The sequence below is a fragment of the Pongo pygmaeus genome, chromosome 8 (genome assembly GCF_028885625.2).
Source record: "Pongo pygmaeus isolate AG05252 chromosome 8, NHGRI_mPonPyg2-v2.0_pri, whole genome shotgun sequence".
In the NCBI taxonomy this organism is placed as follows: domain Eukaryota; kingdom Metazoa; phylum Chordata; class Mammalia; order Primates; family Hominidae; genus Pongo; species Pongo pygmaeus.
Genome location: NC_072381.2, coordinates 29,836,647 through 29,908,735, shown reverse-complemented (window position 1 = coordinate 29,908,735; position 72,089 = coordinate 29,836,647). Strand labels below are relative to the sequence as shown.

The 72,089-nt window shown below is 42.5% G+C and overlaps 1 protein-coding gene across 1 annotated transcript; it reads right to left on the bottom strand.

The window, feature by feature from the left end:
* Nucleotides 1-20,634: 20,634 nt before the first annotated feature.
* On the bottom strand, nt 20,635-56,623 carry LOC129006610 (putative uncharacterized protein C10orf126). The gene is made up of 5 exons (XM_054436471.1): nt 56,568-56,623; nt 55,768-55,912; nt 54,687-54,837; nt 29,216-29,251; nt 20,635-22,401 (listed from the first exon to the last, which is right to left on the bottom strand). Exons 2-5 carry the CDS (start codon nt 55,788-55,790, stop codon nt 22,093-22,095), a joined length of 519 nt encoding a protein of 172 aa, XP_054292446.1. The 5' UTR covers nt 55,791-55,912; nt 56,568-56,623; the 3' UTR covers nt 20,635-22,092.
* Nucleotides 56,624-72,089: the final 15,466 nt, after the last annotated feature.

The following is a 72,089-nucleotide window of genomic DNA, read 5'->3' as shown; positions in this document are numbered from 1 at the left end:
GCACGCGTGTGTGTGTTTATATTATTTATTGATAGATATATATCTTAAATAATGAACTTTGCAAAATAAAATCACATTATGATGAGTTTTTTTAATCCTATTAATTTTCTAATGGCGTTTCCTTGCTTTGCTTTAAATAAGTGGACCACTGTTTGCCTTTGAATTTCTTTTCCATGAAAATATTCTTTCAAAATATATGCTTGCTTTAATAGAATTTAACCTGGTAATTTTGTTGTGACTGGTGCTAGCTAAAATTTGAGAACAGCCTCATGTCCACAAATGTTATATATCTTCATGCAGCTAGAATGGTTTGCCAAACATTTGCTCTGTATTCCAGATTTATGAGCTACCTTCATTCGTCTGTGGCCCCTAGTTTTCAGCCATATTTTCACACCATCCTTCTCTCCTCCCCACACAGGTTCAAAGTTCCATTTTCCCAGAATTCTTCTCAAAGCTCAACAAGCATATCAAATTTCCACTTCAGCATAGTGGGACTATCTCATACAATCTGCAACTCTCAATCTCATATACAATGATATTTTAATTGTGTGTCTTATTTGCAAGATATCTGATCATGCGGTATTAAGCAAGTCCTTATATTTATTTTGGAGCAATATGTCTTTCCTGGGGCTCATTTGGCCGGCTTCACGTGCTGGTGTAATAATATATCATACACAAACTTAGGGAAGAAATTAGAAAAACAGTCTATTCAGAAGAAGTATTTAAGAAGTCTACTGGGTTGGAAGACTTTCTCCTCTAGTTGAGATCATTTTATTTTTCTTAAAAAAAGATGAATCTATAAATTATGTCCTAGGAAAAAACCTCACAGTGGATATTGCAAGCACCAAATCCCTTTGTACCCTTTATTTGTGTAGCAAAGCATCTCCACGCCTTGTGAGAACCATACTGTTCTTCAAGATGGCAGGCTCTGGAGCAGAATTCCCTGCCTCTCAATGGCTGGGCCCTCCTCTGAGTTGGGACTAAGCCACCCTGCCTCCTGTAGTTCCATGGGCCTCACCTGGCCTGCACGCGGTATCCCTGGTTTGAATTCATCTGTGCCATTCTCCTCCCCTGCCAGATACTCAAGAGGATACCCATCCCCACAGTCCATATTGAAAACAGTCCTTAGCTGTTAGCTAAGAAACTGATCTCTATCACTGCGTTTACAAAAACAGAATCCCCATCCCTGAACCTTCAGCTTTTATAAAAGTACTTTTGTTGAGGTGGCCACTGGTTTGTTGGCATTGTATTTATGTTGGGTCACCCAAAAATGGCTGCCTGGAGCAGCTGACCACAAGAATTCCTCCCTATCTCCTCCTCCTTCCATTGTAGCTGCATAAAGGAATATAACATTGGTAGACGTGAGGTGATTCTCCAGTTGCTTTTTTTCTTAGAGACGGGGTCTTGCTATGTTACCCAGACTGGTCTTGAACTCTTGGCTTCAAGCGATCCTCCTGCCTCAGCCTCCCAAGTGGCTGTGATCACAAATGTGAGCCACCATGCCTGGCTGCAATTAGTTAACACCAGTCACAAGAAAACTACCAGGTTAAATACATATATTTATATTTAATATATATATTTATGTACATATAAAAATATAGATATATTTATATATAAATATAGATATATTTATCTATAAATATATAGATATCTATATATAAATATAGATATATTTTTATATAAAAATATGTGTATATATAAAAATATAAAGATATATACATAGAAATATATATGTATATTTAACCTAGTAGTTTTGTTGTGACTGGTGTTAACTAAATATATATATACACATACATATATATATATATGTATGTATATATATGAAATTGATGCTGAGGCTTCTTCTAAACCCTTATTCCCAATCTGTTTACCTTGCACCAGGGTTTGTACAGGGCAAAAACAGTAACAACAGAACACTTGGTACCAAAGGAAAAGGGAGAGTAACACCTCATGCTGGCTCTTGCTCTCTGCCTCCCCATATCCTTCTCTCCACATCTCGTTGTTCCACTTAACTATTGCAGTGGAACAAATCACCCCCAAAAGTTAGCCACTTCATATGGCCAGTTCTTTATGCTTGCAAATTTGGTGGGTCAGGGTTTTGGTCAGAGTACAGGGAAAATGGCTTGCCCAGCTACACCTAGAACCTCAAATGGAAAAACTCTATAGCTACGGGTGACGAAATGGCTAGAGACTGGAATCTTCCGGAAGCACTTTCACTTGTATGCCTCGTGGTTGATGCTGGCTGTCAGTTGGGACCTCAGTCAGAGCACTTACATGTGCCATCTCCATGTGGTCTGGACTTTGTCACAAGATGGCCGGCTTGGGGTCTTGTTGCAGGTATCCCAGTGAACAAGGTGAAAACTGTGTCACTTTTTCCAACTGAGTCGTGAAAGTCATGCAGTATTCTATTGGCTAGAAGAAAGTAATGAGCCCACCTAGATTTAAGGGGAGAGGATATAGACCCAGCCTCTTAATGGGAGTAGTGTCAAAAAATTTGCAGTCATTTTTTTAAACTACCATGCTTATCAACATTTTCCCTTAAAGGCAATATTTTTAGTCATTTCAAAACTACCTCTTCATAAGTTTTCCCCCAACACACACACACACACACACACACACACACACACACATTCTATAATGCACTTTACATTAGATATTTATGTTTCATTTTTCTCTGAATATACCTGACATTTTGTCCTTTGTCTGTACAAGATAACCAAAAAAAATGTGGCTGAAAAAAATTGAACTTACGGGGAAAGACCAAAGAAAAGAATCTAGATTCAAAGGCAGGAGAACCGGGAGAGCCCAGTGGTCTAAGTTGCAGTCTGGGACAGAAAGCAGAAGGATACAGATATCCCCACTCAAGGCCATCAAGCAGAGAGAGCAACTTCTCCCTTCCCCACCTTCTGTTCTACTCAGGCCTCCAAAGGATTGAACGGGCCTCACCCACATTGAAGGGAGCAACCTGCTTCACTCAATCCACTCATTCAAATGTGAATCTCACCCAGAGACACCTTCCCAGACACAGCCAGAAGAATGTCTAACCAAATATCTGGGACTTCATGTCTCAGTCAAGTTGACACATAACATTAACCATTACATTCACAAAGATACAGGAACCTATTCTCAAATTCATACATTTGTTCATTCACTAAACAAATATTTATTAACGTTTAATGTGCCAGGTACGGTGTGGTGATATAAGCTGAGAATACAATGAGAAAAAAAAAGCAAAGAAGTAATACAAGGACATATTTCCTATCTATATCAACCTATTTCATCTCTGATAAGTCTAGATTATAAAATAGTATAATAATAGTACGGTAATTAAAAGTAAAATTTTGTTCCTTTAACCTGAAAATTGGGCCATCCTCTAAGTTGAAGAAAATATTTTTCTACCCCATGTTATCTCAGAAGTTACATAGCAGCTTCTATTTTGTACTATTAATCTGAAATTGGGAAAAATATTCACAAAACTCCCAAGTACATATTCATATTTAATTCATTCTCCACATGCCCATGTGCCATTAATGTCAGAGGTTTCATTTCATTTCAACTGGTAATAATTTAAAGCCCACCAAGAGATGGAATGGTTTGAGAAATACCATAAACAATGTACAATTATGACTGTCTATTTTTCCCCAACTTTATCATGCCATAATTGGCTAAAGACTTTTTTTTTTGAGATGGAGTCTCGCTCTGTCGCCCAGGCTGGAGTGCAGTGGTGTGATCTCGGCTCACTGCAAGCTCTGCCTCCATGGTTCACGCCATTCTCCTGCCTCAGCCTCCCGAGCAGCTGGGACTACAGGCACCCACCACCACGCCTGGCTAATCTTTTTTGTATTTTTAGTAGAGACGGGGTTTCACTGTGTTAGCCAGGATGGTCTTGATCTCCTGACCTCGTGATCCGCCCGCCTCGGCCTCCCAAAGTGCTGGGATTACAGACGTGAGCCACCGCGCCCAGCCGCTAAAGACTTTTTAAGAATCAAATCTACAGTGAAAATTAAAATAAGTGGGAATTTTTCTATTTTAAAAGATCTCCTGTCACAGTTATTTTAACACATATAAAATGCAAGATAGAATTTTCTGCCTTTTAGATACCTCTTTAATGGTGTTACAGTCATCATCACAGTTATAAGTATGTTGATATTAATAACAATTATTATTTGGATATTTTTATGTATGGTGCTAAGTATTTCCATTCTCATTCAATTCAGAAACATGAGTCAGGTTTTAAATGCATCTATATTTCTAACTGGTATGAGTATATAGGAAAAATATCTAATGCATCAATGTGTCCATAGAGCTTTATCATCTATCATGTATTTATAAACATATAAATATCAATATATATGTACAGAGAGAAGGAAAGGGATTTTTAAGAACATAACTATATATATTACAATGCTTTGTAAAGGACATGATCCATCTGTTCATATATATTTGGGGTTGAATAACATTCTAAAGATTATATAAAGAATGTTCCCAATTTACAGTCAAGGCAGCTGAGGCCTTTAAAAGTTAAATTTCTACCCATGTTTTTTCTCATCTGCTGCTTTCCCCAACACTCCTCAATGTTTCTTTACAACTGTATGTTTTCATAAAAGCAAATAAAAAATATAAAATTTACATTTGCTTTAATCACAGTGTACAGTATACACAGTGAACGGTATTCTTCTGAGTAACTTGGAGATCACCTTGCATCATTTCTGATTTCCCCAAATAGGCAAAGTCAACGTCAAGGTTAAAACTATCACATATTGAACTTCCTTTCTGTGTTGAGTGAGTGCAAAACATGCTCCTTTTTGAGAATCCCCAGAGGTTATTCAGGGTTATTGAGGCATAAAGAAAACAGGGCTCACAACCCAAAGCCATTGTTTCCTTCCCCAAGCTTCATTAAGACTTTGCTGCCCATCAGCCCGCTACCAGAGAGCCAAACTCGAGAGCCCAGGCTCATAGATTTGGTATCAGTCCGGAAAGCACAAGTGTGAAATGGAAGCCACATTCACTTAGTTCCCTTTACTGAAGTGTCAGCTCCACTCAGAAACCGACTATCTTCCCTGCCAGCGAAGGAGAGGAGAGTGCTTTGTCTCGTTCACTCCATCACACAAAACCATTTGATGAGCTTGACAGCATTGCTTGCTAATTACGGGGCAAGCTTCTCAGCACGAGGTTTGTTGCATCAACAGGTCCCCGAACAATCCAGCAACTGTCTGGGGGGAGCTTGGCCACTCGGGGTTGAGCACTTTTACGTCAATTATCCCCACCGGTTGTCACGACTTGGAGCCGCTCTAGTGGAATGAAGGGAACAAAACGATACGGAACACTGAGGCCTGCACACATCAGATTGGCTCCAGAAAACATTCCGGTTGTATCTATGTTTCTGGCTGTTGACGATATGATGAGAGGTCGCTGTCCTACACCACCCCTGCTCCAGGAAAACATGATGAAAGAGCACCCATTTGGGAGAGTCTAGCATTTAGATAGAAAGGGCTCATTCCATAGAAATGTAATTATTTTCAACCCAGTCTATGTCTGTTGGGAATTTGTGAGTTTTGAAATATGAACAAAAAGGTTGAAAAAAATAAATTCTCTTTCATTCTTGGTTTTGGGTTTTTTTTTTTTGTTTCTTTTTGGAAAGAGAGGGAGGTAGAAGTAGGGGAAGATGGAAACAATATACTATTGAGAGGTGACAGCGTGCTGGCAGTCCTCGCAGCCCTGGCTTGCTCTTGGCGCCTCCTCTGCCTGGGCTCCCATTTTGGCGGCACTTCAGGAGTGCTTCAGCCTGTTGCTGCACTGTGGGAGCCCCTTTCTGGGCTGGCCAAGGCGGGACCCGGCTCCCTCAGCTTGCGAGGAGGTGTAGAGGGAGAGGCGCGGGCGGGAACCGGGGCTGCGCGCGGTGCTTGCGGGCCAGCTGTAGTTCCGGGTGGGCGTGGGCTTGGCGGGCTCCGGCCCCACCGGCCCCGGGAAGTGAGGGGCTTAGCACCTGGGCCAGCAGCTGCTGTGCTCAATTTCTCGCCAGGCCTTAGCTGCTTTCCCACGGGGCAGGGCTCCGGACCCGCAGCCGGCCATGCCTGAGCCTCCCCGCCTCTCCGTGGGCTCCTGTGCAGCCCCAGCCTCCCCAAAGAGCGCCGCCCCCTGCTCCACGGCGCCCAGTCCCATCAACCACCCAAGGGCTGAGGAGTGTGGGCGCACAGCGCGGGACTGGCAGGCAGCTCCATCTGCACCTCCAGTGCGGGATCCACTGGGTGAAGCCAGCTGGGCTCCTGAGTCTGGTGGGGACGTGGAGAACCTTTGTGTCTAGCTCAGGGATTGTAAATACACCAATCAGCACTCTGTATCTAGCTCAAGGTTTGCAAACACACCAATCAGCACCCTGTGTCTAGCCCAGGGTTTGTGAATGCACCAATGGACACTCTGTATCTAGCTACTCTGGTGGGGCCTTGGAGAACCTTTGTGTCTAGCTCAAGGTTTGTAAACACACCAATCAGCACCCTGTGTCTAGCTCAGGGTTTGTGACTGCGCCAATTGACACTCTGTATCTAGCTACTTTTGTGGGGCCTTGGAGAACCTTTGTGTCCACACTCTGTATCTAGCCAATCTGGTGGGGAGGTGGAGAACCTTTGTGTCTAGCTGGGGGATTGTAAAGCATCAGTCAGCGCCCTGTCAAAACAGACCACTCAGCTCTACCAATCAGCAGGATGTGGGTGGGGCCAGATAAGAGAATAAAAGCAGGCTGCCAGAGCAAGCAGTGGCAACCCACTCGGGTCCCCTTCCACACTGTGGAAGCTTTGTTCTTTTGCTCTTTGCAATAAATCTTGTTGCTGCTCACTCTTTGGGTCCACACTTCCTTTATGAGCTGTAACACTCACCGCGAAGGTCCGCAGCTTCATTCCTGAGCCAGAGAGACCACGAGCCCACCAGAAGGAAGAAACTCCGAACACATCCAAACATCAGAAGGAACAAACTCCAGACACGCCGCCTTTAAGAACTGTAACACTCACCGCGAGGGTCCACGGCTTCATTCTTGAAGTCAGGGAGACCAAGAACCCACCAATTCCGGACATGCTATCTTGATGGTTATGGAGTCATAGCATTTGAAAAGAAAAAAAATATTAACAACTGAGAAAAGGCACTTTGGGAGGCCGAGGTGGGCGGATCACCTGAGGTCAGGAGTTCAAGACCAGCCTGGCCAACATGGTAAAACCCCGTCTCTATTAAAAATACAAAAATTAGATGGGCATGGTGGTGGGTGCCTGTAACCCCAGCTACTTGGGAGGCTGAGACAGGAGCATGGCTGAAACCCAGGAAGCAGAGGTTGCAGTGAGCCGAGACCATGCCATTGCCCTGCAGCCTGGGCAACAAGAGCGAAACCCCCCCTCCAAAAAAAAAAAACTGAGGAAAGGAAGGTATAGTGGAGAGTGCCATTAGTTCACTGAAATTCATTTTCCACTTCTTCCTGAGCAGTCTAGACTACATTTTCCAGCAACTCTTGCAGTTAGGTATGGCGTCCAGTCCAGTGGATCATGAGCAAGCAATGAGGAACCCAGGCCTTCAGGGAGTGGGCATGTCTCGTCCATGCTTTTTCCCCTTCTCACAAGTGGAAACTCAGACATGCCTCTATAATCAGCTTCAGCCATGCAGAAGACAATTCTCCCAGAGAACAGGGGGCAGGGGAGGACAGAGCAATGACTTGAAAGAAACCTGTGTCCTTAAATAACTGTGGAACAGAACAGGCTGCACCTGGAACATTTATTTTGGATGGTTATACAAAAGAAATTTCTTCATCTTTTAAACTTCTGTACTGTTGAGTCTGTGTTATGGCAGCTCAGCCTTTTACCCTACCTAATATAAAAATAATTCTCAAATCAGATCAGAAAGAGATTCTCCAGATCCCATCTTTCCTTTACCAGCTCTCCATATGTCACATGTCGGCTGGGCAGGGTGGCTCACGTCTATATCCCAACAGTTTGGGAGGCAGGTATGGGAGGATCACTTGAGTTCAGGAGGTTGAGACCAGCCTGGGCAACATGGCGAAGCCCTGTCTCTACAAAAAATACAAAAAAATTAGCCAGGCATGATGAGGTGCAGCTGTATTCCCAGCCACTCAGGAGGCTGAGGTGAGCTGCCCTCCAGCCTGGGCAACAGAATGAGACCCTGTCTCAAAAAAAAAAAAGTCACACATCATTGTGCGGAAAGCCAAACCTTGGCCAAGACGAGGGCCAATGACTCCCCCAGCCCCTCAACTCTTTCCTCAGGCAAGCAGCTCACTCGAACAGCAGTGATGAGCAGTGATGATCTTCAGCTCTCCCTTTGGAAGAGTTCGTTGCTGTCATCTTAAGGAGGCAGCCAAAAGTTCTCAGGCTTGCGAGGGCTGGGTGACCTTCCTTCTGAGCAGGGGCAACCCAGTCCATAGTTCACAGAATCTCTCTCCTACCCAGAGGCTAGCAAGGAATTGTGAATGCAGGAGTCAAGCGAAATATGTGGAAATAGCCTGAATGCCTGCGTCTTTTAAGACTCACATATGAGAAGGAAATAATCATTTTTCCAGAGAGAATTCTGTATGGAGGATTATTCAGAGTGAGGTGTTACCCTGCTGCTCAGAAGCCGACAATGAGTTCAACTCATTCCCTGAAGTGATTTTTACCTTTGATTTTAAAAGGTGATGGAGATCAAAGAACACGATATGTTTGGGTTGTGAGCAGATTTATACACAAGATTAATGTGTTATTGATTAATACATTAGGTTTTCATTCATATGTAGGTTTAAAGCGAACTTTCTGTAATGATGGGTATGTTCTGTATCTGTGCTGACCTATATGGTAGCCACTATCCACATGTGGCTAATAAGCACCTGAAATGTAGCTAGTACAAATGAAGAAATATGTGTGTGTGTATATAGACACATATAAATTCTTTCTGTTGCGTGGGCTAGAGTGCAGTGCCACAATCTCGGCTCACTACAACCTCCATCTCCCAGGTTCAAGCAATTCGCCCACCTCAGCCTCCCGAGTAGCTGTGATTACAGGCGCCTGCCACTATGCCCGGCTAATTTTTTGTATTTTTAGTAGCGACAGGGTTTCACCATGTTGGCCAGGCTGGTCTCAAACTCCTGAACTCAGGTGATCTGCCCACCTTGGCCTCAAAGTGCTGGGATTACATGTGTGAGCCACCGTGCCCAGCTGAAGAAATGTATTTTTAATTATATTTAATTTTAAGACATTTACATTTGAATAGCCACATGACACTAGTGGCTACTGTACTGGATAGCATAACTATAGACAAAGGATCAGCAACTTTTTTTCTCTAGAGGACCAGATAATAAACATCTTAGGCCTTCTGAGAAGTGTGGTCTTCATCACAGTGAGTCAGTCCTGCCGTTGTAGTGCCAACAGCAGCCATAGAAAATATATAAATGAATGGACATGGCTGTGTTCCAAAAAAACTTTAGAGTCACTGACAAATTTGTAAATACTTTCCATGATATTTTCAGCTACTAAGGCTAAGTAGATTTCCACCAGAGTGTTAGTGACAATATAAGTCAGTATCTGGATTTTTTTCTTTCCTTCTTCGGTAAGAATCCAAGGAAAGGAGTGTTTTACGTGGAAGATTGAATCTCACATGTTAGCATTTCGGACCCTGTTGGACTTGATGGGAGAAAACTTTGGGGCAGAATGGTTTCCCTTCCTCGTGCTCCCACAAACCACATTCCAGAATGAACGGGCCCTTGTTCTGCCTCCTCGAGGAGCTCTGCTCTGTGCCCCAGGCCTTGTCATGAGTGTCAGCTCCTATCAGACCTTCATCTTTACCCAGCTCAGAAATGTAGGAAAAATCGCCCTGGCCAGTTTCTCTTCCACAACCAAATCTGTCCTATCAAAGCTCATTTTTTCTGCCACCTTTATTTTGTGCCAAGACCTGAAGATTAAAAGGTAAATAAATCAAAAACCCTTTTTACCACATGGTAAAGAAAAATCAATACACTCAATTTCCCAGAGTCTCAGAGAAGACTCTGAAAAAATGCATCATTTTTTTTACATTTCACCTCAAAAACCATTACTGGCAAATATAGGATACACTATTTCCTGCACACTAGGGCTCAGCAAGGAAGAGAAATGGAAAAAAGAGAGTTTTGAGGTGAAAGAGTCACAGCAATTAAAGAATCTGGATTAGCCTCAAAATGAAATGCTTTGCACAATCAGACATGTGGTTTAATATTAGTTAAAGAAACATTTAATTTTAGGTCACATTTGTACCCTAAAACATTGTTGTGTACCTTAGAGAAAGACCTTCTTCCCCTGGCCCAAGAGTGGTGGAGATGATCATAGCCCTGAGAAGAAATGCTGATCGATGATTAGGAAAGCACGTGGTTAGATGTATAATATCATCAAAGTTATATCACTAATTGTTTCCAATTGTGGTCATTCTGGAGGAAAATGAGTTTTTCTATGCAGCCATAATATTGTCAACATTAAGTAGGAAATGCTTCCATATGTATGACACCCAGCACAGAATAAATAACAAAGTTGGGCAGGGTGCAATGGCTCATACCTGTAATCCCAGCACTTTGGAAGGCTGCGGCAAGAGGATGGCTTGAGCCTAGGAGTTCAAGACCAGTCTGGGCAACATAGGGAGACCTCACCCTTACAACAAAATTTTTAAAAATTAGCCAGGCATTGTGATGCTTGCCTGTAGTTCCAGCTACTTGGAAGGCTAAGGTGGGAGGATTTCTTGAGCCCAGAACACTGAGGTTGCAGTGAGCCATCATCGCGTCACTGCACTCCAGCCTGGGCCACAGAGCAAGACCCTATCTCGAAAAATAAATAAATAAATACAATTAAAAATTAAAAACAATAATCCCAGCACTTTGGGAGGCCAAGGAGGGCAGATCACCTGAGGTCAGGAGTTCAAGACCAGCCTGGCCAACATGGTGAAACCCCATCTCTACTAAAAATACAAAAATTAGCTAGGTGTGGTGGCTAGTGCCTGTAATCCTAACTACTCAGGAGGCTAAGATAAGAGAATTGTTTGAACGCAGGAGGTGGAGGTTGCAGTGAGCCGAGATTGCGCCACTGCACTCCAGCCTAGGTGGTAGAGTGAGACCCTATCTCAAAAAAAAATTTTTTAAAAACCAATGTTGATGGAGGCAACTGTGTATATGTTTTTGCCTTTTCTCTGGTTTGTTGCGTCACCTTCTAAACTTAGCACTAAGTGTCAGCAGAGCATGGCCTAGTCGTGGTGCTTCTCGGAACACACGCAGAAGGGCCTGAGGATGACAGAACAGAGTTTAAATGAGGAACTGCTCATGTCTGCTTCTTCAGATTGTTTCCTAGTTCTTTGCCTCTGTTTCTCGGTACTTCTGGCTTTCCAGTGCTCCATACTAGCAATAGCAAAGGCCCTGCTAGCACGCACACCCCAGGCTTCACCTCGCCTTAGTCAGCAGCTGCCAGGCTCTATGCACCATGTGTCTAATGACTGGGCCTGTCTATTAGAAGGGCCAGCTTCGGTGTCAGCCAGCCAGGGTGCACTAGAAGCCAACTGTGTAACTCTCCAGGATGAGTCAATAGGTGCAGGTAGAAGGAAGGGGTGGGGAAAAGACAGCCCTGAAGACACCACTCCCTTCTAACATTCTGGCAAAGAGAAAGAAGAGGAAGACCACATAGGAAGGAAAAGAGAAACACCGCGAAGAGGAGAATCCATTGCCCGAAGGAGACCCGGATGGTTTTCTGCCCCCTGCAGACCCTCAGCTCTCAGGGCCCTGCCTCAGGAACTATCTGGGAATGTGGTCTCCAATGCAGGTCTCCTGTCAGGAGATTTGTCTGGAATATTCCACAATATTTTGAATGCACAGTTAAAACCATACCACCTCTGTTTGATGTAGGCAAGAGACTGCTCAAGCCCTCACTCTGAGGGTGAAGAAAGCTCTGGAAGTTTCTCATGCCCTGGTTATGACAGCTGCAAGGGCCTCTCCCAGAGCCACAACGTGCCCGACTGCATTCTGTAACTGGAGCAACAAAACATTTTCCCCAGCCCCCAGCCAGGGGAAACACATTCCCCACCTCAGGCTCCACAGGGGCTGCCTGGGGCTCTTGGCAAATCCTTAGGGTTGTCTTCAGGAGATGAGTCCCAGTCCCCCTGATTCTAGAGGATATGAGGAGTGAGAGTCCTATAAACTCAGACTGAGTCAGGCCTGCTCTCAACTGGAGTGACCAAAATCTCATTCGATATCTACCCACTCTTAAGGCCTATAACAGCCTTTTACTCATTTAGGGTTTACATTGTGTGATAATCCCCATTCCCCTCTCCCCAACCCCACCCACCAGAAAAACACAGCTGAGATAATATCCACATTTACTCAACACTGACCAAAAGAAACTGCATCACCTTTTATGGTAATTGTTCAATTTCTGACTCAGAAACTTAGGTCACCGTAAGTGAAGTGGGGCAGCACTGGCCTTGAATGAGGTGATCTGAGTTCTAATCCATCCTCAGGAGATTCATTTAATCACATAGTGAGGTGGTTTGGCTCTGCGTCCCCACCCAAATCTCATCTCCAACTGTAATCCCCACATGTCAAGGGAAGGATCTGGTAGGGAGTGACTGGATGATGGGGGCACTTTCCCCAGGCTGTTCTTGTGATACTAAGTGAATTCTCATGAGATCTGATGGTTTTATAAGGTGCTCTTCCCGCTTCACTCCTGTCTCTCCTGCTGCCTTGTGAAGAAGGTGCTTCCTTCCTTCAGCTTCCGCCATATTGCAAGTTTCCTGAGGCCTCCCCAGCCACGAGGAATTGTGAGTCCATTATACCTCTTCCCTTTATACATTACCCAGTCTTGGGTAGTATCATTAGAGCGGTGTGAAAATGGACTAATACACACAGGTTTTTTAATGTATATTAAATGACAGCTGAAAGAATGACCATCTCTCAAATTCTATGGCTCTCTAAAATAATTGACCAAATCTAGGATGCTAGAAAGTATTTTACATAGATTGATAAAGCCCTGAGGAAGAGGGATAAAAGCAAATGAAACCATCCTAATTACAACTGAGGACAAATGGCCAAATTTGCTACTTTATTAGTATTCCTGATAATTAAAGGAGTTAAAGATACCTAAGAAAGTCAAGGGTCTTAACAAGGAGTTCTAGACACCTGGAAGGGTAGGATGTTAACCTCTGCAGTTAACTCAGATCTACCATATAAAGAAGTCTAGCTTATTCTTTATAGTGATATAAGAAACGTGTTTTAGAAAACTACTTTAATAAAGGGTCCAGCTGGGGGGGAAATCATTCATTGGATGAGAGATAAAATTTTAGCAAAAGTTGAAAATATGGAGAATTTCTGGTGTGAAGCTATGGAGCTGAAACCCATGATTTTCCATGGAAATGTGAATCCAAAGGAAGCCAAAGATCTTAATGCACATTTCAGTGAAACCACAGGTAGAGAAACCACTGATGCTGCTACTGAACTATTCACAAACTGGATGGGGAAGATTAAAAACCAGTTTTCTTACCATAATGTAAAATATCTACAAGAGGGCCGGGCACAGTGACTCGCGTCTGTAATACCAGCACTGAGGGAGGCCAAGGCAGCAGATCACTTGAGGTCAGGAGTTTGAGACCAGCCTGGGCAACACAGGGAGACCCCATATCTACAAGAATTACAAATATATATATATATATATTTGTTATATATATATATATTTGTTATATATATATATTTGTTATATATATATATATTTGTTATATATATATATATATATATATATATATATATATATATATATATTAGCCGAGCAGGGTGGCAAGCATCTGAAGTCCCAGCTACTTATGAGGCTAAAGTGGGAAGATTGCTTAAGTCTGAAAGTTCAAGGCTGCAGTGAGCCATGATCACACCACTGCATTCTCTCTCTCTCTCTCTATATATATATATATATAATTAATATATAGAGTGAGAGAAAGAGATACATATATCTAGATATATATGATCACAGAATGAGACCCTGTCTCTCTCTATATATATGGATCACACCACTACAGATAGACAGATAGATAGATAGATAGATAGATAGATAGATAGATAGATATAGATATGCCTATATCTATCACACCACTATAGATAGACCACACACACACACAGGGTCTGTGTGTGTGTGTGTGTGTGTGTGTGTGTATACATCCACAGGAAGCAATTGGGTTTTTCTCTCTAGCCACAATGGTTCACATAGGAGGAAGGTCGCTGGCCAGTGTTCAGGGGCGACTCAAACTGCAATATGAAAGGAAATTTCCTTCCCAGGTCATTTTTCTCCTCAAAGCAAAAGAAACCAGTGAGCATTTTATCAAGGAAGAGGGACCTGCCCTCACTGGGGTGATGTGACCTCACATTGGGCCAGATGCGCTGTATCCTCCAATGAACCCCAGGACATTAAGGGGCAAGAATTTTTTTTAAAAATCGAACACCACCGGTATAGGCAATTTTCTTTTTTTTGTTTTGTTTTGTTTTGTTTTTGAGATGGAGTCTTGCTCTGTCACCCAGGCTGGAGTGCAGTGGTGCAATCTCAGCTCACCACAACCTCCACCGTACTGGGTTCAAGTGATTCTCCTGCCTCAGCCTCCTAAGTAGCTGAGATCACAGGTATGTGCCACCATGTCTGGCTAGTTTGTTGTATTTTTAGTGGAGACAGGGTTTCACCGTGTTAGCCAGGATGGTCTTGATCTCCTGATCTTGTGATCCGCCTGCCTCGGCCTCCCAAAGTGCTGGGATTACAGGCGTGAGCCACCACACCCAGCCTTGTATAGCCAATTTTCTAAAGTTCTAATTGTGTTTCTCTAATCCTGGAAGTTGAGAACAGGTGAAACAGACATCAGTCAGTTTGTACTACAAAAAAGTCTAATCATGACGGGACACTAGCAAGACGATTGAATATTATAGGGTACATCCATAATATAGGATACCATGCAACCATTTTGAAAGAATAAAGCACAACCTTTGTATTGAACTGAAAAAACTCTCTAAAATATGTTGTTATATTTTTCTTAAAATGTTAGTTACAGATTAAAACATATGATGTGATATGGTTTATATTTTTCAAATCTCACAGAAGGAAATCATGTTATATATACACATACCACAAATGCATAAAAACAAAGATCTGGGAATCTCCTAAGAACTTTGGGGGATGACTGATATAAGATAGGGGAGTTAAGGGGGTTATCGGCTGCATTTCTACTGCATGAACATTTTTCCAGCTAGGATACATTGTGCGTTACGTATGATAAAATGATTAAGATCAGGATTTTGATATAAGACTTGCTTTTTCAAATTTCAGTTTCATTGCTTAGTAGCTGAGGCAAATGACTTACACTCTTTGAGCCTCACTTTCCTCATCAATAAAATGGAAAAAATAATAGTTCCTAACTCACAGAGTTGTTATAAGAGTTAAATGGCCAATACACTTGCTAGTTATCCACAAAGTTAAAAATTAAAAATTAGAAAAAAGACAACAGACATGGTGGCTCACGCCTGTAATCCCAGCACTTTGGGAGGCAAAGGCGGGCAGATCATGAGGTCAGGAGTTTGAGACCAGCCTGGCCAACATGGTGAAACCCCATCTCTACTAAAAACACAAAAATTAGTCAGGCCTGGTGGAGAGCACCTGTAATCCCAGCTATTAGGGAGGCTGAGGCAGGAGAATTGCTTGAGCCCAGGAGGCGGAGGTTGCAGTGAGTTGAAATCACACCACTGCACTCCAGCCTGGGCAACAGAGCAAGACTCCGTCTCAAAAAAAAAAAAAGTTTTTTTTAAATTAGAAAAAAGAATTAAATGACCATATGATATGCACTTAATACTATGGCACTTAACACAAATTAAATGCTCAATTAATGTTAACTATTATCATTATTGCTATTACTACTTCTAAGATTATTCTTGACTCAGTATTGATCAGGAGAGCATTCCAACAGTGATCACACCCCCATTTCAGAAACTTACTGAAAATGAGCAAATGGGATATAAGTTCCCACTAATGAATTAACAGTCACTAGAGGGGTGTCCCCTTTCCCCACAAGGAACAAGCTTACTCTCAATCAAAACTAGAGCTATGAGTGGAGAAACACACAGCCAAGAAATCACAAAGAAGGCAGAACCCCAGTCAAAGGGTAGGGCCACTTTGATGCATATCTTGAATGCTCAAATTAATTTCCAGAACCTAACTCATCCCTGAACAATTTTTTCTTTTTCTTTTTTTTTTTTTTTTTTTAGCATTGGAGTTGGGGTCTTACTTTGTCACCCAGGCTAGAGTGCAGTGGTACGATCACCACTCACTGCAGCCTCAAACTCCTGGGCTCAAGCTATCCTCCCACCTCAGCCTCCCAAGTAGCTGGAACTACAGGCATATGCCACCATGCTCAGCTAAGTTGCTGGGGGTTTTGTTGGTTTTGTTTTTCTTTTAGAGAAGGGATCTAAACAAAGGATTTAAAATGTGTGCTTGGGACAGACAATTCACGGCCCAAAGGACACAGACACCTCAAGTGTCAACTCCCCTCCATCCTGGGGAAGAAATGCTCAGGCCGTAAGACTAGGGAGGGCTGGGAGACAGGGGTGAATCAGGATTTTTCCTTCTTTTTTTCTTATACATAGGCCTCACTTCTGTTTTAAGGAACCTGGAGTTCAGCATGCTTCATTAGGTTGCATAAATTAATCTTTAATATCTCAAACAAATCCAGAAGCTGTTATACAAGAAAGTCATTTATTTTAACATGTTGAAACACACACCCACACCGCACACAGAAGAACCACAATTTTTTCAAGCTATCAATTATAGCCATTAGAAACCAGATAATTCAGAGTTAGTCCTTGACGCAAGCCAAGTGGTTTAAAGTCTATTTAGAGATGTAATATACACTTTCATTACTTATAAAACAAACTTTTAGGGTTTTTTTTGTTTTTTGTTTGTTTGTTTGTTTGTTTTTGAGATAGAGTCTTACTCTGTCACCCAGGCTGGAGTGCAGTGGCACGATCTCGGCTCACTGCAAACTCCACCTACTGGGTTCAGGTGATTCTCCTGCCTCAGCCTCCTGAGTAGCTGGGATTACAGGCATGCGCCACCACTCCTGGCTAATCTGTTTGTATTTTTAGTAGAGACGGGGTTTCACCATGTTGGCCAGGCTGGTCTCCAACTCTTGACCTCAAGTGCCTTGGCCTCTCAAAGTGCTGGGATTACAGGCATGAGCCACCGTGCCCAGCCAAACTTTTAGGTTTTTTGTTTTTTGTTTTCAAAGCTCATGTGTGGCAGGCAGCCCTCTTCCTAACTGGCTCAGGACTGACTTTGGCCGGGTGCAGTGGCTCATGCCTATAATCCCAGCACTCTGGGAGACCAAGGTGGGAGGATTGCTTGGGCCCACAAGTTTGAGACCAGCCTGGGCTACGTAGTGAGACCCTAACTCTACAAAACAAAAACACAAAAATTAGCCGAATGTGGTGGCACGTGCCCATAGTCCCTGCTCCTCAGGAGGCTGAGGCAAGAGGATGGCTTGAGCTCAGGAGATCGAGGCTACAGTGAGCCAAGATTGCACCACTACACTCCAGCCTGGGCTACAGAGCAAGACTTTGTCTCAAAAAAAAAAAAAAAAGAGAGAGAGACTGATTTTGTGCTATAGTAACAATGTTACTAAACTTAGATTTTTGAAAGTCTTCAGACAGATCCTTGAGACAACCAGGGACCAAGGGCCTACTTGAGTCAAGGTGTTAAGTGTTAGAAGAGGTTCAAACTAAACACTTATTAACTAAATTGTTAACTTGGGGGATAAGATCCCACTTAAAGAGGCAGTACTTTGACTGTTTGAGCACCAACAAGGAAATGCTGTAATACCTTAGTCATATTTGCTATCTGGGAAAATAATAACTGAATATATGTTTACTGATAGAAGTAAGTTCTCTGAAGAATGACAGAGTTAGTGTCATTTTCTAAATATTAAACTCCTTCGGCCTGGAGGAGTGTTTCTCATGACAAAGGACTTGCTGTTTGTTTAGTATTAGTATGTATTAATAATGAGTTTTCAAAGAGTAGAAGGGTTGAGGACTGTTTGACTAAACTCTTTCAGAGAGTTCAGTGTACATAAACTGTTCATTAACAAGAGCAGAAAGATCCCTGGAGGTAAAATTTGGATTTCAGAAATGTGATTTTTATTATATTTGGAGCCAAAGCACAGTAGGAACGCATATCAGATTATAATAGAGAGATAAGATTTGAAATTCAATTACTTGCCATAAACAGTTCATGGGTACACGCTCCAAGGATCAATCAAATGAATAAAATGACAACTTGGAATCATGCTATTATCAGAACAGGATATCTGAGGACCATTACACTCTAACTGAGTGCTTCAATGGAAGATTAATTATTCTGAATATAAGTAATTCTAGAAATAGTGTTTAAAGAAAGCTGGGCCTATGGTGGAAGACGGCTTGTCATTCCCGACCACTCTGAATGTTTCTCATACTCCCCTTTGTACAACAGTGTAGCAAACACTGAAGAAATATGGCCAGGAAGTTTTATAATTTATACTCTCAAGGAGTCTGCCTTAGTAATGGAAAACAGGACAAACAGACATAGAGATGATACGTAGATGAGTGATATACACAGAGAGACCTCACTGCCTGGAGCACAGCGAGGATGCCAAAATTATAACAACTCTCAAGAAACTTACAATCATGCTCAGAAAATAAAATATACATAGGTGATAACTAGTTTTCTAATAATCAAAGAACAATATATCAGAATCTAAGCATCTCAGAGGCAGATGAGAAATTAGAGTTGATAGACTAACTCTTTGATAGATGAAGAAGAAATAAAGATACAAAAAAAAAGGCAAAAACTAATAATTAATGAGTGACTATGGGTAAGACAGACCCCAGGCTCGTCCCCTTATACATTATCTCATGGAATACTCATGACAGCTCTGTGAGGCATAGGGATTACCCTCCTTTGACAAAGGAAAGGACAGAGGATTTGAGAGTTGAAGGAAAATCACACAGCTAAGAAGATGGATCCAGGACCAGACTCGGGTTCTTTTCTCTATGTCTGTGGTCTTTCCCCAAACAATGCAGGGGGGACTAAGTGCCAGATCTAACGCCTGGTAACAACATGGATATGTATATTTGAACCTAGAGGAGACAAATCTGGGAAATCTTCACAAGAAAGCTGGAATTGAACTAAGATGTAAAAAGAACATAAACCAGAAATGTTTAAAGAATAAAGTAGCTGAGATGGTTTCTACCTCCAGTGTGTGTCTTTCTCACCCCTAAAGGAGGAATCTTTGCCAGGGCTAGGCATAGGTTTTACTCTCCGTGACATTTTCAGTGCCAGCCCTCATATCTGGACCTCGGTACCCTGAACAAGTGTGTGTTGAACTATTAAATGCAGAGAGACTTGGGGATGATAGGGGTAATAGGCTGTGAATTGTAAATTCACAATTGTGAATAGGCTGAGGAACAGAGAGCAGATGTTGCCTAAATGAACAGCAAATAAATGGGGAATATGAAAATTTAACAGATTTATCCAATTGTGGTGTCCATTCTGCTGCCCTCCTGTCCCCCATGGGTAGCTGACCTCTGACCTTGGCTAGAAGAGTGTTTGCGGTTTTAGAGTCACTGAGCAAGGACCACATCATTAGCCTCAAGGTTGAGGATGATTTCTCCCTCCTAAGTCCTAAGAAAGTCAGTGTGAAGGTGGACCCAGGGTCTGAGTCCACACTAGCGGGCGGGAGCAGAAAAATACCCCAGACCCACCATTACCAACAAACCTGTCAATTGCAGAACTTTGGTTGGCAACATTCTTGGCTTGGGGGTGAGGAGAGAGTTGGAAGGGACAGACAGAAAGGTGCCAGTGAATCAATTTTAGTTTTGGCAAACACTGGATGGAGACACATCAATAACGGTAGGGCTAGAGATTAATTAAGAAAAAACTTTAAATGGAAGAGATAATCTATTCTATCAGATAATCTATTATAGCAGTGGCATGATCTTAGCTCACTGCAATCTCTGCCTCCCGGGTTCAGGCAATTCTCCTGCCTCAGCCTCCCAAGTAGCTGGGATTGCAGGCACGTGCCACCATGCCCAGCTAATTTTTGTATTTTTAGTAGAAACATTCATTTAGTGCATAAATGAATATAAATGAAATATATCAATAGAACAGTGCTGGATATAACCTAAGTTCCAGATTTTGCCCTTTTCTCTTTCTTTCTTAAATATGTTTAATTGTGTAATATCTCAGCAATTCAGAAGAAATGAAAACAATGACAATGACCAAGGGGTTCATCCACTAGATCTAAGAAGTGTTATCCTTAACACAATCTTTCCTTTAGTTACCTTTTTATTTTTTGAGAAAGAAAATATTTTAGTGTCAGCTAAAGCATCCCCATTTCATTGTTTACTCTCCATCACCAGAGATAGACAGTAATTGACTATATTTTTATATTTTACAGACATAAAACGGTAAGCAATGTATAGTAACATTTGAACATCTTTAAATGTACAGATGTGGTGAATTACATTAAAAAGATTTCCTAATGTAAACCATCCTGCCACATTAGGATAAACACTAACTGGTCAAAAATGTATTATTTAAATATTTTGATAGATTTGGTTTACTAATATTTTATTTAAGATCATTACACTCATTTCATAATTAACAATGACCTATAATTTTGCTACACTCTACTTTACTTGTTCAGTTTTATTATCAAGGTTATGCATACAAAATGATGTGGGAAGTTGTCCTTTTTCTATTCTTTGAAAAAGTTTATACAAAGTAGTGCTTATCTGTTCTTTGAAGATTTTGTAAACTTGGCTGTGTCTGGCCTGTTTTTTGGAGAGGGAGGCATCCGGGAAAGGAAGGCTGTAGATTATTAACTTGATTCACTTCTTTTGTTGATTATAGGTATATTCCAGCTTTTTCTTTCATCAGTTTTTGTAATTAATATTTTTCTAGGAGATTGTCTGATTTCTCTGTTTCCAAATGTATTGTCAGGAATTTGTCCATAATATTCTCTTACAGGCTTTAAAATCTCCATCAGTAGTTATGCTCTGTTTCTTTTTCATGCTTTTTCTTCTCTCGTCCTTGGTCATTCTTGCCAGATATGGCTTTATCACTCTTTTCAAGGAACCGGCTTTTAGTTGGGTTGATTTTCTGCATTATTACTTTGTTTTCTAGCTCATTAATTGCTCTCCTTATCTTTATGGTTTCCTTCCTTCTTCTGACTTCTTTCTGCTTGCTTTGCTGTTGTTTTTCTATTGTACTGTGTCAAGCACATAGCTGGCAAATTTTTCAGTCTTTCTAATTTTCTAATATATGTGACTGAGGCTGTAAATGTTTATTTAAACCAGAGGTGGCCAGTCTTTTGGCTTCCCTGGGCCACATCAGAAGAAGAAGAATTGTCTTGGGCCACACGTAAAATACACTAACACTAATGATAGCTGATGAGCTAAAAAAAAAAAAAAAAGTCTCACAATATTTTAAGAAAGTTTACGAATTTGTGTTGGGCCGCATTCAAATATGTCCTAGGCCACATTGCGGCCTACAAGACATGGGTTGGATAAGCTTGATTTAAAGTATCATTTATTTAGGCTGCATCCTACAGGTTTTTTCTCTGCTTCATTTTAATTACTTCATAATCCGTATTATTATTTCTTTTGCTCTTACAGTTTTTCAATTTCATTATGGAGCATTTCAAACATACAAAAGCAAACACTGCTTCACGTGGAATCCTTCTGGAATGTTCCCAGTTCAATATCACTGCAAGTGAGCTTTCTAATATATGCTCTTAGGTAATAACATTCCCTCATTATTTTTACTTTAAAAAACCATGCGTGTGTCTTATTTCTTCTCTTTGAAGACAAAATTATACCTTAAATAACCTCATGTCATACAATGCAAGGGCTTTGCAAAATCCAGCTGAATTAAATTTTTTTTTAAATCCCACATGACCAGATTAAAAGCAGCCCATTTTGCCAAAATGTAGACTTGCTTCATAGACAGTTAAAAGTAATTTTTAAAACACAGCTCTCATTTCATCACTACAATTTCCAAGTTTGAACTTCTACAAAAGTTCAAGATAGTTGAACAAGCACCGTTTTTGGAACTGTAAATAAAGCAGTTGCCTATGGAACCCGGGTCCTGCTTTTTTTGCCTCTTTGCCTGCCACTGATCCTTGTCCTGCTGCTGCCTTTCCAAAGGGCTCAGTGTGTGCACTCCCAGGGAATGAGCCATCCAAGCCGCAATCCTGAGCCCAAGAAAAGCACCACCGAGCCTCCGCAGGAAAAATAAGTTGCTGCCACACGAAGGAAAAGATTCCAGAGCCTTCAGACTCCACCGCCACTGGCTCAACTGTTTCTAAGAATAGCGTGAACTGTGGAAAAAAAAAAAAAAATACTGGCACCAGACATTGGTCTTTAATTGTCTCCAGGCATTAAAATAGAAACAAGCTGAAACGGAAGTGCCCCTGGAAACCCTCTCCCAGCCTCACTCAGTGTGAACTAGAAGCGGGATGTGGATGCGCCTTCCAGAGACATGGACTCCAGAAGGCCAACCCTGCGCCGTGGCGTCACCACGGAGCACGTTTCCAGGACAGGGTGGTCTCTCCCAAAGCAGAGGAAGGCCAGGGGCCAGGAGCAGTCTCCAGGGGCCCAGGCCTCACCCATTCTCAGGCTTCCTAGCGATTCTCTCGAGGCCTCTGATTGGAGGCCCCATGGGATGTGAGGGGTCCGCCTCCCAATAGCCGAAGTTGTTTATCAGAGGCTTCTCTTTCTGGTTCATTTCCATAATCTTAAATTTAGCTAATTGGTTCCTAAATCAAATTTTGCAAATAGTTTCTTGTCATAAAAAACAACATCAGCCTTATAACTGGGAGGCCCCTCAGCATAAAGGGATGTGTGCAGTTAGATCCTATATTCATAGGCTAGAGAGCCCACCACATCCCCTACTCCATAGAGGGAACTCTTCAGTTCAGAAGACACAAAATTGTGTTTTGTTTTGTTTAATGAAGATGTGACAGTCATCTGAATACTGGGTTTCATAACCTAAACAGATTTCCAAACTTTGAGGATTGCTTCCAAATAAAAGAAGTGCTGCATGCAGAAAAAGATCAAGGAGCCCAATTCTAGTCTCCACTCATTCAAATTTCTCTTGCCTAGTGCCTCATTTGAATTTCCCTTGCCTGGTGCATTAATCATTTTATGAAAATAGGTTTTTTCCCTGCAAGGTTTCTAGTATTTATGAAATTACTCTTAGTTGGAAACATAAGATAAACCAACACTCAAGCTTTTCTCAATTCCTAGACAAACACACTAAATAAAAGAGGTGGTTAGGGCTAAGTTTTCCAGAAACCCAGCGCCAATTCCTGATGGGATTATTTCAGCTCTACTTTTTCTAACATGGTTAATTGTTGACGAAGTATGGAAAAAAACAGAAAATAAAATGAAGCTCTTTTCTCTTATGTGCATAATATTCCATAATATGGAAGTCAAAAGCTGCTTCACAGGTGGGGAACAGGGCTGGAGCAAGGGGAGATACACACTTCAAAAGAATGCAACTTAATAGGGCTGGCAGGCCCCACGTGGCTCCAAACCCTACACACCATGGCCCTCCCAACCCAAACTCCAGTTGAAGACCTCAGAGGGAATTGACCGGATTCTGTTTTAGAAACACATAAAACCAAAAAAATCTAGCACCAGAGGGAGACAGATACAAATGGGAACAGCCCAACCAGATGGAACATTTACAACATATGTCTCTCAGAAGCCCTGTCTTTGGTTGCAACCATCAGCACATGCAGAAATGTGTCATCCCCCACTCTACACCCTCCCCAAACACAGTGCTCACTGTGATCCTTATCTACCCAAACCAGATTACTCAAGCCAGAGCAGAGATTGATTGTCTTTGCCCAAGGTCAGCAATCAGCCATCAATTATACTTGCCACATGCTAGGCTGTTCCTAACTCAGAAATCTTAGAGCATTTAGTTGCACATAGAAAGGACTCCATAAGTGTTCGTTGAATTGAATGGAATGATTGTGCTCAACTAATCGCCATTGCTCAACTGTTTCCCAATATCCATTGGTGCTTAACATCAACTCTCATCACTTGGACTTTCTCTTGCCTATGTTTGCCAATAAGGTTTATATTTCAGGACACCAGACCAGTTCGCCTTCTAGAACCTGAACCTACCTATGTTCTCCACCAACACCTCACCCTCATCTTCGCCTTAACTCAAGATTCACCTGTCTCCACTGTCTGACATCTCTTGATCTATTCACAGCTACCAGTACTCAGCTGTGGCATTTAGAAGTGGAATCAAGGAGGAGAAGGATGGTGAGGAAAGAGGAAAGAGTTTACATTTGCTCTCCCCACTGCTGTGTGCCAGGCACTGCATATATTATCTCTTGTAATCCTGTTTTTAAAGAATGCTGGAGACTAGGGAAATGATACTTCCACTGTCTAAGCCTTTGGGTCAGGAAACTAACTCAAACGCCAAGCTCCCAAATGCCTTCCACAATGGAGACATTAAACCCTTTTAAATTAGTGATTTTTAATTTATGATTTTAAATTATGAGAACTGATGAACACCCATAATGAAATTTTCATCCACCCACTATAAAATGAAGTACTAAAATGTGATTCCCTGAGGCTGAAATATACTATTCAAAGAACTATCCTGAGACTATAGGGGAATCCTATCTTAGGAAGGAGTAAAATAATCTCTTATTGCAAAAATTCACATGCTCAAAATTGCTCTTCAAAATCTTTCAAGGAGGTACCAAAATCAAGTCCAATAAACCGTTATTACTTCTTCTTTTTTTTTCTTTTTTTGAGATGGAGTTTTGCTCTTGTTGCCCAGGCTGGCATGCAATGGCATGATCTTGGCTCACTGCAACCTCCACCTCCTGGGTTCCAGCAATTCTCCTGCCTTAGCCTCCGGAGTAGCTGGGATTACAGGCATGTGCCACCACGCCGGCTAATTGGGCATTTTTAGTAGAGATAGGGTTTCACCATGTTGGCCAGCCTGGTCTCAAACTCCTGATCTCAGGTGATCTACCTGCCTCGGCCTCCCAAAGTGCTGGGATTACAGGTGTGAGCCACTGTGCCCAGCCCCAGTAAACCATTATTACTTAACAAGTTTAATCACAGCCTATTTTTCTTACAGCATTGGACAAGATCACTAGTTCTACAGCTGACTATACCTGGTGAAATATTTGGCTCACTTTAAGTGCCAGGCTGTTAAAAAGAAAAAAAAAAAAAAACAAGCAGAACAAAAACCTTCTCTTAAAGACTAGAATCGCACTCAGCTGAGGAACACAGAACTGTGTGCTAGTCACGTGGTTATAAGCATATGTATAAAAGTCATCACATTTTTTGCCTTAGATTTTTTTCACTTTACTATATTTAAATTTACCTCCATAAAGTGTTACAAGAAAGTCTTATAGTGATTGTCAAATGATTATGCAGGGAATTCTCAAACAGGAATTCTCCCCTCTCTCACAACTGAATTTTAATCAATGCACTTAAATCCTTAAGTTTTTGAGTTTTAAGCTCCCTCCTTGGGAGGAAGAACAGTACCTAAGGAACCTTCGTAATTCTTTCATATATTGAGTAAAGATGCCAAAGTCACTGATTAAAGCTCCCTAACCTCTTAACTCATTACCACAAAACCACCCTGGGGGCCAGGGATCCTGGGTTTTCACTGCCTTCTTTATGAAACTTTCTTTCATCTTAGCTGAAATAATAACTCAAAATCAGTATGTGAGTCAGTCAAAGCATTGTTAATCCAATAGCAAATGTCTTGACTTTTTAGATTACAGGCAACTAGGGAAATACTTATAATAGTTAAGGCTTTTTTAAAAACAAACAAACAAACAAATCTTCCATGAAGTCTATATGAATTATTTTTTTTGTTGCTTTACAGAGCAAAAATTATCTTAAATCTTCTTGATTAAAAAAAAAAAAATCAAAGTGATGCTTCCTTGTTAGCTTGCAAAACCCAGAAAATGATACTGTTGGAAAACGCTAGTGATTTAATTAGCTGTTAAATAGACAACTTCCTTTCACCCTCTCGATTCATAGCTCCCATGGGAGAATTTATTAACTTTAGTGGCTAAGTTCACATTAATTAAGCCTAACTGCCCTTGACCAGTTAAATAGCTAATCTGTAAAAATGCAGCTGATTTTGGATGTGTGTGTGTATAAAATTATTGATAATTTTTTATGTATTTTAATATCTCCATTGCTTCAGGATACTGCTTTACAAGCATGCATCATTAGAGGATAAATCCATAATGATAAAGCATTTCCATTCACACATGCGATCTTTCGCATCAGCCTTATAAATGTCAGCATTGCCTCCGAACATTTCTTCACGTGTTTTCCAAAGCTAAGTCTCTGGAATCCCCTGACTTTAAACTGTTGAGTAAGTTCAAGTTGAGTTTCATGCTGGCAAAGAGAGTGCCTAACTACAAAGAAATACCCACTGTGTAATCGCTGTTTCATGTCCGCTCGGACCGCCCGTTCTGTTTCATTATTCCTCTTTCAGCCACCTCCAGGCCAAACACTCGGACAAAATCACTCTGGCAACTTGTGAATGCCTTCTGCTCATATAGGATGGCTGTTTTGCCCCCTGTGCTTTCTTTACTGAGCTGTTTAATAAACAGCAGGGTAGCTGGGAATTTCTTGGAAGGAGCCTGGCAGGGAGAGGGCACCATGGTGCCGACTTTCCAGGCTGACTCACAGTTGCATTTGCAAGCCTGGGGCTCCCCAGCCATCCCCACAGAGCTGCTGAATAGGTTGCTAAGGGCTTGGCAATGTTCTGCACAGCCACTGCTGATACTAAAGAGGCCACAACAGGCTGGATCCCAGAAGAAAGGAAGTGCTAACAGGTTGAGTCACCATGAATGCGGGACTCCTTCGTTTAATAATCTCAGACAGTTCTGTCTGGGCTTAAACGCCCCACAGTCCTGTGACAATGTCCCAGAGATTCAAAGATAAGTTACCTGATGCCTTCAGAACACATTTCCTTTTATTCACAAGATAGTAAAGCTTCTCCCTCACGCATATTCACTGGGTTTTTGTTTTGTTTTGTTTTGTTTTGATGGAGTCTCTCTCGCCCAGGCTGGAGTACAATGGCACGATCTCTGCTCGCTGCAACATCCATCTCCCAGGTTCAAGAGATTCTCCTGCCTCAGCCTCCCCAGTAGCTGGGACTACAGGTGCCTGCCACCATGCTTGGCTACTTTTTGTATTTTTAGTAGAGACAGGGTTTCGCCATGTGGTCAAGGCTGGTCTCGAACTCCTGACCTCAGGTGATCCTACTGCCTTGGCCTCCCAAAGTGCTGGGATTACAGGCGTAAGCCACTGTGCCACATATTCACTGTTCACCAGCCCTCTTCATTCATGGCATCTGGCCTTAAGCAAGGGAATGAAAGTTTTTTGTTTTTTGTTTTTTTACGTCAAAAAGGGAGGGGAATAGATGAGAAGGAACATTAATATCAGCTTAACTGACCTGAAACAGCAAGTGCAAATTTGAGAGGGATGTTGGGGTCCAAAGTTGTGTGGAGGTTCAGCAGGCAATCTTTCCCCCCACACACACATCCTCCAAGTAGGGGAAGTGGAGATCGGAAGGAGACATTGCTCTTATTTTGGTTGTTAACTGGACACAGGTATGTAGTCATACCTCGATGACAGTCACAAAGTCCTGGACAAGGTAACATTGGAGTCCAGAATAGATGCCCATTTTATTTCCATCTGCTATAGAATGCTGAGCACTTAGGAAACAGGAGAGCTTTTGTAGTAGTATTTATCTCCACCCATCTCATTTTTCTGTCACTCTAGGGTGGTTGAACCGTGGCATTATGTTCTCTATCTCATTCCTGCTATAGGATGAGGCAATGCTTGACAGAGAAAAATTGGGATTTGGACAAGATCTATTCAATGTCCCTGCACATTGTGTAGAAGCTAGAATTGATGGTGCAAATATTACATCTTGAAGATAATGCACCTGATCTCATCCAAACTCAGAAGCTAAGCAGGTTTGGGCCTGGTTTGTATTTGGATGGGAGACCACCTGGAAATACTGGGTGCTGTAGGCTTGGCCGGGCACAGTGGCTGATAGGTTTGGCTGTGTCCCTACCCAAATCTCATCTTAAATTATAGTTCTCATAATCCCCACATGTCATGGGAGGGACCTGATGGGAGGTAATTGAATAATGGGGATGGGTTTTTCTCATACTGTTCTTGTGATAGTGAACAAGTCTCATGAGATCTGATGGTTTTATAAAGGGGAGTTCCCCTGCACCCCCTCTCCTGCCTGCTGCCATGTAAGACATGACTTTGCTCCTCTTTCACCTTCCCCCATGATTATGAGGCCTCCCCAGCCGTGTGGAGCTGTGAGTCCATTAAACTTCTTTTTTTTTTCTGTGAATTACCCAGTCTCAGATATTTCTTCATAGCAGTATGAAAAAGGATTAGTACAGTGGCCCATGCCTGTCGTCCCAGCTACTGTCATCTCAGCCTGAGGATCACTTGAGATTAGGGGATCATTTGAGCCCAGGAGGTCGAGGCCAGCCTGCACAACACAGGGAAGCTTCCTTTCAAAAAGTAATAATTAACTTAAAATTTAAAAGGTAAGACTGCTCCAGGACCTAGCCATTCTCTCTAGTCACCCTGGGTACGTCACAAGCCACAGGCACACAAATGCAAACTCCCCCGGGGGACAAGGCCACTTCCTTCCTTGGTGACTTCCTAGCATGTATAGGGTGTTAGCTTAAACTATAACCTGTCCTCCCCAGGCCACAGGACCTTTGTCCTGGCCCCTCCCTAAGACTCACCAATCACCTCCCCAGAGAAGCAGAAGAAACACGTAGGGTGCAGAGTGCCAAAGTGGCACACACCACAGTCCCAAATAATTCACCCGGGTGGCCAGGGGCTCATCTGTTCCCAGTTAAAAATACATCTACAAGCCAGAAATCTTGATTTCAAACAGATCCAAGGGTGCAAAAAGGCACTTTGAGCACATAAGGTATAGTATATAATAAGGAATGTAAAGTTTCGTTAGAATAAGTGCTAAGTACACGTGTGTGTGTGTGTGTATATGTATATATACTAGAAAACTTTTTCAGTTAATAAAAATATATCATCTATCATGCAGACACACTGTGGCGTGTAATAAGTACTTACCGTCATTGAGTTCCAATCATACAATTCTAGGCTTACCTGAAAATGAAAAAAAAAATCACAACAGTAATTAAACCTTAAATAATAGAGACTAAACATAATTCAAGGTGTGTACTTATCCAACATAACCTGAAAGGAATAGAAATTTCCATTACACATTCATTGTCTTAAAAGATCTTCAAAGCCATCATTCATAATCATAAATAAAAATGATTGTAAATCAAAATTTCTCTGATCTACAGGGAGCAGTATGACAAAATCATGTAGAAGGATTTGTTGTGATATCATCCAGTTAAACCCCAGGAAACAGTGATGCAACAGCTCTTGGGAAAGATCCTGCGGTGTTATCAGTTCTTTCTTTCAAATTCTCTTCAAGCTTGTACATCTAGAGTATCTCCTGCTAAATGGTAAATAAGCATTGTTTCATAATGCTTATAAGGTATTCACAAAATAAAATACGGACATTTTTTGACTCTTTTTCTTGTCCATATACTGTGGATTAGTCTCCATGACAACACCAACTGTCGCATCACATTATCACGAACACTCCCAACAACTGCTGTGCTGCTGTGACCCACAGTAACCCATTGTTCGATTTTTATTTTATTTCTCGAGACAGGGGCTCACTCCATCACTCAGGCTAGAGTGCAGTGGCACAATCATAGCTCACTGCAGCCTCAAAGTCCTGGGCTCAAGCTATCCTCCCACAACAACCTCCTATGTAGCAGGGACTACAGGCACACATGCCTAGCTATTTTTTTTTTAATCTTTAGTAGAGATGAGGTCTTGCTATGTTACCCAGGCTGGTCTCGAACTCCTAGGCTCAAGCAATCTTCCCGCTTCAGCCTCCCAAAGTGCTGAGATTACAGGTGTGAGCTAGCACACCCGGTCCATCATTCCATTTTTAAATAGATGACCATGTATTGAAAAATCTTGGGGAAATTATTTGGCTGCTTATGTGTGTCTAGTATATAACACCCGGAGAAATGGGTTTCTCCTGTACGTTGTAATTTAGTGTGGATGAGTGTGATTAGGAGGCTGTCGGCTCTGGAAGTCATTCCTAGTGTCTTGGTGACATCAGTTCCACTGGAGCTGGCTCCCTGGGAACTTTTCCACACACAATGGGACTTTCCCAGCCTCCGGAGTCCTAATGTCCACACAAATTTAGACACATTCATCACAGAGAGAACATTCTTGAGGCTGTGTGGCAATGAAAACTTCATTTGTTAAAGGTTAATCTATGGGGTAGCAGAAATACTCAATAAGGGGTTATTAAATTTTCTTATTAAATGTGATCAGGGAGCTTTGTTGTCTGGATGTCAAGTTAAAGCCACAACTGGGCAAAACTCTTCTGAAGACAGTCAAGCACAGTGTTATGCCCCTAACCGTAGATCAACATACTCTGTCACTTGCACTTGAGAGTCCTTTCATCGTAATGAAAAGTATCAAGTGTTGAGTGTGTGTTTTACAGCTTACACGGAGCCATAAGCCAAAGGAGTGGGTTTCAGTATTTCAGAAATTCCCCAGGCTTCAGGTTTGACAGGACGGAAATAGGCCGTTATCCCCCATGTCAGGCAAGGGTCCTGCTAGATAGAGGACGCTCCCCACCAGCTCTGTACCCTTCAACTAAGGGACACATAACACGCAGACACGTTTCAGAATAAATTTACAATAACCACATACAGTCCACAACCTCACAACTCATCTGTCCAGATAATGTATTTTACAAATAAGGATGCTGACACTCTGAAAAGTGAGAAGAATTCAGAAAAGTGAGAGACTTCAAAAGAAAGCTGAGCTCTAATCAGAAACCAGGTTTCCAAATTTTGGCTTGTTGCAGGAAACAAGGAGGCATTTGGGCACCAAAGGACAAACGTATAATGGAGCTTTTGATACCCAAACTAGGGCAGTGATGGCCTCTGACACAGTCCACAGAGACCTGGACCATGAACACATAAGAGCAGAGCATTGGAAGTTCTGGAATAATCCCAAAGCTAAGGCTGAGTGCACCACACAGGTAACAGAAAGGCTGGCTGAGGAATGAGTCAAACTGAGAACCCCCAGAAGGAGGGACCCTAGTGGGCCCCAACTGGCTACTGCTCTTTGGGAATGAGCCCAATGACGTCAAAAGAAGCCAGAAATCCAGATGATTGAATATAAAATCTCCCAATTTCTTAATGCCGGCAACCTGTTCAAAACATTTTTTAGGCTGGGCGCAGTGGCTCATGCCTGTAATCCTAACACTCTGGGAGGCCAACGCAGGCAGATCACTTGAGGTCAGGAGTTGGAGACCAGCCTGGCCAACATGGTGAAGCCTCATCTCTATCAAAAATACAAAAATTAGCCGGGCGTGGTGGCGGGTGCCTGTAATCCCAGCTACTCAGGAGGCTGAGGCAGGGGAATCACTTGAACCCAGGAGGTGGAGGTTGCAGTGAGCTGAGACTGCACCACTGCACTCCAGCCTGGGCAACAGAGTGAAAAAAAACAAAAAACAAAAAAATATTTTTTTAGATAACTTGCCTGCTGGCATAATTCACTTCCCAGGCCTCCAGCTTTCCATTTCTGTCCTGAAGCAGTTCATACCAAATTTGTTTTTTCAGACAACCATGCATATACTGCTGGTTGCCCTAGTCATTCCTCCATCAAGTTGTAGTGCATGTCTTCTGTATCCAGCTCAAAGGTCAAAGGGTGTGCAACCCAAAGATGCAGAGATATCAGGAATATCCAGGAAACCAGAAGAATGAGAGCACCATATTGCTTATGTTTGTAAGGAAGGAACTTGGAAGGATCTTGGAAGGGACTTAACCTACAAGGAGAGAGTGCTGAGGAATAAGACTGTCTTGTAGCAGAGGAGTGGGAAGTCTCAGGATAGCACAGTTAGAATGTCTTGGCAAGAATCCAGTGAAGATATTATAAGGGGGTAAACAAAGGCAGACTCTCTGGGAATTGAGAGAAAAGATTCAAGAGATATTCAAAAACTAGTTTCAAAATGTGATCCATCAAGAGTGACACTGCCTTCAACATTAGTGGCTTCACACAACCTGCCTCCACCCTGAGGCCCAAGGCCACAGAGCAAACCTCTCCCCGGTACCCTCCCGATAGCATCAGTCACGTGTAGCCAGCAAATACTTACTGGGCCCCTGATACACACAACACTTCAAAAGTTGATCAGACTAATTTTGACAAAAAGTCTTACTGACAAACACACTCATTGTACAAAATGGCATTTAGATTTATTGAAACCTAAGTATTTATTATTTATTTTAAGGATGTATTGCAACATATTGTGGCATCTTTTCAAGGTGTGCATGTACACAGCTTTCTGAAGAGCAATGTTTCAGGACTTATCAGTATCAGTAGGATGTTTTCAGGTGCGAGTAACAGGAAATCACAACTAAAAGTAGCTGTAAAGTAAGGAAATTTTTTAGCTCACATCACAAAAAGCCTAAAGAGAAGGTTTACCTGAGGCATGATATGTCAGGCTCCGGGTCCACTTCTTTGCATTTCTTTCCCCTTGGATCTCCATGTGTATTAGCCTCAGTCACAGACTGGAGATACGATGGCTGAATCAGCTGAATCAGATAAGATGGCTGAATCAGCTGAATCAGATAAGATGGCTGAATCAGCTGAATCAGATAAGATGGCTGAATCAGCTGAATCAGATAAGATGGCTGAATCAGGCCTCACAATTAAAAACATCTAGAGAAAGAAGAGGAGGAATCATCTCTTCTTCAATGGTTTGTAAAGGAATTTAGAACTTTTCCCTGAAGTCTCCCTCAAGCCAGCTCTCCACATTTGCGTTAGAATTCTTTTCATATCCATCAATTAAAGTGAGGTCACTCGTGTATTCCGAAACCCATCATTGGCATGAGTTGCACAGTCACCATGATTGGCTTAGGCTAATCCATTGTAGTGGAGTGAATATTGAGGAGTTGATGACATTAGCCACAATAATATCAAAAACCTTGGCCGTGCAGTAGCTCACACCTGTAATCCCAGCACTTTGAGAGTCGTGGCAGATAGATCGCTTGAGCCCAGGAGTTCAAGCTCAGCCTGGGCAATGTAGTGAGATCCTGTCTCAAAAAAAAAAAAAAAAAATAGAAAAGATTAGCTGGGCAAGGTGGTGTGCACCTGTAGTCCCAGCTATTCAGGGAGCTAAGGTGGGAGGATTGGTTAAGCAAAGGCATTCAAGGCTGCAGTGAGCTACAGTCCCACCACTGCACTCTAGCCTGGGTGAGAAAGCGAGACCCTGTCTCTAAAAAAGAAAACAAAACCAGAAAAACAGGCTGCAACTTTTTACCATCTTTAAAAAAAAAAAATCCCTTAACTCCAAGTCCCTCAATGCACCTCCCATATTCTGTTCCCTTTTGTAATAAAACTTCTCTAAAGAATTATCTGTGTTGACCATCTTTCTTTTCTCCTTTCTTATCCTCTCATGAAAATACTCCATTTAGGCAGGGCACAGTGGCTCACGCCTATAATCCCAGCCCTTTGGTAGGCCCAGGAGACAGGATCACTTGAGCCCAGGAGGTGGAGGCTACAGTGGGCTGCGTTCGTGCCACTGCACTCCAGTCTCGGTGACAGAGTGAGACCTTGCCTCAAAAAATTAAAATTAAAAAATATATACTCCATTTAGACTTTCATCTTCACTAGTCCACAGAAACTGCCCTTGTCAAGGTCAAAACGACCTCCCCATTGACAAAATGAATGGCCAATGTTGTCTTATTTGTTGCGTCTGCTGTGCTTGGCACTGCTGAACAATCTCCCTTTCCTGAACACTTCCTAAGTTTGGCTTCCAAGGCTATATGATTTTAAACTTCTGTGCAGCCAGAAAGGGAGCCCTGCTCTACACTCTGGCATCGCTAGACTACAGTTTTCAGACATCAGCTTTTCTTTTCCATCCATTTTCACACCCTAGATGACTGATTCCATGCTGGGGACACCCAAAGTAACATCCTCACCTTACCTTTCTCCCAAACTCCATACTTTGCCTATTAGACAAAACCTCTTTTGTCTAATAATGAAAGACTGTTCCCCAAAAGCCCTTTTACAAGAATTTCCATCATTCTAAAAGTTCTTTAAATATCTGCAGTTCATTCTCGGTTCTTTGCCAACTTGTTTTCAGCATATGCTCAATAAATGATGGTGAGTGATAAATTATTCATTGATCATAGTAGCAACTTAGGACTCCCCTCAGATGGAAATATAATACAGGTGAATAAAACCAGGCAATTCCACAGATAGGACACAAAAGGGCACCTAGATTTTATATATTAAAATGAAGAATTAGGGCCAGGCATGGTGGCTCACTCCTGTAATCTCAGAGCTTTGGGAGGCCGTGGCAGGAGAATTGCTTGAGATCAAAAACTCAAGACCAGCCTGGGCAACATAGCAAGGTCCTGAATCTACAAAGAAAAACAAAAATTAGCCAGGCATGGTGGTGCACACTTATAGTCCCAGCTACTCGGGAGGCCAAGGTCAATGATCACTTAAGCCCAAGAGATGGAGGCTGCGGTGAGCTATGATTGCACCACTGCACTCCAGCCTGACAACAGAGCAAGACCCTGTCTGTCTCTAAAAAAAGTTGTAATTAAAAAAAAAAGTTAAATGAAGATTTATAGTGCATTCATTCACTACAGAATGGCAAGGAGTGAGGATGCATTATTTTTTTGACCTGAAACTAGGCCAATAATTTTTTTCTTTTTTTTTTTGAGACAGAGTCTTGCTGTTTCGCCCAGGCTGGAGTGCAGTGGCGCGATCTCGGCTCACTGCAAGCTCCGCCTGCCAGGTTCACACCATTCTCCTGCCTCAGCCTCCTGAGTAGCTAGGACTACAGGCGCCCGCCACCATGCTCGGCTAATTTTTTGTATTTTTAGTAGAGATGGGGTTTCACCATGTTAGCCAGGATGGTCTCGATCTCCTGACCTTGTGATCCACCCACCTCGGCCTCCCAAAGTGCTGGGATTACAGTCATGAGCCACCATACCCAGCCCTGGCCAAGAATATTTTTAAACCTTTAGGTCTCATTCAAGAGCAACCCAGAAGCAAAAGCATCTTCTTCAATCACCAAAACACAGTGGGCACTGATCCAGAGGAAGGAAGAGCTGGCTACTCACTCCAGCGGTTCTCAGCTTTAGGCAAGCCAAAAGCTTACATTTCTTAAATCTGCAAAAAAGGAAATATGTCTGCCCTGCAAGTCTTTATAGGGTCCTGTGTTGGTAAAATTAAATATCTGGGATATTAGTCTTTTTAAGATTATTTAAAGTGATACTGCATTTATTCTTATTGTACAACCCAGAGCCATATTTAATAACCAACTATTTAAGGAGCGCTATATTAACAATTTATCACAGAAACCTATAAAAAGAAATGTTTAAATTTAGACTGTCTGATATTCGAGGTTACAATTTCCCCCATAATCATTACAAGAACAATTTTTTAATAAACCCACGTCCGTGATCATAAGACCGCCAAGAAATACGTTGAACTTGCTCATTTTAACATCATTCCAACATATCTTCCTTCTGCCAGTATATTATGTCATCATTAGTGGTAACATTTTAATTCTAAAGATTCTTTTAAAGGAAAGTCCAATTTGGCAAAATTTTTTCCTGCCCTCCTCCCACCGAACTGTTACAAATCTTACTTACTTGTCAAATTTCTGTGTAAACTAAGGTTTTCATTAAATTTTTAAATAATATTTCAAAAATTATTTTAAGATGTAGTGAAAATTTCAATGACACTCATTTTTGGATTCCTTTTAGCCCAAGTGCTACCTTCTTCCTGCCAGATTCCACGACAGTTCCCACTTTCAGATTCTATATCTGTAGCTAACGTTACACACCAATTCTGGGTCATAGCACATATTCTTAAAATTAACTGTTTGACTTTGCTGTCTAATCATCAGTTGCTTCTTTGGGAAAACACTGGAGATTAACCACATTAAAGAAATAGCTGACATTTTTAATGGGGAAAATAAAACATGTCCCTAAAAATTTCATGGAAACTCAGTATTTGTTAATTAATACCTCCAAAAAATCCTAACATTTAACATTGTTTCACAGTGAAAAGTGGGAATTAGGCAGAATAATGAACCTATTACTTCAACTATGTTCAAAGTCGCCCCATAAACTGGAGCTTTGATTTTACAGTGGAGACACTGAATGCTTTTGTGTCTGGTCTGTCTTCATTGTGGTTCCACAGGGAGTCCCTGTATTTCAAACATGTCTGGCTTAATGAATTTTTTTTCTTATTATTGCTGCAATCTGTTTTGTTGTCAGATTTGCTCCAGCTTGGAGGGCTTTGTTATTCTCTTTTCAGGCATCAGACCCTTTCACTTTCTGGATATGTTGACTGAGGATGCAAAACAACTAGTCTAAGTGGACCTGCAATGCCACCACGGTAGAAACCAGACGAAATCTTCAAAACAACTCCCGCCTCCTTTTGATCAGTGAAGCAACTGCAGCCTAATATTTTGAAGTGTATTTTTCTTATCTTTAGGTCAACTCAAATGCATGCGGTCATGAGAACAGACCTCCCTAGAACCTCTGAGGTCCACAGCAGCCTGACTCTCATCATTTTATTTGTGTTGAGGTCATCGTTCATGGTTAGGTGTCATGTTTTCATAATTTATAAGGATACTAATCCACTAAGAAGTGGTTTCACCAAGGAAGATCTCAAAGGTCTGCTCAAAGAGTCTGAAAATCTCCATGACCCCTCAAGACGATATCGTCTATATCATTTTACCACAAGCAAAGGGCAAACTGATGTCCAGGTAAGATACAGTCACATATGCACAGCTATATAATTTCTCCATTCCCTGATTTCTATTTAAAAATTCTGCATGCCATACTCTGGAAAATAGGAAAGTGTCGTATGACAACCCAATGCCCCTGTCCTCTGATGGGGGTGTCTGCCTTTTGTGTGGCCATCGGGCTTGCTCTGCTAGAGTCTGATGCTGGCCCTACTGAGGACTTGGAGTAAGAGTGGTCAAAGTTCAGGGTGGGAGTTAGCCCCTCCCTGCAGGGAGTGGACATCCCAGCATCGGAGAGGAGGAAGGATCTTAGAAGCAAAATGGAACCCTGAAGATGTCCCGAGATAGGAATGAGAGGGGGCATGGTGTGGTGGCTCACGCCTGTAATCCCAACACTTTGGGAGGCCCAGGTGGGAGGATCACTTAAGGTCAGGAGTTCAAGGCCAGCCTGGGCAATATAGTGAGACTCCCGTCTCTACAACAAATTTAAAAATAAGCCAGGCATTGTGATGCATGCCTGTGGTCCCAACTACTTTGAGAGATCAAGGTGGGAGGATTGCTTGAGCCTGGGTGTTTGAGGCTGCAGTAAGCAGTAACTGCACCGATATACTCTGGTCTGGGCAACAGAGTGAGACCCTGTCTCAAAAAAAAAAAGGAATGAGAAGGAATACCTCTGTCTTTATGGGCCTCTGTCTTTTGCTTCTCTTGCAGGCCTTCCCAGGAGGTAGGATCAAACATGCCCACGGTCCCGTGAACACAGGGGTAAAGCCAAGTGGGAAGGTGACCAAGAAGAGAAAGTAATTGGAAAATGCAGTGATATGATTTTATAAGCCAGATTATTTAACATCATGTTCCTCTTCAGAATTATATCCTTGCAATTGTCCCTTTCCATTTGTTGAACTCAAGTTTAAGTGTTACAAAAAATACAAAAAATATAAAACCTGGTCTCTACCTGGTCTCTACCAAAAACACAAAAAATACAAACACTTAGACGCCACTTTGACACAGTGGTGTCAAAGACTCAACGAGCAAGACTACAAGTCCTGCCATTTTTGCCAACAGGAAGAATCTCCCTTTTTAGAAACCCTGGCATATCTGGGTTTTATATTATTCACAGTGGGTCTGGGCACAGTGGCTCACACCTGTAATCTCAGCACTTTGGGAGGCTGAGGTGGGCAGATCACTTGAGGCCAGGAGTTTGAGACCAGTATGGGAAATATGGCAAAACCCCATCTCTCCCTAAAAATACAAAAATTAGCTGAGCGTGGTGGCACATGCCTGTAGTCCCAGCTGCCTGGGAGACTGAGGCATGAGAATCACTTGAACCTGAGAGGTAGAGGTTGCAGTGAGCCGAGATCACACCATTACACTCCAGCCTGGGCAACAGAGCCAGACTGATTATATATATATACACACATATATATCACAGTTTAGTGAATAATGCTCTCACTTTTGATTGGGTAAAGATGGAGAGAAATAGAGGTAAACAGCACACTATTTGGATTCAATTTAACCCCTGCAGATGAGAAAGAGGTATAAATAATATTAATATTACAGCCCAAACCTGCAAGTCTCAAGCCTTTGAAGATCCCTTAGCTCTGGACAAACCATGAGAGTTGGTCACTATCCAGGATAGATTCACAAACACAATGAAGGGGCCAAAAGGCCAAGTTCCATCATGAAGGCTGACCACAGCCCCCGAATCAACCTTGGTCTTCTGGAGCGACAGACCCATGATGAACCCTCACATCAAGTACTGGAGCACAGAGGGTGGCTGCCTCTGGAGGAGATTCTCCCACATTCTGATGGTTTCAGCCTTGCTGTCTACACAGCATATATAAATTAAAAAACAAAAAAGAAGGAGGAAGGAAGAAAGGAAAGACAGAATGAAGGAAAGACTCATTCTTCATCCCAAATTGCTTTCCTTAGCTTAGGCTCAACCTCCATTGGTATCACAGTTGGTCCATTCTCTAACCTTGGCCACTACTGAAGACAGGCTGCCTTGAAAACACAGTCTCATTGCAAGTATACACACACAAACACACATATACATATACACACACATATACACATATACACACACACAAACACACATATACATATACGCACACATATACACATATACACACACACAAACACACATATACATATACGCACACATATACACACACAAACACATATACATATACACACACAAACACATATACATATACGCACACAAACACATATACATATACGCACACATATACACATATACACACACATACATATACACGCACATATACACACATATACATATACGCACACATATACATATATGCACACATATACACATACACACACAAACACACATATACATATACGCACACATATACACACACACAAACACACATATACATATATGCACACATATACACATATACACACACAAACACATATACATATACGCACACATATACACATATACACACACATACATATACACGCACATATACACACATATACATATACGCACACATATACATATATGCACACATATACACATACACACACAAACACACATATACATATACGCACACATATACACACACACAAACACACATATACATATATGCACACATATACACATATACACACACACACACATATATATGTATGTATGCAAGCCTGGCACAGAGGTTCACATCTATAATCCCAACACTTTGGGAGGCCAAAGTGGGCGGATCACTGACTCCAGGAGTTCGAGACCAGTGTGGGCAACATGGCAAAACCTGGTCTCTACCAAAAATACAAAAAATTAACCAAGCATGGTGGCATATACCTGTAGTCCCAGATACCCTGGAGGTTGAGGCAGGAGGATCACTTGAGCTCAGGAGGTGGAGGTTGCAGTGAGCCATGATCTCACCCCCACACTCCAGCCTGGGCGACAGAGTGAGACCCTTTCTCGAAAACTATATATATGTATATATATATTCCACCTGTCCTCCCTTTCTCTCATTCTTCTCCACCCCAATTAGTAAAATGATTGTGAACAGGGTTCATCCCACACAGGAAGAAAACTCAAACCTCATATCATCAGTGTTTCCCTAGTTGTTTTTTGGTTTTGATTCATTCAGACTTAAATTCCAGGTGACCAACTCTTCTGTTTGCCCAGAACTAAGGGGTTTTCCAGAGCTTGAGACTTTCCCTTTTAAACCCAGAATAGTCCCCAGCAAACTGGAACCATTGCTCTCCCTAAGTCAGCTGGGCGAGGCTGGATCCTGGTGCTCCTGAGGCTCTTGACGACTTCTGTACCAAAGCTTATGTGAGTTCATCATTTCAAACGCAATAATCCCACATCACTGCTTCATCAAGTCAGGTTCTTGGTCACAAGAGGCCAAACTAGCAATCTTGTCAGCACCCCCTTGGTCCCAGCTACCATTTTCAATTATAGTCAAAGGAATAAAGTAAACTCCTTCAAATCAGGTTCCACTTAATTCTACATCTAACCAGACCCGACTGAAACTCCTCAAAAGACAACAATTGAAATTCAGAAACAGACAAACCCTTAGGCTAAGGATTAAAGACAAGAGTAGTAAACATTCCCAGTTATTGCCTGGACTATCAGGACCAAAAAGGGACTTTGAACATATTACAGCAGGTGGCTTAAGACTGGACCAGGAACCATCTCTTTTATGCTAAGTCCTTTGGGATTGTCTCCTGTTTTCAATTAAATGTGAAATTATTCCTGTAGATCCTACAGTTTTTGTGTTTTAAAAGTCAACCATTAGAACTCAATGACTGCCTGTGTGGGAGTAGAAAGTCCCTTTGACTGGAAAAAAAATATACAGTTGACCCTTGAACTGCAAGTTTCCACTTATATGTGGATTTTCTTCCACCCCTGCCACACCCGAGACAGCAAAACCAACCTCTCCTCTCTCTCCTCCTCCCCAGCCTACTCAACACAGAGAAAACTAGAATGAAGACCTTTATGACGATCCACTCCCACTTAATAACAAATACATTTTCTCTTCCTTATAATTTGCTTAATAATATTTCCTTTTCTCTAGCTTACTTTATTGTAAGAATACAGTACAAAATACATAGAACATACAAAATACATGTTAATCAACGGTTTATCTTATGGATAAGGTTTCCCGTCAATAGTGGACTATGAGTCGTTAAGTTTTTGGGAAGACAAAAGTTATACACAGAATTTGGAGTATGGAGGAGTATGCATACCGCCCTAACCTTCAAGTTGTTCAAGGGTCAATTGTACCTCAAAACATAAAATGGCAATGCTCTGAACATGGGGTGTGACTCTTATTTTCAGCCATTGGCTACCCTTGTTAAAACAGAATAGTATCATCTAATGAGGTGGTCCTAGGAAGGAAATTACAGTTGCCCATGTTTCTCTTAGATATTTAAAGATGTCTCAGTACGAAGCTCTCAGGAAATCCTTAGAATTTTCTATCATCTCAAATTCCCTGACTTGGAAGAGACGCTGTATGAGCAAAGAAGAGGGTTCTCGAGAAAGCTATGAATCCCCCACATACTAGTAGGGTTTATTTCATGACGACGCCATCTTGTTTTTAGCTTCTGCCAGCTGGGTGGTGCTCCGGCACTGGAAACTCTAAAGCTTGCCACAGGAGCATGGGAAATTTCTGAACTTCCGAAGAGCACTATAGGAGGATCATCTCAGCACGGAGAGAAAACAAAAGGAAGAGATATGAGTCTTGGTGAGATCTGCGTGAACTTCATCGTGATTGCAAAAGGGTTGACTAGGGTAGAAAAAAAGCTGAGTTGGAGAGAGGTTAGAGTTTGCAAGCAGCTTCCCTGCAACACTGCCTGCATTAGGAAGGCTCCATTCAGAAACATCTAAATACCCATTATGGAAAAATAGACTTGCATTGCAGAATAAGGGGAAAAGGTCACTGCTTGGTGGTCTTAGCTTTTTATACTTTCCAATTCTTCTGCACCCTCAAAATGATAGCCACACTCAGGGCATGTGGAGTAAATGAATGCTCTTTACCCAGGCTGCCCCCCACAAAGGACGAGGGCATTTGCCCAGAGAGAGGCCTCTGCTGGGGCTGCTGCTCCGGGTGTAGGGGCTAATTAGGACACGCAAGGTCCCCAACGCTTCTGTGGTGTGGGTTGGCCCGTGGATGGATTTTCCATTCGATCTTTATTTTTTTTCCCCTTCACATTTTCCACACGGCACTAAAATTACTCTTCAGAAAAGCATTTATCTTCCTATTGCTGCTTCACAGCCTGTCGCCATTAGAGGATTTTCAGGAAGGACTAGCTGGTACCTGGAAAAATATCCATTGACTTTTACGAGTGGAACATCACCAAAAACTCCTATTTCCTTTCCTCCCCGTTCCCTCCCAACCCATCCTTTCCCTGCTACCCACTCAACTCATAAACTCAGTAAAAAGATTTCAACATTTCTCATCCTTTTTCTCACTTCTTTCTTCAATTTTTTTTGTTGTTGTTTTCGGAAAATTTATTTTGAGAAGAAGCTTCATTTCTAGTACCTGTAGCTGACTTCCAGAAACACATGAGAAAATGCACAATGAGATATCCCAGCTTGTCTCATTTTATTAATATCAAAGTGTGATGTGTGTTTGCATTGCTCAACAGGGATTTTTGTTTGTTTTCATTTGTTTTTATTTTATTGTGTGTGTGTGTGTGTTTGTGTGTGTTTGTAAGAACTATTTCTTCCAGGTTTTTTTTTTAACTTTTTTATCATAAAAAAGCAAACTATTTTTATAATTCATGCTGAAAGATTTGGAAATATCAAAATAGGGAAGAAAAAAACTTCTACCAAGCTAAAAGCCAGGAATGCTAATATTAATAATTTAGCATATTTTTCCATTCTGTTTCCTGAAGTTATTGTTTTTATGCGATGGTTTAGATTTACGGGAGGTTCTTCAGCTCAATTCAAGTGTTCCTTCCCTGAGAAGCCTTTCCTTGGCTTCCCCTCGTGTTCACCCCATCACAATGAATTGTAAATATTCTCTGTGTACACATTTGTGTCACTTACTTGACTAACAGCTCCTGTTTGATGGAAGCTTTCTTTAGTTCATCTTAGTTACTCTAGGATCTAACACGTGGCAATAAGTTCAACAATCAAAACAAATATTGATTTGCACAGTGTCTGCACTGGGGCAGTTACCACAGACTAAGTATTAATCAGTGAAACAGATATGAGGAGGGCCAGCCACGGGTTGTGGAAAGAGGAGGGGCAGAGACATGGTGAGAGAAGGAGGGCTTACATAGAAAGGCAGGGGCCAAACCAAGTAGGGCCATATGAGCTGGGCAATGGGGAGCCATTGAAAGATTTATACAGGCATCACACTTTCCCTGGATGCTGCGTAGGAAGAAATTGAAGCCTTCCACAAGTGGAATCAGGTAAATCACATAAGAAGCTTATGGTGAGCTGGGCACAGTGACTGACACCTGTAATCTCAGCATTTTGGGTGGCCGAGGCAGGAAGATCACCTAAGCACAGTAGTTTGAGACCAGCCTGGGCAACATAGCAAGACTTTGTCTCTACAAAAAAAAAAAAATTAAAGATTAACTGAGCATAGTAGTTAACTGGCCTGTAGTCCTAGCTGCCTGGGAGGCTGAGGTGGGAGGATAGCTTGAGCCAGGAGGTGGAGGCTATGGTGAGCTATGATTGTGTCACTGCACTCCAGCCTGGACAACAGAGCAAACCCATGCCCCCCCAAGCCCCCAACTCCCCCCCCGTCAAAAAAAAAGAAGAAGAAGGAGAAGAAAAAACTGGTGGTGGCTTGGACTATAGTGAGAGAAGAGGTAATAGGTGGACGGATTCAAGATGTGTTTTAGAGGTAGAATAGTCCGGAATTTCTGACAAACCGGCTATGAAGGTAAGTATGGGGAAAAGACACGTAGGCCATCCAGGTTTCTGAATGGAGCCACAGGTGGATGAAGGTGTGATTTATTGAGACAGGGAAGACAGGAGAGAAATAGATTGAAGTGGCAGGAATCAAGAGTTCATTCTGGGACATATTAACTTTGGGATGCTTGTGAAATTGCTGCATGGGAGTGGAGAGTGGGCAGTTGGATACACAAGTCTGAAGTTCAGAGGAACAGTGGTCTAAGCTGAGGCTATAAATTCAGGAATCACCAGCAAATAAATGCTATTTAAAGCCATGGGTCAAGTTGGGACCACCCACAGAGAGTATGGCAAGAGCAGTGGAGGGCTCAGGAACACAGTCATACAGCTGTGTTAGGAGGGGAGGAGGAGCCAGTGAGGGAACTGGGAAAGACAAAGAAACCTCGGCGAGGTGGTGACTGCCCTTGAGCAAGGAGCAAGATGAAGGCAGAAAGCTGAGGCCGGGCACAGTGGCTCATGCCTGTAATCCCAGCACTTTGGGAGGCCAAGATGGGCAGATGACTTGAGGTCAGTAGTTCAAGACCAGCCTGGCCAAAATGGCGACACCCTAACTTTACTAAAAATACAAAAATTAGCAGGTATGGTGGTACATTCCTGTAATCCCAGCTACTTGGCAGGCTGAGGCAGGAGTATCACTTGAACCCGGAAGGTGGAGCCAAGATCGCGCCACTGCGCTCCAGCCTGGGCAACAGAGTGAAACATTGTCTCAAAAAAAAAAAAAAGAAAAGAGAAGAAAAAGAAAGAAAGAGAGAGAGAGGAAAAAAAAAGAAAGCTGAGCCCTGAGTATGGCAAGGAGGAGGTCACTGCTCACCTGGAGCAGGAGTCACAATCAAGCAGCAGAAGGGGGAGGCCGACTGGCATGGAGAAGAGGTGAGGTGGTGAGATGGTATGCCCAGCTGACTCTTCCATGAATTTTAGGCATAAAAAGCAGACAAATGGAATGATAGCTGGACATCCTCTAAAGGATCAAGGAAAAGCATTCGGAATGTTTGCATGCTGATGGGAATAATCCAGGAGAAAGGGGAAGCTTGATGAGATTAGAGATAGAGGAGATAATAAAAGGAGGAAGTCCCTGAGATGGTGCAGGGATTGTGTGCAAGGCATGAGCATAGGAATTGACCTTGGACAGGGGAGGGATGCATGACAATTGTACCTGGAGGGAAGAAAGGGGAAACAGTGGAGGGAGATGATTGTAGATTTAGCAGGAGATGGGCCGAGCGCAGTGGCTCACGCCTGTAATCCCACCACTTTGGGAGGCTGAGGCAGGTGGATCACTTGAGATCAGGAGTTCGAGACCAGCCTGGCCAAAACAGAGAACCCCTGTCCCTACTAAAAACAGAAAAATTAGATGGGTGTGGTGGCAGGCGTCTGTAGTCCCAGCTACTCGGGTGCTGAGGCACGAGAATTGAGAATCTCTTGAACCTGACTGGTGGAGGCTACAGTGAGCTGAGATCGTGCCACTGTACTCCAGCCTAGGTGACGGAGCAAGACTCCATCTCAAAGAGAAAAAAAAAAAAAAACACAAAAAAGACACATGGTTGATGTCTAGTGGGGGTATGTGATAATTCTTTTCCATATTCTCTTCCACCTTCTTGTCCAAGCTTCAAGTCAGCAGTTTTGATGAGAAGATTTAGTGGTAGTCTGAGAGAGTTCTTCCTCAGAGAAGTGTGATGTGAGGCCACCAAGTGAGATCAAGGAGGGAAGGTGGGTGAGCATGCCCACTGAGCACACAGGAGCGACCCAGTCCAGCCTTGGGGAGGCTGGAAGTCTGAGTTCCATAGAGAAGGAGGAGGAACGGGGAAATACTGGGAGATGCTAAGCAGGGAAGTGACAGGATTGGACTAGAGGCAGAGAAGATGCAGGGTGGGCGTGGACAGTAGGTTGCTGGGGGAAAGAGATTGGAACAAAAGAGACCAAGTGAGAGGCTGAGAGTTTAATGGACATGGGAGGTGAGGCAGGCCTGGAATAAAGGTGTGGTGGTGATGGAGAGAAGTGGGCAGATTTCAGAAATACTTAGGAAAAGGGGCTAAGAAGATGAACTTGAATCAAAAACACATTTATTTGTAATTTTCTTAAACAAACGTGACTTCATTTCGAACTGCCAGATGGCTATGTTATCAAATATATTAACCTGAGGGTCCTTTGGTAAGTCTGATGGTACTCCCAGGCATTGGTTTGTAAATGCCCTGGTTGAGACGTTTCTCTGTTTCCCCCAGCTTCTCAGCACAGTCTAGGCACACAACCTTGGGTAAGTGATTTTTTTTTTCCAGCCAAGTGAAGCTACCCAGGGGTAGGACTGCAGATTGCTCTGGCCTTCCTCTGCAGCAGGGAGCTGGCCAGTAGCACTCACAGTGCCTGGTGACCGTGCAACTGGGTCACACGTCATAGTAAAACCTCAGTGATACCTTGCACTAGCGTGTAAGGCTATGTGTCACAACATGCTGTCATCTGTATCATTTGATCCTTTCTGACACTGAGAGGTGAGCAGAACAGAATCAATCATCTCAGTGTTACAGATCACAACACTGGTATCCCAGAGAGCCTAAGTGAATCCCCTAAGGTCCCAAAGCCAAGAAAAAAGGAAAGGGTCAAAACATCTTACCCCATACATTACAAGGAGCAAGTTTCTTCCTTTTATTTTTATTATTTTTATGTTTTTGAGAGAAGGTCTTGCTCTGCTGCCCTGCTTAGAGTGCAGTGGCATAAACACAGCTCACTGCAGCCTCAACCTCCTGGGCTCAAACCGTCCTCCTGCCTCAGCCTCCCATGTAGCTGGGACTACATGCATGCGCTGTCATATCTGGCTAATTGTTTTACTTTTTGTAAAGACAGGAGTCTCATTTTGTTGCGCAGACTGGTCTCGAATTCCTGGACTCAAGTGATCCTCCCGCCTCAGCCTCCCAAAGTGCTGGGATTACAGGCATGAACCACTGCACCAGGCCATTCTTCATTCTAAAGCCATACCCTTTAATGTCTTCCTTTACGGTGACAAGAGGTGACTGTGTGGACTCTCAGAACATGTGTTCCTAATTAAGAACTCTTGAACTCTACCACTGGAAAGGCCTCAAAACATCAGTGCAGTGGCTTCTGGTTGCACCCACATCATCAGAAAGCATTTATTCAGTATCTTCTTAGGCCCTTTCGCTATCGTCCAACACAAAGAATTAATTTTCAAGGGATAAATTGATTATTTTCCCCAACTTGACCAACCTAGTGGGCAAGTCAGGGAATGATTCTATAATTTGCATCTATGGCCTACAATTCCAGCATCATTTAAGCAAATAGGTCACCCAAGAAGAAATCACAAGCCCTGCCTCCCGCCTTCCCTCTAAGGTTTGGCTCATGGGCTCACTCAACTCCAGGCCTCAAAAGATCTTTTCTTTCACCTTGATTCTCTTCTGCTTGCATTAGAAAGTAATCGTTTTGGGCCTCTCTTTCTCCTCCTATTTTCTTGTTTCTTCTTCCCACTTCTCAATCTAGAGTTGGTGAGGAAAATTGAGAAGGATTCAGAATTGAGAAGACAACGATTCAAAGAGGTGAGTGGGCCAGGTGCAGTGGCTCACACCTGTCATCTCAGCACTTTGGGAAGCTGAGGTGGAAGGATCATTTGAGGTCAAGAGTTGGAGACCAGCCTGGCCAATGTAGTGAAACCTTATCTCTAGCAAAAATTTAAAAATTAGCCTGGCATGGTGGTGCATGTCTGTGGTTCAAGCTAGTCAGGAGGCTGAGGTGGGAGGATCACCTGAGCCTAGGAGTTCAAGGCTGCAGTGAGCTATGATTGCACCACTGCACTCCAGCTCAGGTGATAGAGCAAGACCCCATCTCAAAAATAGAGGTGAAGAAGCAAAGGAGGGCCATGAGCTGGAGGAGGGTCTAGAATAAGGGGCCAGAGTAAGACAAGGAGCACAGAGAGGGGGCAAGCATAAAACACACTCAGCATTTACAGCCCATGAGAAAAGAATGCCATACAGGGGTTTTTAAAATTAAAATTATCCTAAAATATCTTAGAGAAAATTGTTTTTTTTTTTTTAAAGTTATTTTTTTAAGGGGAAGGGCTTACCAAGACCAAAATCACCACCATAGCAGTTCAAGGATAGAGAATTTATTCTAGAGAATCACAGGGGTGCAATGCCAGGTAGAAGGATAAGGAGGAAGGAGAAGGGGAACCCCAGCCCAGGACTGCATGTCAGAGAGCACAGGGCAAGCCAGCCTGGAGGGCCAGGGCAGGAGGGAGGCCAGGGCCAATGACCAGGACCATAGCAGAGCAACCCAGAATGGGGTGAGGCAGAGACAAGACCAGGAACTGGTGAAGCGTGAGGGAGTGGAGCGGGGGCCCTGAAAACCACTTCAGTCTTACAGGTACAGGATCCCGGCACCAACCTTCACTGACTTTACCCCATTGCCTAAACTGGGTTAAATGCTGCCCTGTTACATATGCATGCAGCAATGAGTGCTTTGTATAATTTCTACCAAAAAATTTATTTTAAGCCATAAACCATGGAAAAAGACACTACACACACACATACACGCCCACACACCCACACACCAGTGCTTACCAAACATTGAGAAAAAATAAAAGTAATGTCCTTAATATTCCATTTAACTTTCTAGCCCTTCCATTTATTCTCAGTTTATGTTCTGTCTGCATATTTGGAGTTTAAATGTCCCTTTTCTTTCTGAAGTAGTAGTGATAGTTTTCCCACCTGCTCATCTCTCATTGAACTTCTCATCGTTCAAGTCACTTTAGATGCATCTCTGTTCACTTTATTTAAGTACACTTCCCCCACACCTATCCCATTGTTTTGTTATTGCACCCTGTGGGTTTGCTTTAACAGACTCAAGGAAACTTTCCGATGGCCATGGTTGCTCACACCTGCGATTCCAATATTTTGGGAGGCAGAAGCAGGAGGACTGCTTGAGACCATGAATTTGAGACCAGCCTGGGCAACATAGCGAGATCCCTCTTTACAAAACTTTTTTTTAATTAGCTGGGTGTGGCAGTACATGCCTGTAGTCCCAACTACTGGGGAGGTTGAGGTAGGAAGATCACTTGAGCCCAGGAGTTTGAGGCTGCAGTGAGCTTTGATCACCCCACTGCACTCCAGCCTGGGTGCAGAGCAAGACCCCATCTCAAAAAGGGAGTGAGAGAGAAACTGTTCAGCTTCACAGAACACAAGACTGTTACTCAAAGTGACATAAAGCATCAGGAATGTGTACTAGATCATAGAGCACACTGTCCCCTTTCAGGGCACCTCCAAAATTGAGTCATTCAAAGGCACAGTGGCCTCAAGGACACACTCCCCTTCCATTTTTTGTCTCTGCTATCCACAACATGTTGGTCTGTCTCACCTGGATCCCTTCATTGTTCAAAATGGCTGCCTCCAAGGTCCCAGGGTCACCTGCTGACACAATGACCTCCAGTACAAGAGAGACTGTGTCTTCCTCCTCTGTGAGTCTTTTCAAGAACCATTCCTCGAAGCCCCCCTGTATCATTCAGGGTTTGAGCAGGGAAGAGCTTGCACTCTCAGAGAATTTAATAGAAGTGAATTTAATGGAGGGGCTGTTTAAAGACTGCAAGCAAGCAAAGTTAAGAGAACCAAGGAGAAAAGGTGAAGTGCCAAGGATTATAGCAGGGAGTCCTCCCTGCTTCTGGTCCTGAAGGAGAAAGGAGAAAGGAAGTTTCCACCCTTCATAAAGAGAGCTGTAGCTGAGGAAGGGAGCTTGCTCGACACGGGAGCTGTGCCTTAGAGGAATGTGGCTACTGTCTGGATCACAGCCAGAAGGAAGGGAGTCTGAGGTCGAATTATGAATACTCTGCCCTCCTAGCAGTGCCTCCATTAGCCAAATCCAGTGGAATGCCAGAGGACAAGGAAGACTTCACAGTGCAATCCTTAGAGGTCAACCTCCTGGGGCACAGAGAAAAGCAGAAAAAGACAGATGAGTTCTGGATGGAGTGGGACAAATGGAAACAGACCAGCATAAACCCCTAACAGACCTTCCCATGTACATAGTAGTCCAGAAAAGGATCTCATGCCTCCCCTTAAGCCAATCGCTGTCAAGGATATTGACTTAGAGGCTTCGACTTGTCAAGATTTAACTTTAACTCATATGGGAAAGGGATAAACTCCCACATGAAATTGAAGTTTTGCCAAAAAGGAAGGAGAGAGGAATATCTGCCACAGTAAATATTTCTGGAAAAAAAAAAATCTGTTCGACAACCTCTTTTTAAAAACTATTTTTACCTGAGAAAATAAAAATATTAAAAACTTTAAGCAAGGCTTCAAAAATATCTTTTGGAAATTTACTACTCAATGAAATCTAAAAAGCTTTGGAATAGCTTCTACACACTTATAAAAACAAAAGACTATTTAGTCTCATTAGGATTTAGGGGTAGATGGTGAGGAGGCAGATCGCCAGTTAAAACAGTTCTCTGGGGGACACTCTCCAGTGCTCTGTCTACTAGAGTTTTAAGTGGCTCACAGAGGTGATCCTGGGGAAGACCAACACATTTCCTCTCCTGTTCTGAAGCAGATCACAACGCACATATCACATTTAATCCTTACCCAATGCAACAATTATTACAAGAGACAAAAAGGCAAAGGTAACCGTTTATTACTTAGACTAAAAGTCACTCCCATTGTGACCTCTTTATTGAAAGAAGAACAAGCTAGGAAATGAAATGTGTGAATTGCAGACACACATCCCTGAACTGTCTCATGATGAGTAGTTGATCATTTTGTTTAATCACAGTTGGCAAAACATTTAAAACGTTTGTCTCCTGTTCCTGAAATGCAGATGTTAGAACTGTGAGGAATATACTGTGATCTCAATTTCCTTTATCTCTGTTAAACTTCCAGTTGCCTTCCAGACAATTCTGGCGTGAAGAACTAAAGTATTAAATGAAACAAAGGCTAAGAATTAAAATCAATAAATAAACAAATGTCAACAGTACTGAGACCTAGAAACAAAAAGGCAACAAAGATGTCAGATGTCTGGCTCAATGGATGATAAGCAAACAGGTATACATAAATAGCTTGATGTCAGTTACACTTTGAGAGATTTCCTCCTGTGTGTTCTCAGAGGTATGTTCTAACTCAAGGGGAAACCAGCTAATACCAGGAAAAGTATTAGAACGTCTTTGGCTCAGCATTTTTCTTACTTATAGCATAGTTATTTGTTAACTCAAGTAAAATCCTTAGCTCTGACAGCGAACAACTATGTAAAAATCACAGGCAGGGCGCGGTGGCTCACACCTGTAATCCCAGCACTTTGGGAGGCCGAGGTAGATGGATCACGAGGTCAAGAGATCAAGACCATCCGGGCTAACATAGTGAAACCCCGTCTTTACTAAAAATACAAAAAATTAGCCGGGCGTGGTGTCATGCACCTGTAGTCCCAGCTACTCAGGAGGCTGACGCAGGAGAATCGTTTGAACCCGGGAGGCGGTAGTTACAGTGAACCAAGAGCGCACCACTGCACTCCAGCCTGGAGGACAGAGCGAGACTCCGTCCCAAAAAATAATAATAATAATAAAACAATTACAAAGTATCCAAATTAGTCCCTCAATCCTCAAATTTCTGATGATGATTTTGAATATTCTCCTTTATTCTTTTTTTTTTTTTTTTAAGACGAGGTTTCACTGTCACCCAGGCTGGGGTGCAGCAATGCAATCAGGGCTCACTGAAGCCTCCACCTCCTGGGCTCAGGTGATCCTCCCACTTCAGCCTCCTGAGTAGCTGGGACCACAGGCATGCACCACCATGCCAGGCTAATTTTTAGTATTTTTTGTAGAGAGAGGGTTTCACTGTGTTGCCCAGGCTGGTCTCAAACTCCTGGGCTCAAAGGATCCTCCCACCTCAGCCTCCCAAAATGCCAAGATTACAGGCATGCTCGGCCTCTCCTTCATTCTCACACATTTGTGATTGTAATGAAGGCGGAGTAGTTTGACCACAGTTCTATAAGAGAGAAGAAATTGGCAAATATGCCCGTTTGTATCTCTCAAGCACAGGCATTCTGCCAGTCACCATTTATCTTTACACTTGTACAAACAAGCTCATGGCTAAGGAAACGTTAAGATAATGATGAAGAAGAAGAAATCATTTGGAGGCAGTTAGAATAGACCTTTAGAAGGAAATGGTTCTTAAGAAGGAATCTCAAGATTGAAGGAGATATTGATAAAATGAGAATGGCTGGAAAACGGTCTAGTAATAGCATCCGAAGAAGAAAAATGGGCCGGGTGTATTGAAGGTGTTGGCTTGGCTGGAATTTAAGTTCTGAGAAGACTGGTTATTAAAGGGAGGAGATTTGTGGATAAAGATGCAACAAATCTCAAAGTCCATGGGCTTTGAGCTTTAAAAGAGAAAAAAAGAAAAGACTGGATGATGGAAAACCAAATAAAGAATCTTAGGTAAAAGATTATGTTCTTTGTATAAAAGCTATTTTAAGGAACTGGTTTTATTTACTAAGTGCCTGGATGAAGAAACGGAAAGACCTTCCCACTCCCACCCTTGTCTCAGCCATTGTGACAAGCCATGTGAAGTCTTCCTAAGTCCGAGGAATTGAGCTGTTGTCAAGGATCTCAAATATTTTTTTAAAGTGGCAGCCAAGATGTTGTTGTTGTCTAAAGCTAGTAAACATATATGATTGCGGTGCCACAAATAGCACTAGGAAATAAGAAAGGCAAGAAAGTGTTGAAATAGGAGGCAAAGAGTGTATCCACCACTGTCCTTAATTTTGGGTGACTATCAAACATTCAAGAGGAAGTGGCTCAGCCATAGAAGGTGCTTAATCTAAATGTGAGACCAGTTTGATTTTGTTGCCCAGAATTTAGCTGCTTCCGAAATACAGAAAGCAAATTCCATAACAAGCAAGAAACGTCTGTGTGCAATTCACAGAACCCCAGCCTAAATCTGGTCGAAGGAAGTAGGGTAGATGCTTACATTTAAAACAAAAATTTTGCATCTGTAATTAACTTAGATTTATCTTCAATGTAGTTTTCCTACTTAACTTCCAGAATATTTCAACTGTAACAGCCCCTGCATTAAAATACTGTAATGAGAAAATCTGGTACTACTTTGTGAATCAACTTTTTAAATGGGCATAAACATTTCCATGTGTGAGCGAGCCTCTGCAAAGCCATTGACCGCACCCGACTGCCTTATCTGTGGCTAAACAGACTACAACCCAGCAGACCAGAGCATTATGTCAGTTGCATCCTAAGGAAAGCAGACAATGAGGTTGATTTAGAAGTGCAAGAGATATGGGGTGGGGAATAATGTTTGTAAAAAGTGTAAGAGGAAATATCAAGATTGCCCAAGCATGGAAAGCCTTCAGATCACGATGCAGATTTGACACTTACAAAAGGAAAAAGGGTAGAAAACAAGATAGACAAGAGAGAGCCTCAGATTTTGGTGGGTCAGACACGGATTTGACCAACATGATGGGAAGCTCTGGAGCAAAGGGGATTCCTGTGTTGGACAGACACGGCCTTGGTACCGCCATGGTGCCGGTATTGGCTGGGAGCTGCCCAGAAAAAGTGTGGTCTTGGTTGAAAAGCTGAAGCAGATCCTTCAGGTGCTGCAGCTGGAAGCTGTCGGCTGCCTACACTCCTTGCAGCTGCCAGGTAAGTCCTTTCTCTAGTGAAGATCTCAATCATTGCACACCTCAATGCCTACTTCCATCCATCCCTGCAAGGCATCCAGTAATCTTCAAAACAGCTGGGAGTTTTTCCCCAGAGTAGAGTCACTTGAATAAATGTCCTTTGGGGAAGGACAAAAGGAATTATACCGTCACAGACTTGGTGTGGTGTTGCTGGGTCCTTCATCCTGGGAACATGGCCACCCTTTCTATTGGGGTATTCCAGGCCTGAAAACTGCCTCAGGTTCCAGGTACTAGACAAGGGATTGCAAATGTTTGATAGAGCAAACACCTCAGCCTCCTGGGCATCCTTGTTGGATTTTTTTTTTTTTTTTTTTTTAATACAAAGTCTCACTCTGTCGCCCAGGCTGGAGTGAAGTGGCACGACTTCAGCTCACTGCAACCTCTACCTTCCAGGTTCAAGTGATTCTCCTGCCTCAGCCTCCCAAGTAGCTGGGACCACAGGTGCACACCATCACATCCAGCTAATTTTTGTATTTTTAGTAGAGACAGGGTTTCTCCGTGTTGGCCAGGCTAGTCTTGAATTCCTGACCTCAAGTGATCCACCCACCTTGGCCTCCCAAAGTGCTGGGATTACAGGTGGGAGCCACCGTGCCTGGCCTGTGTTGGCTATCTTTTGATTAGATGTATTAAGAAGTATCTCACAAGATTCCCATCTGTTTCACCCCATCATCACTACTCTGTGTGGATTCAACTCCACAACAGCCTTTCACACCACCAGTTGTGGTCTGCAGAGGAAAGCCTTCAGCTAATTTCCCAATGGCTTGGTGAATGCTGTGTTCTCCAGACCTCCCTGGGCATCATAATCCTCTGATGGGTCTTCTGATCACCATAATATACCAGCATGTTCACTTCCCTGAGCCTTTAAAAATCTGTCTCAGCTCCACTCAGCATGGACCTATCTCTAGGCTTGTTGAACCACCCAAGCAGCAAGTCTGCACCATCCTCTAGGGTCTTTGCCAAGCATTAAGTCCCATATCCTGAGAAAATGCCCTCATGTCCCTTTACTCTCCTTTATCCAGCCTCCTTGATCAAGCACCTTCAAAATCCAGTTCTTTCCTTGTAGAACATGGGGGTGAATTTTTCACAGTTTGGAGGAGGTACAGCTTTCTGGCTCATCAATGTTGCCATAATATTCTTGGCTTGGTGATGTTGTGACTTACCTCTAATGATTGGTCTGGCAACCAGGCAAGAAGTTGAGGATCCTGAGAAGCCCTCCTTGGCCCGTGGGGACAGAACTCTGTGGTGTTGGCCCATATGGGGAGTTTCAGATCATAACAGGGAAGGGTGAGCCACCTCTGCAGGCTCTGAGGGCTTAGAAGAGTTAGAGAGCTCAAAATATTTGGAGGCATCCACCCAAATGTCCCCATCCCGTGCACAAGAGCTCCATGTTTTCCCAACCAGTGCTCTGATCTTTGCGTAATGATGATCATCTTTGAAGCTAGGCAAGCCATAGTTTGGTCTTCTGCTTTTTCTACACTGAATGGAGTGAAAATGGGCCCCTTTCCTGGAGGCCCTCAGGCCTTCACACTTGGCTTTCAACTGCTCCCTAACAGCCTACAGCTTTTCATTATCCTACTGTACAGCCTCAATGCAATTGAGCAACAGGCAGCCAATTCCATTGTCCTTGGATACCTTGCTTCTTTCTGACCTCTCAAATGCCTGAATCCTCTCTCCATCCAGGGCTTTCCCGTCCACACGAACATTCTTCTAAGTCACTGACATTGAACGTTTTAGGCAGGGCTCAGTGGCCCGTGCCTGTAATCCCAACACCTTGGGAGGACAAGGCAAGGGGATCACTAAAGGCCAGGAGTTCAAGACCAGCCTGAGCCTTGCTCTGTTGCCCAGGCTGGAGTGCAGTGGCATGATCATAGCTCACTGCAGCCTCAAGCTCCTGGGCTCAAGCAATCCTCCCGCCTCAACCTCCTGAGTAGCTGGGACTCCAGGCATTCCCATTCAGGCAACATTCAGATAGATTTTTAAACTGCCTGAGCCAAGTTAATTTCCTCATAGATTGGATGTGCATGTGAGAGCAAAAGAAGAGTCAAGGATGACCCAAGGGTTTGCCTTGAGCACATTCCTCAGTGCTTCCAGGGTACATGGCCTCTGAATGGTGCCCATGGGCTTATAAATCCATCTCCTCCCATAATATAACACATTTATTTTCTCCCTGGACCTTATGAAAGTTGTCAGAATCAAAATAGAATCACTAGTGTTTTTTAAGAAAAACAACAAACAAAAAACCTGAACTGGATGCAGTGGTTCATGGCTGTAGTCGCAACTCAGGAAGCTGAGGCAGGAGGACTACTTGAGCTCAGGAGGTTGAGGCTGCAGTGAGCTATGATCACATGACTGCACTCCAGCCTGGGCGACAGAAGGAGGCCCATCTCTAAAAAACAGACATAAAAAGACTTCACTCTCATCACTCTTGAGATTAAGGATTTACCTAAGTAGTAAAATATGTCAGATCACATTCTGGGCCCAGGAACTCTGAATCTGGGATGTGAAAAGATTTCTGGAGAGGCGTTCTTTTTCTCATATCATTAACCACAGGAAGATATTATTTGGTATACAAGAGGACATTGCTTAAAGAGATGAGAAACAGAAACTATCTCCCCCTTATATTTCTCCAAATACCTTGTAAAGTTGCCAGTTAAAGAAAAAAGAACGATGTTCACTCAAAGGGGAGATGCAAAAATAAAAAGGTAAAACATTTTCCCTTATCCTAAGGAGATAATGTGTGCATTTAAAAAAAGTTCTAATATTGTTTTTGCAAGTCAATATATAAGCATTATTGAAAAGTCCAATCTTGCCTGTGTTTTACAGCTCTCAGCTCCTTTCAGGAAGCAACTAAATCAGAAAACAGTGTTCTCTCTTCCTTGGAGCTGGCACAGGTTTTGATAACATCGATTGAATGCCAAGCATAAGTACAGATTGGAAGTTAGAAGTATTGCTATTGACCCTTTTCTAATATGTCCTTCAGCTCAGTAATTAATCGATTTGTGACAAAATGAATAAGAAGCTGAGGTCTTCTAAGAGCTTACCATGTGGCAGACACGAGCTCAGGGCTGTATGTTCGCATTCATGCTCTTCATCCCTGTCTCTCAAGCCACTTGTCACACCCACACTCTCCGGGCCAGAAGACTTGCACAACCCGCACTGGAAAACTTCTCCCACCTGTTCCTGACTCCTGAAACCCCTCCACGGTGCCATCAGCCTGATCCACTAATAGCAAAACGCCTCACATCCCAAATCTAACTTCCAAATAGTTCCTCCTTGTTCTGACAAAAACTGACTCTTCCCTGAGGACGATGCTCACCTCTTCTCTCATGTGCTGGCTGTTTTTCTTTTTCTTTTTTTGAGCTGGAGTCTCCCTCTGTCGCCAGGCTGGAGAGCAGTGGTGCATTCTCAGCTCACTGCAACCTCCACCTCCCAGATTCAAGTGGTTCTCCTACCTCAGCCTCCCGAGTAGCTGGGATTACAGGCACATGCCACCACACCCAGCTAATTTTTGTATTTTTAGCAGAGACGGGGTTTCACCATGTTGACCAGGATGGTCTCAATCTCTTGACTTCGTGATCTGCGCATCTCAGCCCCTCAAAGTGCTGGAATTACAGGCGTGAGCCACCGCGCCCAGCTGCTGGCTGTTTTTCATTCCAGGCCTTCCTGCCACCTCTTGCAGACCTGGAAGTGATGGAGGGACCCTGCTGGTCCTCTTTTCCCCTTCCAGAGCCTTCTCCTTCCCTTCTACTGCAAATCTCATACCATCATCATCTATCACTCCTGAAACTGTCCCTATAAACTTTATAAAATTAATCAGAAGAGAAGGGAGGGAGAGAAACAAAAATAAGCCAAGCTTGCACATACTCAGTGTTAGTCATGGGGTCAGCTGTTCTCTGATCCTTCCTCATAGCATTTTGCTACCTATTGCTCCAGAATCACACAGACCCTGTCACAAGATTAGAGTCCCCCTTCACTGCTCTACAGATAACATCTGAACATTGTGAAATGTTGTTTTCCATTTGAGATATTCTTGTAGGTCGTGCATACTGATGAAACTACTGACACCAGCTGGTCTGAAGGACCCCATGAGAAGCTGACTCACCGAAGAATGCAGTTTCTACATCCTGATGATTTCATCCCCCTTTCCCCAACCAATCAATGACTACAGTTTTTCAGCCCTTCACCCCCTACAATCCCCTTGAAAACCTCAGCCCAGAACTCTTCGGGGAGATGGATTTGAGGGGCTTCTCCCATCTGCTCACTTGGCCTCCCTGCTGTCATCAAACCCTCCCTCTGTTGCAAAGCCTGCTGTCTTGGTGTATTGATCTGTTTCTGCACAACAGGCATACGAACATGTTGGTCCTATAATACCCCTACCCAACATTGTTCCCCACTTTTTTCAACAACATCAGTTCTCAGCCCATTGGCATCCTCCCCAATACTTCTCCTCTCTTTTCCGAGCATGTTCAATGCATAGATAATAATCTTTCCAAAACTCCACCATACCAGGTCATTAAACTTCTCTCCTCCTTCAGTCATCTTGACCTCTACCCTCCTAGAAACAGTCACTCACTTTGATGGCAATACACGGATCTTGTCATGCACATTCATTGCAGTTCTTAGCCACTTTTAACTTCTAATTACTCTAGGACTCAGTCGTTGCTGTTGTTTTCATCTCTGTCTCTACTTACTCCGTTGGAGATCTCGTGTGGTTCCATGGCTTTAAATACTACTCACACGCTGATAACTCCCAAATGAATATCTCCAGTCCGGTCCTCTGTCCTGAACTCCAAACCTGCATATCCAATAGCGTACTCATCATTTTCACTTGAATATCTAATATACTTCTCTAACTCACACGTCCACTACTAAACTGATTTTCCCTACCTATCCCACTGCACCCACAACCTTCCCCATGTTAGTTAGTTGATGACAATTTCATCCTTCTGGCCTAAAATGGAACACTTCTTGGATTCATCCTTGACTCCTCTCTTTCTCCCGTATCCTACATCCAATTCATGAAGAATATCCCTGGTCTCTTTCTTCAAAACACATTCAGATTCTGACAGCTTCTCACTGCCTTTGCTGCTCTTATTCTGATCCCAGTACCATCTGGAGGACTGCTGTAGCCTCCTGGAGGCTGCCTTTACTGCTCTTGTTCTGATCCCAATACCACCTGGAGGACTGCTCTGGCCTCCTGAAAGGCCCCCCTGCTCCTATACCTTGCCTCTTATCATCTATTTCATGTGATTCAGGCTTCTGTGACCTCCCTAGTCTCAGCTCCTACCATCCCAGCTCCAGCACAGCAATTCCCTTCTGCTCCTCAATCAACCTCCAGGCTCCTTCCTTTCCTTGGCCTGAACACCATGCCTTCAAAGATCCACATGGCTCACTTCCTCTCCCTGTCTAAGACTTTATTCAAATCTCACGATCTCACATTGTCATAAGCCAGTTCTCATCATCCTATTTAAACTCACAACTTTAGCTCCTTCCTCAAACACGCTATTCCTTTTTCTTGCCCTACACTCTTCCTTTTCTTTTTTATTTGTTTCATTTTGGACAGCATAGCATTTATTATCTTCTGACAGTCTATATAATTTACTTTATTATTATGTTTATTATTGATTATATTTATAGTGAATTCCTTTCATCCTCTTCTCGGTAGAGATAGAGTCATTGAGCATGATAATACAGAAGCTGTTGTGTTGCTGATTACCATGGTAATAACAGCAACAAAAAAAGTGCAGTGTTTTTTTTTACGCTCCAATTTGAAGACTGCAAGCATCTATTGATAGAAACAAGAACAGGTCTCAACCACAAGGAGCTGCAGCAATATGAAGGAAGGATAGATGGGCAAGGAGAAAAGGGCAGAAATGGAAGAGAGAAGGGGCTTTTGAATGTCAGTTCAAAGTGGGTTATGTTCAGAATAAAATATGACCTAATCAGAATGGAGAAGCAGCATTTGGACTCTCTGGACCCCAACCACTGAGAAATAAGGGCCTCTTTCTGTTAATGCACCCTTTCCAATGTGATAAGGCATCAAAACAGGGTGACCCTCTTTTAAAATTGCTAATAAGGAAGAAAGCCCACTAGTATGAGGCAATCATTTTTAATGCATTTTTTGATTCAACAGAATTTTTCAAGAGCCTACTATGTGTAAAGTATTGTGGTTATACTGTGGAAGATTTTAAATGGAATGAGAAATTATGTCATCCTGACTAGAATATAGTAGAGGGAGGCCAGGCACAGTGGCTCAGGCCTGTAAACCCAGCACTTTGGGAGGCTGAGGAGGCAAATCACTTGAGGTCAGGAGTTCAAGACCAGCCTCGCCAACATGGTGAAACCCCGTCTCTACTAAAAATACAAAAATTAGCCAGGTGTGGTGGCGGGTACCTGTAATCCAAGCTACTCAGGAGGCTGAAGCGGGAGAATGGTTGCAGTGAGCTGAGATCTCACCACTGCACTCCAGCCTAGGCAACAGAGAGAGATTCTGTCTAAAAAAAAAATAATAATAAATAAATAAATAAAAAATATATATATATATATAGTAGGGGGAGAGGGCAAATAAACAGGTTACTATAAATATAAAGTAGAAATTTTCATTATTGAGGCACAGCAAATGTATTAAAAACAAAGGAAGGGATTATATATTCTGCATGAGGCTAAATCAGCACCCTGGCTACCAAACTGCAAATAAAGAAGGGACCCTTTCTTTCCTAGCAGCAGTTTATGCTGATTTGAATCAAAAACCCTTTCTCTAGCACTCTAGAGAAACCAAACCCACAAAGTGATAGGCACAAGATAGAGACTTCTGAGTCCTGTGCTGGAGATCTGATGAGTAAACCAAAGTCATGACTCAATAATAGGAATTTGTCTATGGTTTGTTTCAGTATGAAGATCTCTAAGGAAATCCCTTCTGTTGCTTGGCATGGAAACATTGTGAACAACTAGGGACAAATCCCTAGGGAAAAAGGGACTCTGGGGATTAGAACAGGGGTTCTCGAGTTCAGCAATGCCTCCAAAAATAGAAAGTACCCCACTGTTGCCCACTTTGGAGAATGTGAATTTGCTTTTATTGACAGAGCCTCAGACCTAGAATGAATGATTTTATCTTCTACAATATGGCACAGACTGTTGTCATTAACAACTGATATGGAGGGCACAACATTTATTAAATTTTTTTAAACTTTTCTTTCCAAATACTGAAGCCAACCGTTAACAACAAGTTATTTATTTATTTATAGACAGGGTCTCATTTTGCCACCCAAGCTGGCATGCAGTGGCACAATCACAGCTCACAGCAGACTCAACCTCCCTGACTCAAGGAATCCTCCCACCTTAGCCTCCTGAGTATCTGGAATCACAGGCACACACAACCTTGCACGGCTAATTGATTTATTTCTTGTAGAGACAAGTTCTATGTTGCCTAGGCTGGTCTCGTAGTCCTGGGTTCAAGCAATCCTCCCACCTAGGCCTCCCAAAGTGCAGATTACAGGCATGAGCCACCGCGCCTGGCCCATAGCAATCTATATGATTTCTGGAGTAGTTAGTGACTGGCCTTTCTTTTAATGTGGATCAGATTTCTCTCCACCTCTAAAATATAAACGATTCATCCTGGAAACATGGGTATTATGCTACTGAGCCAAAATGCTTTTTTTTTTTTTAGAATGGGAAAAAACTCAGTGTGATTTCTAAGGTTTTATCTAATATCATCCCTAGAAAACAGCTTGCTGAATGTCTTATATAGCTTTGTCTTATAATTAGATTGACATACACAGTGAAAATTTAGCATACACAATTTATTTGAAACCAGATATTTCTGTTTCATGCTGCCCCATACTTTGCCTGATGGACAAACAAAACGAATCTTATTTTAGAATATTTAAGTTTAACAAACACAAAGCACAGTTAGTTTTCACACAACAGTGCCTCCTTGTAGCAACAACCCTACAAGGCACTTAAGTTGAGCCAGGGGGAGGACCTCCACCCCACATCTTTCAGGATAAAGTGGTAAATGGGAGGTGGTACTAAAGTCCTATAATTCCTCTTAAGCTTTTAAGAAATTCCCTTCATTAATATCAGTAGCTAGTTTTCCTTAAGGCTTTGGTCTGAAGGAATGTATCACTGGCAATCTTGACAAAAGATGTTTTAGTTTATGTGCAGTCGTCTCAAGATTGTACAGATATTTGCTTTGACTAACCTCAGAAATTCAAGCAAAGCCATGTTACAGTAGGCATATAAACAAGTAGGTCACAGGGTTAATGTTTGATGCTAACACTGACTTTTTTCTACCACTCAAAAGCACGCAGGAGCAGTAAGATGTGCTACCCAGAAGCAACAAAAGATAAACACTTAACTATCCGCAGTCAACCAGCTTGGAGCTTTCAGGCGATGAAAAGTTATTTAACTATTAAGGCAAAAAGCACACAGGCGTATGACTGAGGACACCAGAGAAGTTGATGCTTTCCAAATTTTGAATAAAAGATTGTAACTTTAAAACTGATTTTATGGAATAAAAATAATCTCTTAATGGATCTGTAAGAATGTATTTAAAAACTGATCTGAAAATGATATTTCTTAATCCATTAATCATTAGCAAAAAAAGAACTCCTCCATGCATGCATCATACACGATATGGAAAACTTATCGAATATTGATTTTGGCAGGGTGGGAACACATTTCCAAACGTGTTTCTGGATTAGGAATCTATGTATCTGTCTTGCCTATCTCACCTCAAGACTGAGCTCCTGGTCGGGTGGCTCACACCTATAATCCCAGTTCTTTGGAGGCCAAGGCAGGAGGATCGCTTGAGGCCCTGGGCAATATAGCAAGACCCTATCTCTACAAAAATAATTTTAAAATTAGCTGAGTGTGTTGGCGTGTGCCTGTAGTCCTAGCTACTCGGGAGGCTGAGTACTCAAGGAGGATCAGCTGAGCCCAGGACAGGAGTTCAAGGCTGCAGTGAGCTTTGATTGTACAACTGCACTCCAGCCTGGGCAACAGAACAAGACTCTGCCTCAAAGGAAAAAAAAAGACTGAGCTCCCTGAAGGTCCAAGGGCACTCTTTGAAATCCCACACTTGGCAGGGTGCGTAGCAGAGAAAGGGCTCAGAAAGTCTTGTGTTGAATTTCAGTAAAACAGACAAGATCGCATCCCAACTCTTATCAACAATAATTGTGAACTCTTCCCTTGACCTCTCTCTTAAACTTCAAGTCAAAATTCCCCACCTAGAAAATGGGAGAAGTAATTTTATGCAGCAGAGCCATGGTTCCAAAGCTTTCCACGACTTTAAAGGCAGTACCACCCCATCTAAACCCAGATATTAATATTTAAGATACTTTCATTCTAGGGTGCAGGAGACCAGCTTTCCCATTCCTTCAGGAAGAGAAACAGAATGTGTACCAATAAAAATGTTTGCAGGGACGAGGAGCTGCAGACTGGCTGATAAACAAGCTCTAGATTTAGTAGACGTGGTTTACAAAGTTCCCAAGTTCCGGCTGTAAGTCATTCCACATTTATCTGAGACGCTCCTCTCACAGATAAATGCAGCCCTTATCACGAGGCTACGTATGTGCCCAGCACCGTTTATTTTGGCAGTGGCTCAGTTTCTGCCTCTATAATTAACTGAGGCTGATGAGTCGACAGCAGCTCCAAGAGAGATCAGAGGAAATTTGACTTCATCTCCCTGCCTTTTATTTTCTCTGCTCTCCACTGCCTGGCCTCCCTTGTGTCTTTTTTTTTTTCTCATTAATACAGGAGAGCAAATTTAACCCACATCCTGGCCCAGCAGGGGAGCTCAGGAACAACATAAAATTCCAAATGTGTTTTGATCCTCATTGCCCCTCTGCCAGAAACAGCAACTTCACTTCTCATCACACACTAGCAACAGCTTCTTAATTATCCCCACAAACAATAAGAGACACTGTCCAGATCTTTACTGAAATCTGAAATAGCCTTTAACTCTGTATTCTACTAACGAGGACTCTAGAACATTAAGGTAAATGCTCACTAATGGGCTAGTGCTTGAATTCATCATAGAAAATGCTCTCAAGTGAGTGCATAGGATAGCTGTGAAAACAAAGGCAATGAACAAGTCCATAGTTGACTACCAGTTCTAAATTCATAAACCTTCTTGTGAATGGTAGGCCACAGAACATATGTAGTATCATGGGCCACTATTTACTCACAGGCTGATATCTCTGCAGGGTGTGTGTGTGTGTGTGTGTGTGTGTATGCAAGTGCACACGTCCACACAATACAAATGTTGGTTCAGGCCAGACACAGTGACTCACGCCTATAATCCCAGTGCTTTGGGAGGCTAAGGCAGGAGGGTCACTTGAGGTCAGGAGTTTGAGACCAGCCTGGACAACAAAGCAAGATCCCTCTCTACAAAAAATTTTTTAAAATTAGCCAGGCATGGTGGCACCTATCTGTAGTTCCAGCTACTCAGGAGGCTAAGATGGGAGGATCACTTGAGCCCAGGAGTCTGAGGCTGCAGTAAGCTACAATTGCACCACTGTACTCCAGCCTTGCAACAGAGGGAGACCCAAACAAATGTTGGTTTCTTCCTACCACCCAGATCTTGTTTCAGATATTCTAATTCAAAAAGCAATCTCTGTATCCTTCTTCTTTTTTGTTTTTGTTTTATCCAAGGGCTGATATTTTATTTTTTATTTCATTTTTTATTTATAATTGACACATAATCATTGTACGTATTTACAGGGTACAGTGTGGTGTTTACATGCAGGTATACATAGTATAATGATCAAATCAGGGTAATTACCATATCCATCACTTTAAACATTTATCATTTCTTTGTGGTGACAACATTCAAAATCTTCTGTCTTGAAATACTGTGTACACTACATTGTTATTTGCTATAGTCACCCACCCTGTAACAGAACTCCAAAACTTATTCTTCCTGTTTAACTGCAATTTCGTATTCTTCTTTATAGTAGCTCTAGACACAACTACAGGCACACTGCATGAGACTCAGTTGCTGTGCCACACTTAACCAAGAAGAATAGATTCCCCAAACTCCCTGAAGAGAGTAGCTCATGGGTTAAACATAGCTAGTGTCAGATTTTGACCTAAAGTAGCAGAATGTGAGGTTACCCATGACACATTTCCATGCATTCCTCATAAATACCCATCAGAAGATAGGCATTATCTCAGCTGGAAATGTGCCATCTTCTCCGTGATGAAGAAAAATCATTTCTATTATAAAATAATCTGATAAAAGCAACCCACATTAACAGCTTCCCATATTAACAGCATTTCATATCTGGTCACGTAAAGTGTCCTAACACACACTGTCTCCTCTAGACAGACTCCATCGTGTCCTCCTGAATGCTCCTAAACTGTGATTATTATCCTTTAAGTGTCTGCCTCCCCTATGCAGCTGTGTTCAAGAGCAATTCCTGTCTCATTCTTTCTTTTTTCTCTTTCTCTTTTTCCTTCTTTCTCTCTCTTTCTCTTTTCTTGTTTCTTTCTCTCTCTTTCCTTCTTTCTTTCTCTCTTTTCCTTCCTTTCTCTTTATTTTTTCTTCTTTCTCTTTCTCTTTTCTTCTTTCTTCTTTCTTTTTCTTTCCTTTCTTTCTTGCGTTCTTCTTTTTCTTTCCCTCCTTCCCTCCCTCCTTTCTTTTCCTCCCTCCTGTCTCCTCTCCTCTCCTCTCTTCTCCTTTCCTGTCCTCTCCTTTTCTGACAGGGTCTCGCTCTATTGCCAAGGCCAGAGTGCAGTGTAAGGATCATGGCTCACTGCAGCCTCAACCTCCCAGCCTCAAGCAATCCTCACACCTCAGCCTCCCAAGTTTCTGGGACTACAAGCATGCATCACTGTGACCTGCTAATTTTTCATTTTTTGTAGAGAAAGAGTTTTGCCATGTTGTCCAGGCTGGTCTCAAACTCCCGGGCTCAAGCGATCCTCCTACCTCAGCCTCCCAAAGTGCTGAGATTACAGGCATGAGCCACTATGCCTGGTGTATTCATCTTTCTAACTCCAGCAGTGTGCAAACTCCCTAGTGCACCTGAGTTTCAACAAAACCATTTATAGAAATGGAATAAATTATCTCCTTTGATCCTTGCAACAGTTCTGGGAGCTAACGCCGAGAGGAGTTAGATGTGGATAGTTGAACACATGACCAGTGATAGAGAGAAAACAAAGGCATTTGGTGCCAGGTCTAACCTCATGTCACCCCATCACGTACCTGCTTTAATTGAATACTCACCTAGTGAATCACTCTGCAGCTTCAATATTTATTTTCACATTAGTGTGTTTTATGTACCCACAGGGATTATTATTTCTTTGAAGGCAGAAGATTTAAAATTAATAAAACATATTGTACATTTGCATGGCTCTCAACACAGTTTGAATTCCTTCCTCATTGCAAGGAGTATAAAAAATAACATTTAGGCCGGATGCAGTGGCTCATACCTGTAATCCCAGCACTTTGGGAGCCCAAGGCAGGGGTATCACTTGAGGCCAGGAGTTCAAGATCAGTTTGGGAAACATAGCAAGACCCTGTCTTTACATAAAAAATTATTTAAAAATTAGCCAAGTTTGGTGGCACATGCCTGTAGTCCCAGTTACTGCGGCTGAGGCAGGAAGATCACTTGAGTCCAGGAGTTCAAGACTGCAGTGAGCTATCTCACTTTGCCTTTGCAAGACTATTGGATTCCAAGCCTAGAGAGTGACATCAGCCTAAGCCAGGCCAATAGCTCAATATTCCAGCATCGTTTTGGAAAATAAATATGTAAACCATGGCACTCCTGCCTGGTTGACAGGGTGGCACCCTGTCTCAAAAAAAGAGAGAAAGAGAAAGAAAGAAAAGAAAGCATGAAAGAAAAAGAGAGAGAAGGAGGGAAGGAAGGAAGGAAGGGGAGAGAGAAAGGGAAAGAAAAAAGGAAGGAAGGAAGAAAAAGAAATAAAGAGAAAAGAAAAGGAAAGAAGGAAGGAGAGAAAAGAAAGAAAGAAAAAGAAAGAGAGGAAGGAAGGAAAGAAAGAAGGAAGGAGAGGGGAAAGAAAAGAAAGAAAGAAAAAGAAAGAAAGGAAGGAAGGAAGAAAAGAAAGAGGGAGGAAGGAAGGAGAAAAATAATATTTACTAGTGTTCACATAAATCCTAATATGTCATTTACACAAATTGTCCAGTGATAACCATCAGGACCTGCTGTGGGAGTGAGATCTGAACCCTCCCATCCCTTTCTGTCCAGCAGCATCAGTGTATTTTGTCTCTCACTTTGCCTTTCCAAGACTATTGGATTCCAAGCTTAGAGAGTGACATCAGCCTAAGCCAGGCCAACAGCTCAATATTCTGGCATCTTTTTGGAAATTCTTTTGTCATTCCCAAACCCACCCTGACACTTGAGACTCAATGCTCCCTGTGACTCCCCAGTACTAAAGAAGTGCCAAGCTCAGATGGATTCATCCCAGTGTGAGATTTTACAGTCACTCAAGAACCAGGCACCTGGAAACTGGGAAACGCTCTTACTTTCTCTACCACACTTGGAGCTTCTTATACGATATCACATAAAGTTCAATCAGTAACTCCAATCATCAGAACAAACCTTTGATTAAACAAAGGATTTATTCCTGGGTCAATACCTGAACTTCTAGACTTCATTCAGTATCATCCTTGTAGTATTTTGTCTTACTCCTCATGCTACATGCTTTCCTTCAACTAAATTCCTATTATGAGCCACTTGATTGACTTAAATTTTTCAACCTAGCACCCACAGCATTTACATATGTAATTGAGTATGCACAAGGAGTATTTTGATGACTATGTTTTTGTGTATTTTCACATGTACTCATTCTGTCTTTTCCCACTAAGCAGTAAATAACTTGAAGTTAGAGGCTGTGTCATTATTTTTTTATCTCCTTACAACATCCAACTCAGAACTCTGTGGAACGAGTATTCAATAAAGTTGTTTGCTCCTTAAGTAGGTAGTTTTATAGAATATGGTAGAAATTTAACAAAAATGTGACTGTGCCTTACACATGTTGTAAAATAGAACAGCAGAGACATATTTCCTCTTTAGAGATTGAGCTCTGTGAGAGTAAACATCCATCCAAATTCTATCGCTGTTCCAAGCCTTCATTTCTTTAGAAGCATAGAGGTAAATTGTACACAGAGCAACCATCTTGCAAGTAGTCACCAGACTGTATCAGTAAAGATTTACAAGGACCAAATGCAGTAGCTCATGCCTGTTATCCCAGTGCTTTGGGAGGCTGAGGCAGGAGGATCACTTTAGGCCAGGAGTTCAAGACCAGCCTGGGCAACATGGTGAGATGCCCCCATGTCTAAAAAATAAAATAAAATAAAAAAGTAGCTAGGCATGGTGGCATGCATCTGTAGTCCCAGCTACTTAGGAGGCTGAGGTGGGAGGATCACTGAGCCCAAGAGTTCATGGTTACAGTGAGCTATGATCATGCCACTCACTCCAGCCTGGGCAACACAGTCACGCCACTCACTCCAGCCTGGGCAACAGAGTGAGACTCTCTCTCTTAAAATAAAAAAATAAAAATAAATAAAATAAATAAAAGAAAAAAGATTTACCCAGAACAATCAACAAAAGAAATTACGATTCCAGCCATTATGTTCTGAGTAGTTCCAAGGTGCAGGATAGGCAGATAAGAATGAGCATTCATTAGGGGCTGATGCAACCAGTACTTACTTTGGAGGATTTAAAATCAAACACTAATCCCACTCAGAAAGGTTTGAGAATTAGCCTAATAGCCTAATAGCCATTGAAACGTAAGCTCTCATTTCCACAGTGGAGCCTTTCCAGGCTATATTTTGTCTCAAATAAGATGGATGCCTGAGACTGGGTCAGGCCGAGGTCCTGCACCCGTACATTTTTTTTCTATGAATTGCATGCCATCAAGAAACCACTGAAAATGGAAGTCGGCACTTTACCCATTATTATATCAATGAGATGAAAATGTGTAACCGATTCTGTCCGTTCTGTTTCCATGCTGAGATGGCCTAAGTCCTTTTGCTGCATGATCCTTTTGTTGGACCACATCTCAAAACTAGAAACATCAGAAACTTGTCATTTAAGTGTTCAATTTTACAATGAGAACACATGGACACAGGAAGGGGAACATCACACTCTGGGGACTGTTGTGGGGTGGGGGGAGGGGGGAGGGATAGCATTAGGAGATATACCTAATGCTAAATGACGAGTTAATGGGCGCAGCACACCAGCATGGCACGTGTATACATATGTAACAAACCTGCACATTGTGCACATGTACCCTAAAACTTAAAGTATAATAATAATAAAAAAAAAGTGTTCGATTTTAACTATAGTTTGCTGAGTTTTTGGTGTGAGATACAGGCAGCATTGCATTACTATAAAGGATTATTCACTAGATTAAATATAATATATAATAAATTATTATATATTATATTTGATTCCTGTTGGAATTATATATATCTGATTCCTGTTGGAATCAGATGAGTTTGAACAACCCACAGAAAGTCAGTGGCAGAACCTAGAACCAAAACAATAAAAACCTTAACACTTGCTTAGCCCTGTTCCATGGAAACTGTAGAGGTTGGTTTTTTCCTCTATTCTACAGCCATTTTTCATAAGTTGATTCCAGCCTGTCTATTGACAAACAACCGATTTTGGAGCACTTAACGATCTTGGTTGGGAAAACACTGGTGCTTTAAAGAATTACTAGTGTTTTGATAATTGTTTTTATGGCATGTTTGGGCATACCACATAATTTACTTAAATAAGCATCCCAATGTGAAGTTAATTAAGTTCTGAAGAGAGTTAACAAAACTCTCAAGAAATAGATTATTAAAAAACTGCAACCAACTTGGTTCTTGGCTGTCACAACTTAGATTTAGATTGCTGTAAGTATACTTAATCGTGCTTACTGCCAAATACTGTATTTCTGTGTTTGTTCATAAAAATTTAATTTGAAATGCATGTAAGGATGGTACAGCCTTTTTATAAAAGGAAGTTATTATCTGTGATAAAAGCAGTTGTTGACATTAGAAATGCAGACACAAGGATCCAGACGGGAAATGTAATAAAAAGAAAACAAATGTAGCAGGGGAGAGGCGGGTTAAAAATATGGCAAAACAAAGCCAGATGTGGCTGCAAAAATCTGCCCACAGGCAAAGCTGGAACTTCTACCTTTCATAGGGGCCATCATTGGCCATTAGAAGTAAAATATCCATCCTGGCTAACACGGTGAAACCCCGTCTCTGCTGAAAATACAAAAAATTAGCTGGGCGTGATGGCTCGCACCTGTAGTCCCAGCTACTCGGGAGGCTGAGGCAGGAGAATCGCTTGAACCCGGGAGGCAGAGGTTGCAGTGAGCCAAGATCGCGCCACTGCACTCCAGTCTAGGAGACAAAGTGAGACTCTGTCTCAAAAAATAAAAAATAAAAATAAAAATTAAAAAATAAAAAAGTAAAACATGACCGCAGATCTAGAAAGCAAAGTGGACGATTCAATTCACAGCTGCCTGCTGAATGCAACCTCTGCAAGTAGAGGTTGAACATTTATTCAATGAGGAATGAACAAATGAACACTGCTTCTATTTTTTTCTAAACACTGCTTCTTTTTTCTTTTTGGAGACAAGGTCTCATTCAGTCACCCAGGCTGGACTCCAGTGGTGCGATCACGGCTCACTGCAGCCTTGACCTTCCAGGCTCAAGCTGATCCTCTCACCTCAGCCTCCTGAATAGCTTGGACTACAGGCGTGTGCCACCACACCTGGCTAATTTTTTTTTATTTTTCTGTAAAAACAGGGGTCTTAGTATGTTGCCCAGGCTGGTCTTGAACTCCTGGGCTCAAGTGATCCTCCCACCTTGGCCTCCCACTGCTTCTTTTAGTGTCTTGGGATAATTGACTGTGGATTTCCACACTGCTGAGCCTTCTTGTTTCCATTGCTTCTTCACCAGACGTTCTCCAGTAGGGCTCCCACACAGTAGTTTAATGAACAGGCTTTAATACTATTCCCCACAGAGCTGCAAAGACATAAGGCTGTGTGGTAAAAACTGGTACTTCAACACATTTTACTTAGGCTCAGATAATCTGTTAAATGTTAGATTGTTTAAACGAAACCCATGGCAGTTTCTCCCCTCCCCACATCCATACAGTTGTCATCCTGGAAATTATTTTCACAGATCACCAGGATCCTGTAAGACTCCCCAGGTTCACCTTGATGTTCACCAAAGCAAGTTGTTAATGATGTAGTCAGTGGCAGGTGTCAGTGCTGGGTTTTGGCTAATGTTTTTAATCTTTCCTGTAAGACAAATGTGTTTTAAAACCTGTGTTTTACCCGCCCCTGCTCCCCGCCCCTCCCCTAGGCTGTCTAGAGTCGCTCCTTAATGTTCAAAATAATTCTATGCTTATGCAAATAACAGAAAACTCACAGATCTCCCAAAAAGGGTTTCTTAGGGCCCAGTGCAGTGGCTCACGCCTGTAATTCCAGCACTTTGGGAGGCTGAGGTAGGCAGATCACTTGAGGCCAGGAGTTCCAGACCAGCCTGAACAACATGATGAAACCCTGTCCCCACTAAAAATACAAAACTTAGCCGTGCATGGTGGCAGATGCATGTAATCCCAGCTACTTGGGAGGCTGAGGTGGGAGAATTGCTTGAAACCGGGAGGCAGGGAGGTTGCAGTGAGCCGAGATTATGCCACTGCACTCCAGCCTGGGTGACAGGGCAAGACTCCGTCTCAAGAAAAAAAAAAAATATTCCTATCACTCAAGACAGCCCATAATCTTGAATATCATGAAGCCCCTGCCTTTTTCTTCTAAGTGAATTGCTGGAAGACTCAAATTTTAATGAAACTAAAAAGCATGAAAACTGTGGGAGGTGTAGAAATAAATACTTGGTCCTACCTGAAACCCACAAAAATTCCAGAAGGGAGGCAGCACCCAAGGGTGTGCACAGGACATTGTAGGAGAAGAACTGACCTCGAGACCCAGAATGATTTGCTAAATCTCCCACATCTGTGTCTTCAATAGCACAGAAATGTTTCTAAGAACTTGGTTCACAACAAGAACCAAACGTTTCCTCAAGTCTTGCCACGAATATTTTCGAAAACAACAATGGCCACATTAATAGAAATCAGACCTGGAAATACATACCCAGGTTGTTATAAGGATATCCAGATTAGAGAGTTTAAGAAAGTTCAGACCCTTAAGCAAAGTTTCCTGTGTGATATTAGGAATTGGCAATTGAGTCCCACAGCCTACGAGTCTTGTGTTGAAACTCTCCATCCTAGAGGCTGTTTTCAGCCTCTGGGTGGAAATCTGTGCCTATTACTGTCTCCCCAGCCCTCCTTCTCCGCTGATGTGGGTGGACACACAGATATACACATTGGCCAGCCAGTTAGATTTTGGCCAAATAATGACCTTGAAATGGGCACTTTCAAATCTGGGTATGAACACGTAATCATTTCTTCTTGTTTCTTTTTTTTCCTTTGAGACGGGGTCTCACTCTGTCACCTAGACTGGAGTGCAGTGGGGTGATCTCAGCTCACTGCAGCCTCAACTTCCCAGGCTCAGGTGATCTTCCCACCTCAGCCTCC

Excerpts from the sequence above, each read along its gene's own strand:
- LOC129006610 (XM_054436471.1), bottom strand. The coding sequence starts at position 55,790 with ATGAACCACTGCATCCAGTTCAG. Across the intron at positions 54,838-55,767 it reads AACCACTGCATCCAGTTCAG|CCCTCAGAGCCTGCAGAGGT; the intron begins GTTTTTTGTTTG and ends AACTCTTCTAAG. Across the intron at positions 29,252-54,686 it reads TGCCAGACCAATCATTAGAG|GTAAGCCTAGAATTGTATGA; the intron begins GTAAGTCACAAC and ends TTTCATTTTCAG.